This window comes from Mobula birostris, unplaced genomic scaffold, assembly GCF_030028105.1.
Source record: "Mobula birostris isolate sMobBir1 unplaced genomic scaffold, sMobBir1.hap1 scaffold_567, whole genome shotgun sequence".
NCBI classification, from domain to species: domain Eukaryota; kingdom Metazoa; phylum Chordata; class Chondrichthyes; order Myliobatiformes; family Myliobatidae; genus Mobula; species Mobula birostris.
In genome coordinates, this window is record NW_027278293.1 from 159,444 (window position 1) to 231,532 (window position 72,089).

The 72,089-nt window shown below is 53.6% G+C and overlaps 1 protein-coding gene across 1 annotated transcript; it reads right to left on the minus strand.

Moving 5' to 3' along the window:
* Positions 1-40,011: 40,011 nt before the first annotated feature.
* On the minus strand, positions 40,012-47,293 carry LOC140193373 (3 beta-hydroxysteroid dehydrogenase type 7-like). The gene is made up of 6 exons (XM_072250705.1): positions 47,137-47,293; positions 46,467-46,622; positions 44,234-44,342; positions 43,784-43,883; positions 41,293-41,455; positions 40,012-40,433 (listed from the first exon to the last, which is right to left on the minus strand). The coding sequence occupies exons 1-6, from the start codon at positions 47,291-47,293 to the stop codon at positions 40,012-40,014; spliced, it is 1,107 nt and encodes a 368-aa protein (XP_072106806.1).
* Positions 47,294-72,089: the final 24,796 nt, after the last annotated feature.

Genomic DNA, 72,089 nt, shown 5'->3' on the forward strand with positions numbered 1-72,089 from the left:
ATTTGCCCACTGCCCGCATACTCTCAACCTAACCTAACAGTGACACGCTCTTCATTCTCCCGGTCGACAAAATGCCAAGAACAAAGCCCAGATGCCCAAACGGCAAGGGAGAACCAGAAAGTTAAACCCAAGCTGGGTCTACCGAAAACAAGCCACCACTAAACTCAGGTGCAGAGACACCGAATGCCCAGTAAACACTGTCAATTTAACCCATGCATCCCCAGGCATACAGATGCCAGGTAATGATGTTTAAAAACGTCATTACCCTCATAGTTACATGCCTCTCATTATCCTGGTCCATGGGAAAACACAAGCCGAGCTTGATCAACTCCGGCTGGGTCATCTCGGGGAGGGTGTTTAATGATGAAAGACCCGAAACACCCCATGATCCGAGGATGCATTACTGATGATGTGTCCCAGTGCACACCCGGTCCATTGAACCAAGTGGTGTCGGACCACGATAATGAAAGGCATGGGCCAGATTCACCTGGCTTCACCACATGAGCCTAAGCCCAATAGCGCCTCATACCTCACCACTCAAAACTCTGCAGCCTTACCTATCCCAGTCACACATATACATCCACCAGCCCAACACTCAAACCTAATCCTAAAGTCCAAGGGGGCACACACCCCCACAAACCCTCGGCACATCCCACAGATCATGCCACACCCCCACAAACCCTAGGCACACCCCGACTAACCCTGGCCACTCCCCCACAAACCCGATTACCTTTGTCAGGAGGGGCAAGATCCAAGAAAGGCAAGTGTTGGACCTGGTTAATGAAGGCGTGGGCCAGATCAAAGTGGCAGGGTCGCGTGAAATTGAATCTCAAGTGAGGAGATCAAAAAGCACAAGAGGGCTGATTTGCCCACTGCCCGCATACTCTCAACCTAACCTAACAGTGACACGCTCTTCATTCTCCCGGTCGACAAAATGCCAAGAACAAAGCCCAGATGCCCAAACGGCAAGGGAGAACCAGAAAGTTAAACCCAAGCTGGGTCCACCGAAAACAAGCCACCACTAAACTCAGGTGCAGAGACACCGAATGCCCAGTAAACACTGTCAATTTAACCCATGCATCCCCAGGCATACAGATGCCAGGTAATGATGTTTAAAAACGTCATTACCCTCATAGTTACATGCCTCTCATTATCCTGGTCCATGGGAAAACACAAGCCGAGCTTGATCAACTCCGGCTGGGTCATCTCGGGGAGGGTGTTTAATGATGAAAGACCCGAAACACCCCATGATCCGAGGATGCATTACTGATGATGTGTCCCAGTGCACACCCGGTCCATTGAACCAAGTGGTGTCGGACCACGATAATGAAAGGCATGGGCCAGATTCACCTGGCTTCACCACATGAGCCTAAGCCCAATAGCGCCTCATACCTCACCACTCAAAACTCTGCAGCCTTACCTATCCCAGTCACACATATACATCCACCAGCCCAACACTCAAACCTAATCCTAAAGTCCAAGGGGGCACACACCCCCACAAACCCTCGGCACATCCCACAGATCATGCCACACCCCCACAAACCCTAGGCACACCCCGACTAACCCTGGCCACTCCCCCACAAACCCGATTACCTTTGTCAGGAGGGGCAAGATCCAAGAAAGGCAAGTGTTGGACCTGGTTAATGAAGGCGTGGGCCAGATCAAAGTGGCAGGGTCGCGTGAAATTGAATCTCAAGTGAGGAGATCAAAAAGCACAAGAGGGCTGATTTGCCCACTGCCCGCATACTCTCAACCTAACCCTAACCCTAACCCTAACCCTAACCCTAACCCTAACCCTAACCCTAACCCTAACCCTAACCCCATGATCCGAGGATGCATTACTGATGATGTGTCCCAGTGCACACCCGGTCCATTGAACCAAGTGGTGTCGGACCACGATAATGAAAGGCATGGGCCAGATTCACCTGGCTTCACCACTAAGCCCCATAGCACCTCATACCTCACCACTCCAAACTCTGCAGCCTTACCTATCCCGGTCACACATATACATCCACCAGCCCAACACTCAAACCTAATCCTAAAGTCCAAGGGGGCACACACCCCCACAAACCCTCGGCACATCCCAGAGATCATGCCACACCCCCACAAACCCCAGGCACACCCCGACTAACCCTGGCCACTCCCCCACAAACCCGATTACCTTTGTCAGGAGGGGCAAGATCCAAGAAAGGCAAGTGTTGGACCTGGTTAATGAAGGCGTGGGCCAGATCAAAGTGGCAGGGTCGCGTGAAATTGAATCTCAAGTGAGGAGATCAAAAAGCACAAGAGGGCTGATTTGCCCACTGCCCGCATACTCTCAACCTAACCTAACAGTGACACGCTCTTCATTCTCCCGGTCGACAAAATGCCAAGAACAAAGCCCAGATGCCCAAACGGCAAGAGAGAACCAGAAAGTTAAACCCAAGCTGGGTCCACAGAAAACAAGTCACCACTAAACTCAGGTGCAGAGACACCGAATGCCCAGTAAACACTGTCAATTTAACCCATGCAATCCCAGGCACACAGATGCCAGGTAATGATGTTTAAAAACAACATTACCATCATAGTTACATACCTCTCATTATCCTGGTCCATGGGAAAACACAAGCCGAGCTTGATCAACTCCGGCTGGGTCATCTCGGGGAGGGTGTTTAATGATGAAAGACCCGAAACACCCCATGATCCGAGGATGCATTACTGATGATGTGTCCCAGTGCACACCCGGTCCATTGAACCAAGTGGTGTCGGACCACGATAATGAAAGGCATGGGCCAGATTCACCTGGCTTCACCACTAAGCCCCATAGCACCTCATACCTCACCACTCCAAACTCCGCAGCCTTACCTATCCCGGTCACACATATACATCCACCAGCCCAACACTCAAACCTAATCCTAAAGTCCAAGGGGGCACACACCCCCACAAACCCTCGGCACATCCCAGAGATCATGCCACACCCCCACAAACCCCAGGCACACCCCGACTAACCCTGGCCACTCCCCCACAAACCCGATTACCTTTGTCAGGAGGGGCAAGATCCAAGAAAGGCAAGTGTTGGACCTGGTTAATGAAGGCGTGGGCCAGATCAAAGTGGCAGGGTCGCGTGAAATTGAATCTCAAGTGAGGAGATCAAAAAGCACAAGAGGGCTGATTTGCCCACTGCCCGCATACTCTCAACCTAACCTAACAGTGACACGCTCTTCATTCTCCCGGTCGACAAAATGCCAAGAACAAAGCCCAGATGCCCAAACGGCAAGAGAGAACCAGAAAGTTAAACCCAAGCTGGGTCCACAGAAAACAAGTCACCACTAAACTCAGGTGCAGAGACACCGAATGCCCAGTAAACACTGTCAATTTAACCCATGCAATCCCAGGCACACAGATGCCAGGTAATGATGTTTAAAAACAACATTACCATCATAGTTACATACCTCTCATTATCCTGGTCCATGGGAAAACACAAGCCGAGCTTGATCAACTCCGGCTGGGTCATCTCGGGGAGGGTGTTTAATGATGAAAGACCCGAAACACCCCATGATCCGAGGATGCATTACTGATGATGTGTCCCAGTGCACACCCGGTCCATTGAACCAAGTGGTGTCGGACCATGATAATGAAAGGCATGGGCCAGATTCACCTAGCTTCACCACACAAGCCTAAGCCCAATAGCACCTCATACCTCACCACTCAAAACTCTGCAGCCTTACCTATCCCAGTCACACATATACATCCACCAGCCCAACACTCAAACCTAATCCTAAAGTCCAAGGGGGCACACACCCCCACAAACCCTCGGCACATCCCAGAGATCATGCCACACCCCCACAAACCCTAGGCACACCCCGACTAACCCTGGCCACTCCCCCACAAACCCGATTATCTTTGTCAGGAGGGGCAAGATCCAAGAAAGGCAAGTGTTGGATCTGGTTAATGAAGGCGTGGGCCAGATCAAAGTGGCAGGGTCGAGTGAAATTGAATCTCAAGTGAGGAGATCAAAAAGCACAAGAGGGCTGATTTGCCCACTGCCCGCATACTCTCAACCTAACCCTAACCCTAACCCTAACCCTAGCTTCACCACACAAGCCTAAGCCCAATAGCACCTCATACCTCACCACTCCAAACTCTGCAGCCTTACCTATCCCAGTCACACATATACATCCACCAGCCCAACACTCAAACCTAATCCTCAAGTCCAAGGGGGCACACACCCCCACAAACCCTCGGCACATCCCAGAGATCATGCCACACCCCCACAAACCCTAGGCACACCCCGACTAACCCTGGCCACTCCCCCACAAACCCGATTACCTTTGTCAGGAGGGGCAAGATCCAAGAAAGGCAAGTGTTGGACCTGGTTAATGAAGGCGTGGGCCAGATCAAAGTGGCAGGGTCGCGTGAAATTGAATCTCAAGTGAGGAGATCAAAAAGCACAAGAGGGCTGATTTGCCCACTGCCCGCATACTCTCAACCTAACCTAACAGTGACACGCTCTTCATTCTCCCGGTCGACAAAATGCCAAGAACAAAGCCCGGATGCCCAAACGGCAAGAGAGAACCAGAAAGTTAAACCCAAGCTGGGTCCACAGAAAACAAGCCACCACTAAACTCAGGTGCAGAGACACCGAATGCCCAGTAAACACTGTCAATTTAACCCATGCATCCCCAGGCATACAGATGCCAGGTAATGATGTTTAAAAACGTCATTACCCTCATAGTTACATGCCTCTCATTATCCTGGTCCATGGGAAAACACAAGCCGAGCTTGATCAACTCCGGCTGGGTCATCTCGGGGAGGGTGTTTAATGATGAAAGACCCGAAACACCCCATGATCCGAGGATGCATTACTGATGATGTGTCCCAGTGCACACCCGGTCCATTGAACCAAGTGGTGTCGGACCATGATAATGAAAGGCATGGGCCAGATTCACCTAGCTTCACCACACAAGCCTAAGCCCAATAGCACCTCATACCTCACCACTCAAAACTCTGCAGCCTTACCTATCCCAGTCACACATATACATCCACCAGCCCAACACTCAAACCTAATCCTAAAGTCCAAGGGGGCACACACCCCCACAAACCCTCGGCACATCCCAGAGATCATGCCACACCCCCACAAACCCTAGGCACACCCCGACTAACCCTGGCCACTCCCCCACAAACCCGATTATCTTTGTCAGGAGGGGCAAGATCCAAGAAAGGCAAGTGTTGGATCTGGTTAATGAAGGCGTGGGCCAGATCAAAGTGGCAGGGTCGAGTGAAATTGAATCTCAAGTGAGGAGATCAAAAAGCACAAGAGGGCTGATTTGCCCACTGCCCGCATACTCTCAACCTAACCCTAACCCTAACCCTAACCCTAGCTTCACCACACAAGCCTAAGCCCAATAGCACCTCATACCTCACCACTCCAAACTCTGCAGCCTTACCTATCCCAGTCACACATATACATCCACCACCCCAACACTCAAACCTAATCCTCAAGTCCAAGGGGGCACACACCCCCACAAACCCTCGGCACATCCCAGAGATCATGCCACACCCCCACAAACCCTAGGCACACCCCGACTAACCCTGGCCACTCCCCCACAAACCCGATTACCTTTGTCAGGAGGGGCAAGATCCAAGAAAGGCAAGTGTTGGACCTGGTTAATGAAGGCGTGGGCCAGATCAAAGTGGCAGGGTCGCGTGAAATTGAATCTCAAGTGAGGAGATCAAAAAGCACAAGAGGGCTGATTTGCCCACTGCCCGCATACTCTCAACCTAACCTAACAGTGACACGCTCTTCATTCTCCCGGTCGACAAAATGCCAAGAACAAAGCCCGGATGCCCAAACGGCAAGAGAGAACCAGAAAGTTAAACCCAAGCTGGGTCCACAGAAAACAAGCCACCACTAAACTCAGGTGCAGAGACACCGAATGCCCAGTAAACACTGTCAATTTAACCCATGCATCCCCAGGCATACAGATGCCAGGTAATGATGTTTAAAAACGTCATTACCCTCATAGTTACATGCCTCTCATTATCCTGGTCCATGGGAAAACACAAGCCGAGCTTGATCAACTCCGGCTGGGTCATCTCGGGGAGGGTGTTTAATGATGAAAGACCCGAAACACCCCATGATCCGAGGATGCATTACTGATGATGTGTCCCAGTGCACACCCGGTCCATTGAACCAAGTGGTGTCGGACCATGATAATGAAAGGCATGGGCCAGATTCACCTAGCTTCACCACACAAGCCTAAGCCCAATAGCACCTCATACCTCACCACTCAAAACTCTGCAGCCTTACCTATCCCAGTCACACATATACATCCACCAGCCCAACACTCAAACCTAATCCTAAAGTCCAAGGGGGCACACACCCCCACAAACCCTCGGCACATCCCAGAGATCATGCCACACCCCCACAAACCCTAGGCACACCCCGACTAACCCTGGCCACTCCCCCACAAACCCGATTATCTTTGTCAGGAGGGGCAAGATCCAAGAAAGGCAAGTGTTGGATCTGGTTAATGAAGGCGTGGGCCAGATCAAAGTGGCAGGGTCGAGTGAAATTGAATCTCAAGTGAGGAGATCAAAAAGCACAAGAGGGCTGATTTGCCCACTGCCCGCATACTCTCAACCTAACCCTAACCCTAACCCTAACCCTAGCTTCACCACACAAGCCTAAGCCCAATAGCACCTCATACCTCACCACTCCAAACTCTGCAGCCTTACCTATCCCAGTCACACATATACATCCACCACCCCAACACTCAAACCTAATCCTCAAGTCCAAGGGGGCACACACCCCCACAAACCCTCGGCACATCCCAGAGATCATGCCACACCCCCACAAACCCTAGGCACACCCCGACTAACCCTGGCCACTCCCCCACAAACCCGATTACCTTTGTCAGGAGGGGCAAGATCCAAGAAAGGCAAGTGTTGGACCTGGTTAATGAAGGCGTGGGCCAGATCAAAGTGGCAGGGTCGCGTGAAATTGAATCTCAAGTGAGGAGATCAAAAAGCACAAGAGGGCTGATTTGCCCACTGCCCGCATACTCTCAACCTAACCCTAACCCTAACCCTAACCCTAACCCTAACCCTAACCCTAACCCTAACCCTAACCCTAACCCTAATGTCTCAGACCAACAGGCCCGGACACCAACACGTGCAGTGGAAATTCCGGCACCGACCACCGGAGGGCGCTGGAGCTGGTTAACCCTCTCGACGCCGATGCGGCCCCACCGCCCCTGCCCCTGCCACTGGGACAAAGACGCCGGGTGCGCCCCTCGGAGAGGACACAATCTAACCTGGGAGCACGGGAGCCCCAGCCCGCCATCCCCACGGCTTCACCGCCCCAGGACTCCGAGAAATCGGCACCCCACCCCACACCAGTACAGATGGGCAGACAGACAAGGGGAGCCAGTACACAAGGACCCAGCAAGTCTTCCACCCCAGGGAACCACACAGCCCGAGAGCTGCAGGACAGTGGACATACAGGAGGACAGGTAAGCCCCACTTACAACAGCCAGGAGGGTCAAATAACAAGGCACCCTAACTCTAAACAGAAGAATGTAACTTGGGAACTAAGGCCCCTCAAACCTATACTAATTATAGGGGACTCTAACATTTCCAGGATCAAAAGATGCCCTAATAAGGGTGTTCAATTGGACAGCTTTCCGGGAGCCAAATTCATCCACGCCACTGCTATCCTGGAAAAGTTAGAGCCACAGTTAGAAACTGAGAAGGTTATCCTTTCCTTTGGAATAAACAACAGGTCACACAAACCAGCAACAGCGACTAAACAACTTCAGCAACTCCTGAGAATGGCCAGCATTAAATTCCCCAATGCCAGGATCTGGGTGCCAGAGTTAAACTTTAGCCACAGTCTAACAGAGGCAGAACAAGCAACCCTGGGCCAACTAAATGAGGTTATTAGAACTAAGAATTATATCCCTGCAATCCCAGCGAGGCAGTTTAAGGTAGACACAGACCACATCCATTGGACAGAGAACACAGCCCTGACCATAGTCAAGAAGTGGATGCAGTCTTTAAACTAGAGTGGAGACAAAGCCGAGAGAGGCAGGGTCCACGACTGGGAGAGACGGTCGTGAACCTCTCCCGTACATTCATCCCTACAGAAACCCAGCACAAGGTTCTGAACAGGGGCCTCACTTTTGTACCGACTGCAAAGCTCCATAAGGAGCAGATCGAGGGGGACATGGATAAGTTCTATAGGAGATTGGTACTGGTCGACTTTTTTGGGGAGTCAGAATGTAGCAAGACCCCTTTCACCCCTCCCTCAGACTGGATGCCCAAGAGGAGGTACAGGTCAGAAGCGGTCTTACAATTTGAGAGCACACTGGAGGAGATAATAGAGAGGGAGAGAGAAGTACAGGATAAACCCAATCTAACTAGGAAGGAGAGAGCAGCCCTGAAAGAATTGAGAGAAAATATGGATATTGTTATCAAACCAGCAGATAAAGGGAGCAGCATAGTTATCATGGACAAACAGCAATACCTATTTGAGGCACACAGACAATTAAACAACACGGAGCACTACACTAAACTAAGGGAACCTATATACTGGGAAACACACACAGAGATCAGGAACATTTTGCGAGAACTAGAGAGGACTAGATACCTCGGGAAGAAGCAAGTGGACTACCTGACAGGCATACAGCCACGAGCAAGGAAGTTCTATATCCTCCCCAAAATACACAAGAGCCCAGACTCATGGACCGTTCCGGGAAGAATACCACCCGGCAGGCCCATCGTGTCAGACTGCAGCAGTGAGTCATACAGGATAGCAGAGTACATTGATGCCTTCCTTAACCCACTATCGCAGAAACACTCCAGTTACATCAAGGACACGTACCACTTTGTCCGGATAGTCAATTCCATGTCAGTGCCCCCTGAGGCCATACTCTTCACCATGGACATTGAAAGCCTGTACACCAATATAGAAACCGACAGGGGTATAGAAGCAGTGAGGGATATCCTGCAGAAGAACCCCCAGCTAGAGAGACCAGACGAGGCCTTGGTGGAACTCCTTCACCTCAGCCTGACTAAAAATGACTTTGAATTCAATAATGAATTCTACTTACAAGTCAAGGGCACAGCGATGGGAAAGAAGTTTGCTCCAGCCTATGCCAATATATACATGGCAAAGTGGGAGGAAACAGTTTATCCAAAGTGTCCCAAAAAACCCATGTGTCTCTATAGATACCTGGATGACATCTGGGGAGTGTGGACACACTCAGAGGTAGAATTGGGGGAATTTATTCAAATCCTAAACACTCATCATCCATCCATTAAGGTTAAGGCCACAACAAATAGGGAGAAAATTGACTTCCTGGACACTACGGTATTTAAACTAGCACCAGAAAATGGCAGCCAGAAACTAGCCACCAAAGTATTCTTTAAAACCACAGACACACACACCCTCCTACACACCGGGAGCCACCATCCCAAACACACCTTTAGGGGCATTGTCAAAGGACAGCTGACCCGGTTTCATCGCATTTGCACCAGGGCAGAGGACTTCCACCAAGCCACTACTATCCTCTTCTCTGCACTTAGACACAGAGGTTACAGCAGACGGAGGCTCAGACACATCAAATCTGACTTTTTAAAAAGTATCACAAATCCCCGACCACGAGACAACACAACACAGAAACTACCCTTGATAACAGGATACAGTGGGATGGCAGTGAACATCCACAAGACAGTCAAAACACAGTTTGAAAATCTACAGGAGGAAGTGGGGACACTGGGACAATACACCATAGTTTCAGCCTTCAAAAGGGGTAGGAACTTAAAAGACATACTAGTCAGTACCAAAGTACGAACAGCGCCAAACTGCGAGGTGGGAAACTGCAGGGCGTGCATATACATCAGAATTTCAAAAAGCATACACAACAGAGCTACAGGAAAGTGGGCTGAGATAGAGCAGAGGATAACTTGCGAACAAAAGAATGTAGTATATGCAATCCAGTGTAAGCAATGCCATATCATATACATAGGGGAGACAGGCAACAGCTTGAGAACCAGACTCACAGGACACCTCAGTAATATCACAAGAGGAAATCAAAACAGACCAGTTAGTAAGCACTTCCTAGAGCATGGAATGTACTCCTTAGCAATCCTGGGCCTGGAAACCAACATAAACTGGTCAAACCTCCAAAGAAAAAGAGCAGAGAGGAGATGGATCGAAAGACTACAGACACATTCCCCAAACGGCCTAAACGAGGCCTAAAAAACCAGGCCAGCAATATAAAATGTACTCACTGAAGGGCCAACACTGCACCCCGTAAATAATGTTTTTAAAACTTGAGAAAATTAGATAGGGAAGAAGGGGAAGATCCCCTTCAGTCACCCACCCTGAAACAAATTAAGACAGGGGACCATTAAATAGGAAAGGTTCGCCTTACTTTGGAAATAGAGCCTCACAACTAGGCCCCAGAAAAGAACCTAATTCCCCAAGTAGAGAGGAGTAAAATTAGAAATTATAACTCTACAGGAGATAACCACTAGGAAGAACAGACACGTAACGACCGGTTTAATCCAGACACAACACTTGCCCAAACGTCCTAGCTTACCCCAGGGGGAAGAATACATCCCCAGCACATGACCCTGCCCTGAAACCTAACATCTTCAGACCCCATAAACACAGATCCTCTTCTCGCCAGAGGGGCAAACTCACCCCACAACACCAGTTATACCTACGGTCGCCCAGCGGGCCCCCCTCAACCCTACCCCCCAACCTAATCCTAACATCCCGAGGACCACACACCCCAACTAAACCCTAACCCTAATTTCCAAGGGACTGGGCACCCCAACTAAACCGGACGGCACCCCAAATAACCCAAACCACACCACACTAAGGGGCTTATATAATAGCCCTCTGCCCTACCACTAAACCTAACACCTCCAACCCTGCTACACACCCCCATAAACCCAAACCCTCACCCCAGCAAGGGGCCAAATTCCCACTGCCGCATACTTGCATCCTGACCCCAGCCCTGACCCTAACCCTAATTTCCAAGGGATCGTGCACCCCAACTAAATCGGACAGCACCCCAAATAACCCAAACCACACCACACAAAAGGGCTTATATAATAATCCTTTGCCCTACCACTAAACCTAACACCTCCAACCCTGCCACACACCCCCACAAACCCAAACCCTCACCCCATCAAAGGGCCAGATTCACTCGGATCACCAGCAGTTAGCCTCCTATTTCAGCCCTCACATGGCCCTACCCTGAAACCTAACATCTTCACACCCCATAAACATGGGTCCTCTTCTCGCCAGGGGACTAAACTCACCCCACACCACCAGTTATACCTCCCGCTGCCCAGCAGGCCCCCCCCAACCCTACCCCCCAAACCTAATCCTATATTCCAGAGGACCACACACCCCAACTAAACCCTAACCCTAATTTCCAATGGACCGCGCACCCCAACTGAACCGGACAGCACCCCAAATAACCCAAACCACACCACACTAAGGGGCTTATATAATAGTCCTTTGCCCTACCACTAAACCTAACACCTCCAACCCTGCTACACACATACTTGCCTTCTAACCCCAGCCCTGGCCCTAACCCTAACCCTAATTACCAAGGGATCGGTCACCCCAACTAAACCAGACAGCACCCCAAATAACCCAAACCACACCACACTAAGGGGCTTATATAATAGTCCTTTGCCCTACCACTAAACCTAACACCTCCAACCCTGCTACACACCCCCATAAACCCAAACCCTCACCCCATCAAGGGGCCAAATTTACCCAGTATCACCAGCAGTTAGGCTCTGATTTCAGCCCTCCCCCCTACGGCAAGGGCAACCAAACACCCCCCCCCCCCCCGCAATACCATTTGCCATCCCACCCCACCGCCGTGAACACTCAACCCCCATTACCTAACTGTACCCCGGGGCATGTCCCTCCCCACACACCCCTCAATTAGCTACTGCACAGCCCCCAGATCACAGCACCCAGTCCCTATAAGAAAGTCCCCAAACCCAAAACACTATCCATAGGCAAGAACTCCACCATTTCAACTTAAACTCCAGAATGGAGGTTAAAGAGAAGGAAGATCCCAATAAAGGCAAGTCGGGGACCGAGATGATGACAACGTGGGCCAAAAACAAAGTGGCAGGGTGAAGTGATACTGCATCTCCAGTAAGAGATCCACAAACGCTAGAGGGATATTTTGCCCACTGCCCGCATACTCGCATCCTAACCCTAACCCGAAACACCCCATGATCCGAGGATGCATTACTGATGATGTGTCCCAGTGCACACCCGGTCCATTGAACCAAGTGGTGTCGGACCACGATAATGAAAGGCAAGGGCCAGATTCACCTAGCTTCACCACACAAGCCTAAGCCCAATAGCACCTCATACATCACCACTCCAAACTCTGCAGCCTTACCTATCCCAGTCACATATACATCCACCAGCCCAACACTCAAACCTAATCCTAAAGTCCAAGGGGGCACACCCCCCCACAAACCCTCGGCACATCCCAGTGATCATGCCACACCCCCACAAACCCTAGTCACACCCCGACTAACCCTGGCCACACCCCCACAAACACGATTACCTTTGTCAGGAGGGGCAAGATCCAAGAAAGGCAAGTGTTGGACCTGGTTAATGAAGGCGTGGGCCAGATCAAAGTGGCAGGGTCGCGTGAAATTGAATCTCAAGTGAGGAGATCAAAAAGCACAAGAGGGCTGATTTGCCCACTGCCCGCATACTCTCAACCTAACCTAACAGTGACACGCTCTTCATTCTCCCGGTCGACAAAATGCCAAGAACAAAGCCCAGATGCCCAAACGGCAAGAGAGAACCAGAAAGTTAAACCCAAGCTGGGTCCACAGAAAACAAGCCACCACTAAACTCAGGTGCAGAGACACCGAATGCCCAGTAAACACTGTCAATTTAACCCATGCATCCCCAGGCATACAGATGCCAGGTAATGATGTTTAAAAACGTCATTACCCTCATAGTTACATGCCTGTCATTATCCTGGTCCATGGGAAAACACAAGCCGAGCTTGATCAACTCCGGCTGGGTCATCTCGGGGAGGGTGTTTAATGATGAAAGACCCGAAACACCCCATGATCCGAGGATGCATTACTGATGATGTGTCCCAGTGCACACCCGGTCCATTGAACCAAGTGGTGTCGGACCATGATAATGAAAGGCATGGGCCAGATTCACCTAGCTTCACCACACAAGCCTAAGCCCAATAGCACCTCATACCTCACCACTCAAAACTCTGCAGCCTTACCTATCCCAGTCACACATATACATCCACCAGCCCAACACTCAAACCTAATCCTAAAGTCCAAGGGGGCACACACCCCCACAAACCCTCGGCACATCCCAGAGATCATGCCACACCCCCACAAACCCTAGGCACACCCCGACTAACCCTGGCCACTCCCCCACAAACCCGATTACCTTTGTCAGGAGGGGCAAGATCCAAGAAAGGCAAGTGTTGGACCTGGTTAATGAAGGCGTGGGCCAGATCAAAGTGGCAGGGTCGCGTGAAATTGAATCTCAAGTGAGGAGATCAAAAAGCACAAGAGGGCTGATTTGCCCACTGCCCGCATACTCTCAACCTAACCTAACAGTGACACGCTCTTCATTCTCCCGGTCGACAAAATGCCAAGAACAAAGCCCAGATGCCCAAACGGCAAGAGAGAACCAGAAAGTTAAACCCAAGCTGGGTCCACAGAAAACAAGCCACCACTAAACTCAGGTGCAGAGACACCGAATGCCCAGTAAACACTGTCAATTTAACCCATGCATCCCCAGGCATACAGATGCCAGGTAATGATGTTTAAAAACGTCATTACCCTCATAGTTACATGCCTGTCATTATCCTGGTCCATGGGAAAACACAAGCCGAGCTTGATCAACTCCGGCTGGGTCATCTCGGGGAGGGTGTTTAATGATGAAAGACCCGAAACACCCCATGATCCGAGGATGCATTACTGATGATGTGTCCCAGTGCACACCCGGTCCATTGAACCAAGTGGTGTCGGACCATGATAATGAAAGGCATGGGCCAGATTCACCTAGCTTCACCACACAAGCCTAAGCCCAATAGCACCTCATACCTCACCACTCAAAACTCTGCAGCCTTACCTATCCCAGTCACACATATACATCCACCAGCCCAACACTCAAACCTAATCCTAAAGTCCAAGGGGGCACACACCCCCACAAACCCTCGGCACATCCCAGAGATCATGCCACACCCCCACAAACCCTAGGCACACCCCGACTAACCCTGGCCACTCCCCCACAAACCCGATTACCTTTGTCAGGAGGGGCAAGATCCAAGAAAGGCAAGTGTTGGACCTGGTTAATGAAGGCGTGGGCCAGATCAAAGTGGCAGGGTCGCGTGAAATTGAATCTCAAGTGAGGAGATCAAAAAGCACAAGAGGGCTGATTTGCCCACTGCCCGCATACTCTCAACCTAACCTAACAGTGACACGCTCTTCATTCTCCCGGTCGACAAAATGCCAAGAACAAAGCCCAGATGCCCAAACGGCAAGAGAGAACCAGAAAGTTAAACCCAAGCTGGGTCCACAGAAAACAAGCCACCACTAAACTCAGGTGCAGAGACACCGAATGCCCAGTAAACACTGTCAATTTAACCCATGCATCCCCAGGCATACAGATGCCAGGTAATGATGTTTAAAAACGTCATTACCCTCATAGTTACATGCCTGTCATTATCCTGGTCCATGGGAAAACACAAGCCGAGCTTGATCAACTCCGGCTGGGTCATCTCGGGGAGGGTGTTTAATGATGAAAGACCCGAAACACCCCATGATCCGAGGATGCATTACTGATGATGTGTCCCAGTGCACACCCGGTCCATTGAACCAAGTGGTGTCGGACCATGATAATGAAAGGCATGGGCCAGATTCACCTAGCTTCACCACACAAGCCTAAGCCCAATAGCACCTCATACCTCACCACTCAAAACTCTGCAGCCTTACCTATCCCAGTCACACATATACATCCACCAGCCCAACACTCAAACCTAATCCTAAAGTCCAAGGGGGCACACACCCCCACAAACCCTCGGCACATCCCAGAGATCATGCCACACCCCCACAAACCCTAGGCACACCCCGACTAACCCTGGCCACTCCCCCACAAACCCGATTACCTTTGTCAGGAGGGGCAAGATCCAAGAAAGGCAAGTGTTGGACCTGGTTAATGAAGGCGTGGGCCAGATCAAAGTGGCAGGGTCGCGTGAAATTGAATCTCAAGTGAGGAGATCAAAAAGCACAAGAGGGCTGATTTGCCCACTGCCCGCATACTCTCAACCTAACCTAACAGTGACACGCTCTTCATTCTCCCGGTCGACAAAATGCCAAGAACAAAGCCCAGATGCCCAAACGGCAAGAGAGAACCAGAAAGTTAAACCCAAGCTGGGTCCACAGAAAACAAGCCACCACTAAACTCAGGTGCAGAGACACCGAATGCCCAGTAAACACTGTCAATTTAACCCATGCATCCCCAGGCATACAGATGCCAGGTAATGATGTTTAAAAACGTCATTACCCTCATAGTTACATGCCTGTCATTATCCTGGTCCATGGGAAAACACAAGCCGAGCTTGATCAACTCCGGCTGGGTCATCTCGGGGAGGGTGTTTAATGATGAAAGACCCGAAACACCCCATGATCCGAGGATGCATTACTGATGATGTGTCCCAGTGCACACCCGGTCCATTGAACCAAGTGGTGTCGGACCATGATAATGAAAGGCATGGGCCAGATTCACCTAGCTTCACCACACAAGCCTAAGCCCAATAGCACCTCATACCTCACCACTCAAAACTCTGCAGCCTTACCTATCCCAGTCACACATATACATCCACCAGCCCAACACTCAAACCTAATCCTAAAGTCCAAGGGGGCACACACCCCCACAAACCCTCGGCACATCCCAGAGATCATGCCACACCCCCACAAACCCTAGGCACACCCCGACTAACCCTGGCCACTCCCCCACAAACCCGATTACCTTTGTCAGGAGGGGCAAGATCCAAGAAAGGCAAGTGTTGGACCTGGTTAATGAAGGCGTGGGCCAGATCAAAGTGGCAGGGTCGCGTGAAATTGAATCTCAAGTGAGGAGATCAAAAAGCACAAGAGGGCTGATTTGCCCACTGCCCGCATACTCTCAACCTAACCTAACAGTGACACGCTCTTCATTCTCCCGGTCGACAAAATGCCAAGAACAAAGCCCAGATGCCCAAACGGCAAGAGAGAACCAGAAAGTTAAACCCAAGCTGGGTCCACAGAAAACAAGCCACCACTAAACTCAGGTGCAGAGACACCGAATGCCCAGTAAACACTGTCAATTTAACCCATGCATCCCCAGGCATACAGATGCCAGGTAATGATGTTTAAAAACGTCATTACCCTCATAGTTACATGCCTGTCATTATCCTGGTCCATGGGAAAACACAAGCCGAGCTTGATCAACTCCGGCTGGGTCATCTCGGGGAGGGTGTTTAATGATGAAAGACCCGAAACACCCCATGATCCGAGGATGCATTACTGATGATGTGTCCCAGTGCACACCCGGTCCATTGAACCAAGTGGTGTCGGACCACGATAATGAAAGGCATGGGCCAGATTCACCTGGCTTCACCACATGAGCCTAAGCCCAATAGCGCCTCATACCTCACCACTCAAAACTCTGCAGCCTTACCTATCCCAGTCACACATATACATCCACCAGCCCAACACTCAAACCTAATCCTAAAGTCCAAGGGGGCACACACCCCCACAAACCCTCGGCACATCCCACAGATCATGCCACACCCCCACAAACCCTAGGCACACCCCGACTAACCCTGGCCACTCCCCCACAAACCCGATTACCTTTGTCAGGAGGGGCAAGATCCAAGAAAGGCAAGTGTTGGACCTGGTTAATGAAGGCGTGGGCCAGATCAAAGTGGCAGGGTCGCGTGAAATTGAATCTCAAGTGAGGAGATCAAAAAGCACAAGAGGGCTGATTTGCCCACTGCCCGCATACTCTCAACCTAACCTAACAGTGACACGCTCTTCATTCTCCCGGTCGACAAAATGCCAAGAACAAAGCCCAGATGCCCAAACGGCAAGAGAGAACCAGAAAGTTAAACCCAAGCTGGGTCCACCGAAAACAAGCCACCACTAAACTCAGGTGCAGAGACACCGAATGCCCAGTAAACACTGTCAATTTAACCCATGCATCCCCAGGCATACAGATGCCAGGTAATGATGTTTAAAAACGTCATTACCCTCATAGTTACATGCCTCTCATTATCCTGGTCCATGGGAAAACACAAGCCGAGCTTGATCAACTCCGGCTGGGTCATCTCGGGGAGGGTGTTTAATGATGAAAGACCCGAAACACCCCATGATCCGAGGATGCATTACTGATGATGTGTCCCAGTGCACACCCGGTCCATTGAACCAAGTGGTGTCGGACCACGATAATGAAAGGCATGGGCCAGATTCACCTGGCTTCACCACATGAGCCTAAGCCCAATAGCGCCTCATACCTCACCACTCAAAACTCTGCAGCCTTACCTATCCCAGTCACACATATACATCCACCAGCCCAACACTCAAACCTAATCCTAAAGTCCAAGGGGGCACACACCCCCACAAACCCTCGGCACATCCCACAGATCATGCCACACCCCCACAAACCCTAGGCACACCCCGACTAACCCTGGCCACTCCCCCACAAACCCGATTACCTTTGTCAGGAGGGGCAAGATCCAAGAAAGGCAAGTGTTGGACCTGGTTAATGAAGGCGTGGGCCAGATCAAAGTGGCAGGGTCGCGTGAAATTGAATCTCAAGTGAGGAGATCAAAAAGCACAAGAGGGCTGATTTGCCCACTGCCCGCATACTCTCAACCTAACCTAACAGTGACACGCTCTTCATTCTCCCGGTCGACAAAATGCCAAGAACAAAGCCCAGATGCCCAAACGGCAAGGGAGAACCAGAAAGTTAAACCCAAGCTGGGTCCACCGAAAACAAGCCACCACTAAACTCAGGTGCAGAGACACCGAATGCCCAGTAAACACTGTCAATTTAACCCATGCATCCCCAGGCATACAGATGCCAGGTAATGATGTTTAAAAACGTCATTACCCTCATAGTTACATGCCTCTCATTATCCTGGTCCATGGGAAAACACAAGCCGAGCTTGATCAACTCCGGCTGGGTCATCTCGGGGAGGGTGTTTAATGATGAAAGACCCGAAACACCCCATGATCCGAGGATGCATTACTGATGATGTGTCCCAGTGCACACCCGGTCCATTGAACCAAGTGGTGTCGGACCACGATAATGAAAGGCATGGGCCAGATTCACCTGGCTTCACCACTAAGCCCCATAGCACCTCATACCTCACCACTCCAAACTCTGCAGCCTTACCTATCCCGGTCACACATATACATCCACCAGCCCAACACTCAAACCTAATCCTAAAGTCCAAGGGGGCACACACCCCCACAAACCCTCGGCACATCCCAGAGATCATGCCACACCCCCACAAACCCCAGGCACACCCCGACTAACCCTGGCCACTCCCCCACAAACCCGATTACCTTTGTCAGGAGGGGCAAGATCCAAGAAAGGCAAGTGTTGGACCTGGTTAATGAAGGCGTGGGCCAGATCAAAGTGGCAGGGTCGCGTGAAATTGAATCTCAAGTGAGGAGATCAAAAAGCACAAGAGGGCTGATTTGCCCACTGCCCGCATACTCTCAACCTAACCTAACAGTGACACGCTCTTCATTCTCCCGGTCGACAAAATGCCAAGAACAAAGCCCAGATGCCCAAACGGCAAGAGAGAACCAGAAAGTTAAACCCAAGCTGGGTCCACAGAAAACAAGTCACCACTAAACTCAGGTGCAGAGACACCGAATGCCCAGTAAACACTGTCAATTTAACCCATGCAATCCCAGGCACACAGATGCCAGGTAATGATGTTTAAAAACAACATTACCATCATAGTTACATACCTCTCATTATCCTGGTCCATGGGAAAACACAAGCCGAGCTTGATCAACTCCGGCTGGGTCATCTCGGGGAGGGTGTTTAATGATGAAAGACCCGAAACACCCCATGATCCGAGGATGCATTACTGATGATGTGTCCCAGTGCACACCCGGTCCATTGAACCAAGTGGTGTCGGACCACGATAATGAAAGGCATGGGCCAGATTCACCTGGCTTCACCACTAAGCCCCATAGCACCTCATACCTCACCACTCCAAACTCTGCAGCCTTACCTATCCCGGTCACACATATACATCCACCAGCCCAACACTCAAACCTAATCCTAAAGTCCAAGGGGGCACACACCCCCACAAACCCTCGGCACATCCCAGAGATCATGCCACACCCCCACAAACCCCAGGCACACCCCGACTAACCCTGGCCACTCCCCCACAAACCCGATTACCTTTGTCAGGAGGGGCAAGATCCAAGAAAGGCAAGTGTTGGACCTGGTTAATGAAGGCGTGGGCCAGATCAAAGTGGCAGGGTCGCGTGAAATTGAATCTCAAGTGAGGAGATCAAAAAGCACAAGAGGGCTGATTTGCCCACTGCCCGCATACTCTCAACCTAACCTAACAGTGACACGCTCTTCATTCTCCCGGTCGACAAAATGCCAAGAACAAAGCCCAGATGCCCAAACGGCAAGAGAGAACCAGAAAGTTAAACCCAAGCTGGGTCCACAGAAAACAAGTCACCACTAAACTCAGGTGCAGAGACACCGAATGCCCAGTAAACACTGTCAATTTAACCCATGCAATCCCAGGCACACAGATGCCAGGTAATGATGTTTAAAAACAACATTACCATCATAGTTACATACCTCTCATTATCCTGGTCCATGGGAAAACACAAGCCGAGCTTGATCAACTCCGGCTGGGTCATCTCGGGGAGGGTGTTTAATGATGAAAGACCCGAAACACCCCATGATCCGAGGATGCATTACTGATGATGTGTCCCAGTGCACACCCGGTCCATTGAACCAAGTGGTGTCGGACCATGATAATGAAAGGCATGGGCCAGATTCACCTAGCTTCACCACACAAGCCTAAGCCCAATAGCACCTCATACCTCACCACTCAAAACTCTGCAGCCTTACCTATCCCAGTCACACATATACATCCACCAGCCCAACACTCAAACCTATTCCTAAAGTCCAAGGGGGCACACACCCCCACAAACCCTCGGCACATCCCAGAGATCATGCCACACCCCCACAAACCCTAGGCACACCCCGACTAACCCTGGCCACTCCCCCACAAACCCGATTACCTTTCTCAGGAGGGGCAAGATCCAAGAAAGGCAAGTGTTGGACCTGGTTAATGAAGGCGTGGGCCAGATCAAAGTGGCAGGGTCGCGTGAAATTGAATCTCAAGTGAGGAGATCAAAAAGCACAAGAGGGCTGATTTGCCCACTGCCCGCATACTCTCAACCTAACCTAACAGTGACACGCTCTTCATTCTCCCGGTCGACAAAATGCCAAGAACAAAGCCCAGATGCCCAAACGGCAAGAGAGAACCAGAAAGTTAAACCCAAGCTGGGTCCACAGAAAACAAGCCACCACTAAACTCAGGTGCAGAGACACCGAATGCCCAGTAAACACTGTCAATTTAACCCATGCATCCCCAGGCATACAGATGCCAGGTAATGATGTTTAAAAACGTCATTACCCTCATAGTTACATGCCTCTCATTATCCTGGTCCATGGGAAAACACAAGCCGAGCTTGATCAACTCCGGCTGGGTCATCTCGGGGAGGGTGTTTAATGATGAAAGACCCGAAACACCCCATGATCCGAGGATGCATTACTGATGATGTGTCCCAGTGCACACCCGGTCCATTGAACCAAGTGGTGTCGGACCATGATAATGAAAGGCATGGGCCAGATTCACCTAACTTCACCACACAAGCCTAAGCCCAATAGCACCTCATACCTCACCACTCAAAACTCTGCAGCCTTACCTATCCCAGTCACACATATACATCCACCAGCCCAACACTCAAACCTAATCCTAAAGTCCAAGGGGGCACACACCCCCACAAACCCTCGGCACATCCCAGAGATCATGCCACACCCCCACAAACCCTAGGCACACCCCGACTAACCCTGGCCACTCCCCCACAAACCCGATTACCTTTGTCAGGAGGGGCAAGATCCAAGAAAGGCAAGTGTTGGACCTGGTTAATGAAGGCGTGGGCCAGATCAAAGTGGCAGGGTCGCGTGAAATTGAATCTCAAGTGAGGAGATCAAAAAGCACAAGAGGGCTGATTTGCCCACTGCCCGCATACTCTCAACCTAACCCTAACCCTAACCCTAACCCTAATGTCTCAGACCAACAGGCCCGGACACCAACACGTGCAGTGGAAATTCCGGCACCGACCACCGGAGGGCGCTGGAGCTGGTTAACCCTCTCGACGCCGATGCGGCCCCACCGCCCCTGCCCCTGCCACTGGGACAAAGACGCCGCGTGCGCCCCTCGGAGAGGACACAATCTAACCTGGGAGCACGGGAGCCCCAGCCCGCCATCCCCACGGCTTCACCGCCCCAGGACTCCGAGAAATCGGCACCCCACCCCACACCAGTACAGATGGGCAGACAGACAAGGGGAGCCAGTACACAAGGACCCAGCAAGTCTTCCACCCCAGGGAACCACACAGCCCGAGAGCTGCAGGACAGTGGACATACAGGAGGACAGGTAAGCCCCACTTACAACAGCCAGGAGGGTCAAATAACAAGGCACCCTAACTCTAAACAGAAGAATGTAACTTGGGAACTAAGGCCCCTCAAACCTATACTAATTATAGGGGACTCTAACATTTCCAGGATCAAAAGATGCCCTAATAAGGGTGTTCAATTGGACAGCTTTCCGGGAGCCAAATTCATCCACGCCACTGCTATCCTGGAAAAGTTAGAGCCACAGTTAGAAACTGAGAAGGTTATCCTTTCCTTTGGAATAAACAACAGGTCACACAAACCAGCAACAGCGACTAAACAACTTCAGCAACTCCTGAGAATGGCCAGCATTAAATTCCCCAATGCCAGGATCTGGGTGCCAGAGTTAAACTTTAGCCACAGTCTAACAGAGGCAGAACAAGCAACCCTGGGCCAACTAAATGAGGTTATTAGAACTAAGAATTATATCCCTGCAATCCCAGCGAGGCAGTTTAAGGTAGACACAGACCACATCCATTGGACAGAGAACACAGCCCTGACCATAGTCAAGAAGTGGATGCAGTCTTTAAACTAGAGTGGAGACAAAGCCGAGAGAGGCAGGGTCCACGACTGGGAGAGACGGTCGTGAACCTCTCCCGTACATTCATCCCTACAGAAACCCAGCACAAGGTTCTGAACAGGGGCCTCACTTTTGTACCGACTGCAAAGCTCCATAAGGAGCAGATCGAGGGGGACATGGATAAGTTCTATAGGAGATTGGTACTGGTCGACTTTTTTGGGGAGTCAGAATGTAGCAAGACCCCTTTCACCCCTCCCTCAGACTGGATGCCCAAGAGGAGGTACAGGTCAGAAGCGGTCTTACAATTTGAGAGCACACTGGAGGAGATAATAGAGAGGGAGAGAGAAGTACAGGATAAACCCAATCTAACTAGGAAGGAGAGAGCAGCCCTGAAAGAATTGAGAGAAAATATGGATATTGTTATCAAACCAGCAGATAAAGGGAGCAGCATAGTTATCATGGACAAACAGCAATACCTATTTGAGGCACACAGACAATTAAACAACACGGAGCACTACACTAAACTAAGGGAACCTATATACTGGGAAACACACACAGAGATCAGGAACATTTTGCGAGAACTAGAGAGGACTAGATACCTCGGGAAGAAGCAAGTGGACTACCTGACAGGCATACAGCCACGAGCAAGGAAGTTCTATATCCTCCCCAAAATACACAAGAGCCCAGACTCATGGACCGTTCCGGGAAGAATACCACCCGGCAGGCCCATCGTGTCAGACTGCAGCAGTGAGTCATACAGGATAGCAGAGTACATTGATGCCTTCCTTAACCCACTATCGCAGAAACACTCCAGTTACATCAAGGACACGTACCACTTTGTCCGGATAGTCAATTCCATGTCAGTGCCCCCTGAGGCCATACTCTTCACCATGGACATTGAAAGCCTGTACACCAATATAGAAACCGACAGGGGTATAGAAGCAGTGAGGGATATCCTGCAGAAGAACCCCCAGCTAGAGAGACCAGACGAGGCCTTGGTGGAACTCCTTCACCTCAGCCTGACTAAAAATGACTTTGAATTCAATAATGAATTCTACTTACAAGTCAAGGGCACAGCGATGGGAAAGAAGTTTGCTCCAGCCTATGCCAATATATACATGGCAAAGTGGGAGGAAACAGTTTATCCAAAGTGTCCCAAAAAACCCATGTGTCTCTATAGATACCTGGATGACATCTGGGGAGTGTGGACACACTCAGAGGTAGAATTGGGGGAATTTATTCAAATCCTAAACACTCATCATCCATCCATTAAGGTTAAGGCCACAACAAATAGGGAGAAAATTGACTTCCTGGACACTACGGTATTTAAACTAGCACCAGAAAATGGCAGCCAGAAACTAGCCACCAAAGTATTCTTTAAAACCACAGACACACACACCCTCCTACACACCGGGAGCCACCATCCCAAACACACCTTTAGGGGCATTGTCAAAGGACAGCTGACCCGGTTTCATCGCATTTGCACCAGGGCAGAGGACTTCCACCAAGCCACTACTATCCTCTTCTCTGCACTTAGACACAGAGGTTACAGCAGACGGAGGCTCAGACACATCAAATCTGACTTTTTAAAAAGTATCACAAATCCCCGACCACGAGACAACACAACACAGAAACTACCCTTGATAACAGGATACAGTGGGATGGCAGTGAACATCCACAAGACAGTCAAAACACAGTTTGAAAATCTACAGGAGGAAGTGGGGACACTGGGACAATACACCATAGTTTCAGCCTTCAAAAGGGGTAGGAACTTAAAAGACATACTAGTCAGTACCAAAGTACGAACAGCGCCAAACTGCGAGGTGGGAAACTGCAGGGCGTGCATATACATCAGAATTTCAAAAAGCATACACAACAGAGCTACAGGAAAGTGGGCTGAGATAGAGCAGAGGATAACTTGCGAACAAAAGAATGTAGTATATGCAATCCAGTGTAAGCAATGCCATATCATATACATAGGGGAGACAGGCAACAGCTTGAGAACCAGACTCACAGGACACCTCAGTAATATCACAAGAGGAAATCAAAACAGACCAGTTAGTAAGCACTTCCTAGAGCATGGAATGTACTCCTTAGCAATCCTGGGCCTGGAAACCAACATAAACTGGTCAAACCTCCAAAGAAAAAGAGCAGAGAGGAGATGGATCGAAAGACTACAGACACATTCCCCAAACGGCCTAAACGAGGCCTAAAAAACCAGGCCAGCAATATAAAATGTACTCACTGAAGGGCCAACACTGCACCCCGTAAATAATGTTTTTAAAACTTGAGAAAATTAGATAGGGAAGAAGGGGAAGATCCCCTTCAGTCACCCACCCTGAAACAAATTAAGACAGGGGACCATTAAATAGGAAAGGTTCGCCTTACTTTGGAAATAGAGCCTCACAACTAGGCCCCAGAAAAGAACCTAATTCCCCAAGTAGAGAGGAGTAAAATTAGAAATTATAACTCTACAGGAGATAACCACTAGGAAGAACAGACACGTAACGACCGGTTTAATCCAGACACAACACTTGCCCAAACGTCCTAGCTTACCCCAGGGGGAAGAATACATCCCCAGCACATGACCCTGCCCTGAAACCTAACATCTTCAGACCCCATAAACACAGATCCTCTTCTCGCCAGAGGGGCAAACTCACCCCACAACACCAGTTATACCTACGGTCGCCCAGCGGGCCCCCCTCAACCCTACCCCCCAACCTAATCCTAACATCCCGAGGACCACACACCCCAACTAAACCCTAACCCTAATTTCCAAGGGACTGGGCACCCCAACTAAACCGGACGGCACCCCAAATAACCCAAACCACACCACACTAAGGGGCTTATATAATAGCCCTCTGCCCTACCACTAAACCTAACACCTCCAACCCTGCTACACACCCCCATAAACCCAAACCCTCACCCCAGCAAGGGGCCAAATTCCCACTGCCGCATACTTGCATCCTGACCCCAGCCCTGACCCTAACCCTAATTTCCAAGGGATCGTGCACCCCAACTAAATCGGACAGCACCCCAAATAACCCAAACCACACCACACAAAAGGGCTTATATAATAATCCTTTGCCCTACCACTAAACCTAACACCTCCAACCCTGCCACACACCCCCACAAACCCAAACCCTCACCCCATCAAAGGGCCAGATTCACTCGGATCACCAGCAGTTAGCCTCCTATTTCAGCCCTCACATGGCCCTACCCTGAAACCTAACATCTTCACACCCCATAAACATGGGTCCTCTTCTCGCCAGGGGACTAAACTCACCCCACACCACCAGTTATACCTCCCGCTGCCCAGCAGGCCCCCCCCAACCCTACCCCCCAAACCTAATCCTATATTCCAGAGGACCACACACCCCAACTAAACCCTAACCCTAATTTCCAATGGACCGCGCACCCCAACTGAACCGGACAGCACCCCAAATAACCCAAACCACACCACACTAAGGGGCTTATATAATAGTCCTTTGCCCTACCACTAAACCTAACACCTCCAACCCTGCTACACACATACTTGCCTTCTAACCCCAGCCCTGGCCCTAACCCTAACCCTAATTACCAAGGGATCGGTCACCCCAACTAAACCAGACAGCACCCCAAATAACCCAAACCACACCACACTAAGGGGCTTATATAATAGTCCTTTGCCCTACCACTAAACCTAACACCTCCAACCCTGCTACACACCCCCATAAACCCAAACCCTCACCCCATCAAGGGGCCAAATTTACCCAGTATCACCAGCAGTTAGGCTCTGATTTCAGCCCTCCCCCCTACGGCAAGGGCAACCAAACACCCCCCCCCCCCCCCGCAATACCATTTGCCATCCCACCCCACCGCCGTGAACACTCAACCCCCATTACCTAACTGTACCCCGGGGCATGTCCCTCCCCACACACCCCTCAATTAGCTACTGCACAGCCCCCAGATCACAGCACCCAGTCCCTATAAGAAAGTCCCCAAACCCAAAACACTATCCATAGGCAAGAACTCCACCATTTCAACTTAAACTCCAGAATGGAGGTTAAAGAGAAGGAAGATCCCAATAAAGGCAAGTCGGGGACCGAGATGATGACAACGTGGGCCAAAAACAAAGTGGCAGGGTGAAGTGATACTGCATCTCCAGTAAGAGATCCACAAACGCTAGAGGGATATTTTGCCCACTGCCCGCATACTCGCATCCTAACCCTAATACCTCACCACTCCAAACTCTGCAGCCTTACCTCTCCCAGTCACACATATACATCCACCAGCCCAACACTCAAACCTAATCCTAAAGTCCAAGGGGGCACACACCCCCACAAACCCTCGGCACATCCCAGAGATCATGCCACACCCCCACAAACCCTAGGCACACCCCGACTAACCCTGGCCACTCCCCCACAAACCCGATTACCTTTGTCAGGAGGGGCAAGATCCAAGAAAGGCAAGTGTTGGACCTGGTTAATGAAGGCGTGGGCCAGATCAAAGTGGCAGGGTCGCGTGAAATTGAATCTCAAGTGAGGAGATCAAAAAGCACAAGAGGGCTGATTTGCCCACTGCCCGCATACTCTCAACCTAACCTAACAGTGACACGCTCTTCATTCTCCCGGTCGACAAAATGCCAAGAACAAAGCCCAGATGCCCAAACGGCAAGAGAGAACCAGAAGGTTAAACCCAAGCTGTGTCCACAGAAAACAAGTCACCACTAAACTCAGGTGCAGAGACACCGAATGCCCAGTAAACACTGTCAATTTAACCCATGCAATCCCAGGCATACAGATGCCAGGTAATGATGTTTAAAAACAACATTACCCTCATAGTTACATGCCTCTCATTTTCCTGGTCCATGGGAAAACACAAGCCGAGCTTGATCAACTCCGGCTGGGTCATCTCGGGGAGGGTGTTTAATGATGAAAGACCCGAAACACCCCATGATCCGAGGATGCATTACTGATGATGTGTTCCAGTGCACACCCGGTCCATTGAACCAAGTGGTGTCGGACCACGATAATGAAAGGCATGGGCCAGATTCACCTGGCTTGACCACATGAGCCTATGCGCCACAGCACCTCATACCTCACCACTCCAAACTCTGCAGCCTTACCTATCCCAGTCACACATATACATCCACCAGCCCAACACTCAAACCTAATCCTAAAGTCCAAGGGGGCACACACCCCCACAAACCCTCGGCACATCCCAGAGATGATGCCACACCCCCACAAACCCTAGGCACACCCCGACTAACCCTGGCCACTCCCCCACAAACCCGATTACCTTTGTCAGGAGGGGCAAGATCCAAGAAAGGCAAGTGTTGGACCTGGTTAATGAAGGCGTGGGCCAGATCAAAGTGGCAGGGTCGCGTGAAATTGAATCTCAAGTGAGGAGATCAAAAAGCACAAGAGGGCTGATTTGCCCACTGCCCGCATACTCTCAACCTAACCTAACAGTGACACGCTCTTCATTCTCCCGGTCGACAAAATGCCAAGAACAAAGCCCAGATGCCCAAACGGCAAGAGAGAACCAGAAGGTTAAACCCAAGCTGTGTCCACAGAAAACAAGTCACCACTAAACTCAGGTGCAGAGACACCGAATGCCCAGTAAACACTGTCAATTTAACCCATGCAATCCCAGGCATACAGATGCCAGGTAATGATGTTTAAAAACAACATTACCCTCATAGTTACATGCCTCTCATTTTCCTGGTCCATGGGAAAACACAAGCCGAGCTTGATCAACTCCGGCTGGGTCATCTCGGGGAGGGTGTTTAATGATGAAAGACCCGAAACACCCCATGATCCGAGGATGCATTACTGATGATGTGTTCCAGTGCACACCCGGTCCATTGAACCAAGTGGTGTCGGACCACGATAATGAAAGGCATGGGCCAGATTCACCTGGCTTGACCACATGAGCCTATGCGCCACAGCACCTCATACCTCACCACTCCAAACTCTGCAGCCTTACCTATCCCAGTCACACATATACATCCACCAGCCCAACACTCAAACCTAATCCTAAAGTCCAAGGGGGCACACACCCCCACAAACCCTCGGCACATCCCAGAGATGATGCCACACCCCCACAAACCCTAGGCACACCCCGACTAACCCTGGCCACTCCCCCACAAACCCGATTACCTTTGTCAGGAGGGGCAAGATCCAAGAAAGGCAAGTGTTGGACCTGGTTAATGAAGGCGTGGGCCAGATCAAAGTGGCAGGGTCGCGTGAAATTGAATCTCAAGTGAGGAGATCAAAAAGCACAAGAGGGCTGATTTGCCCACTGCCCGCATACTCTCAACCTAACCTAACAGTGACACGCTCTTCATTCTCCCGGTCGACAAAATGCCAAGAACAAAGCCCAGATGCCCAAACGGCAAGAGAGAACCAGAAGGTTAAACCCAAGCTGTGTCCACAGAAAACAAGTCACCACTAAACTCAGGTGCAGAGACACCGAATGCCCAGTAAACACTGTCAATTTAACCCATGCAATCCCAGGCATACAGATGCCAGGTAATGATGTTTAAAAACAACATTACCCTCATAGTTACATGCCTCTCATTTTCCTGGTCCATGGGAAAACACAAGCCGAGCTTGATCAACTCCGGCTGGGTCATCTCGGGGAGGGTGTTTAATGATGAAAGACCCGAAACACCCCATGATCCGAGGATGCATTACTGATGATGTGTTCCAGTGCACACCCGGTCCATTGAACCAAGTGGTGTCGGACCACGATAATGAAAGGCATGGGCCAGATTCACCTGGCTTGACCACATGAGCCTATGCGCCACAGCACCTCATACCTCACCACTCCAAACTCTGCAGCCTTACCTATCCCAGTCACACATATACATCCACCAGCCCAACACTCAAACCTAATCCTAAAGTCCAAGGGGGCACACACCCCCACAAACCCTCGGCACATCCCAGAGATGATGCCACACCCCCACAAACCCTAGGCACACCCCGACTAACCCTGGCCACTCCCCCACAAACCCGATTACCTTTGTCAGGAGGGGCAAGATCCAAGAAAGGCAAGTGTTGGACCTGGTTAATGAAGGCGTGGGCCAGATCAAAGTGGCAGGGTCGCGTGAAATTGAATCTCAAGTGAGGAGATCAAAAAGCACAAGAGGGCTGATTTGCCCACTGCCCGCATACTCTCAACCTAACCTAACAGTGACACGCTCTTCATTCTCCCGGTCGACAAAATGCCAAGAACAAAGCCCAGATGCCCAAACGGCAAGAGAGAACCAGAAGGTTAAACCCAAGCTGTGTCCACAGAAAACAAGTCACCACTAAACTCAGGTGCAGAGACACCGAATGCCCAGTAAACACTGTCAATTTAACCCATGCAATCCCAGGCATACAGATGCCAGGTAATGATGTTTAAAAACAACATTACCCTCATAGTTACATGCCTCTCATTTTCCTGGTCCATGGGAAAACACAAGCCGAGCTTGATCAACTCCGGCTGGGTCATCTCGGGGAGGGTGTTTAATGATGAAAGACCCGAAACACCCCATGATCCGAGGATGCATTACTGATGATGTGTTCCAGTGCACACCCGGTCCATTGAACCAAGTGGTGTCGGACCACGATAATGAAAGGCATGGGCCAGATTCACCTGGCTTGACCACATGAGCCTATGCGCCACAGCACCTCATACCTCACCACTCCAAACTCTGCAGCCTTACCTATCCCAGTCACACATATACATCCACCAGCCCAACACTCAAACCTAATCCTAAAGTCCAAGGGGGCACACACCCCCACAAACCCTCGGCACATCCCAGAGATGATGCCACACCCCCACAAACCCTAGGCACACCCCGACTAACCCTGGCCACTCCCCCACAAACCCGATTACCTTTGTCAGGAGGGGCAAGATCCAAGAAAGGCAAGTGTTGGACCTGGTTAATGAAGGCGTGGGCCAGATCAAAGTGGCAGGGTCGCGTGAAATTGAATCTCAAGTGAGGAGATCAAAAAGCACAAGAGGGCTGATTTGCCCACTGCCCGCATACTCTCAACCTAACCCTAACCCTAACCCTAACCCTAATGCGAGGGCAAACTCACCCCACAACACCAGTTATACCTACGGTCGCCCAGCGGGCCCCCCTCAACCCTACCCCCCAACCTAATCCTAACATCCCGAGGACCACACACCCCAACTAAACCCTAACCCTAATTTCCAAGGGACTGGGCACCCCAACTAAACCGGACGGCACCCCAAATAACCCAAACCACACCACACTAAGGGGCTTATATAATAGCCCTCTGCCCTACCACTAAACCTAACACCTCCAACCCTGCTACACACCCCCATAAACCCAAACCCTCACCCCAGCAAGGGCCCAAATTCCCACTGCCGCATACTTGCATCCTGACCCCAGCCCTGACCCTAACCCTAATTTCCAAGGGATCGTGCACCCCAACTAAACCGGACAGCACCCCAAATAACCCAAACCACACCACACAAAAGGGCTTATATAATAATCCTTTGCCCTACCACTAAACCTAACACCTCCAACCCTGCCACACACCCCCACAAACCCAAACCCTCACCCCATCAAAGGGCCAGATTCACTCGGATCACCAGCAGTTAGCCTCCTATTTCAGCCCTCACATGGCCCTACCCTGAAACCTAACATCTTCACACCCCATAAACATGGGTCCTCTTCTCGCCAGAGGACTAAACTCACCCCACACCACCAGTTATACCTCCCGCTGCCCAGCAGGCCCCCCCCAACCCTACCCCCCAAACCTAATCCTATATTCCAGAGGACCACACACCCCAACTAAACCCTAACCCTAATTTCCAAGGGATCGGTCACCCCAACTAAACCAGACAGCACCCCAAATAACCCAAACCACACCACACTAAGGGGCTTATATAATAGTCCTTTGCCCTACCACTAAACCTAACACCTCCAACCCTGCTACACACCCCCATAAACCCAAACCCTCACCCCATCAAGGGGCCAAATTTACCCAGTATCACCAGCAGTTAGGCTCTGATTTCAGCCCTCCCCCCTACGGCAAGGGCAACCAAACACCCCCCCCCCCGCAATACCATTTGCCATCCCACCCCACCGCCGTGAACACTCAACCCCCATTACCTAACTGTACCCCGGGGCATGTCCCTCCCCACACACCCCTCAATTAGCTACTGCACAGCCCCCAGATCACAGCAGCCAGTCCCTATAAGAAAGTCCCCAAACCCAAAACACTATCCATAGGCAAGAACTCCACCATTTCAACTTAAACTCCAGAATGGAGGTTAAAGAGAAGGAAGATCCCAATAAAGGCAAGTCGGGGACCGAGATGATGACAACGTGGGCCAAAAACAAAGTGGCAGGGTGAAGTGATACTGCATCTCCAGTAAGAGATCCACAAACACTAGAGGGACATTTTGCCCACTGCCCGCATACTCGCATCCTAACCCTACTCAAACCTAATCCTAAAGTCCAAGGGGGCACACACCCCCACAAACCCTCGGCACATCCCAGAGATCATGCCACACCCCCACAAACCCTAGGCACACCCCGATTAACCCTGGCCACTCCCCCACAAACCCGATTACCTTTGTCAGGAGGGGCAAGATCCAAGAAAGGCAAGTGTTGGACCTGGTTAATGAAGGCGTGGGCCAGATCAAAGTGGCAGGGTCGCGTGAAATTGAATCTCAAGTGAGGAGATCAAAAAGCACAAGAGGGCTGATTTGCCCACTGCCCGCATACTCTCAACCTAACCTAGCAGTGACACGCTCTTCATTCTCCCGGTCGACAAAATGCCAAGAATAAAGCCCAGATGCCCAAACGGCGAGAGAGAACCAGAAAGTTAAACCCAAGCTGGGTCCACAGAAAACCAGTCACCACTAAACTCAGGTGCAGAGACACCGAATGCCCAGTAAACACTGTCAATTTAACCCTTGCAATCCCAGGCATACAGATGCCAGGTAATGATGTTTAAAAACAACATTACCATCATAGTTACATGCCTCTCATTATCCTGGTCCATGGGAAAACACAAGCCGAGCTTGATCAACTCCGGCTGGGTCATCTCGGGGAGGGTGTTTAATGATGAAAGACCCGAAACACCCCATGATCCGAGGATGCATTACTGATGATGTGTCCCAGTGCACACCCGGTCCATTGAACCAAGTGGTGTCGGACCACGATAATGAAAGGCATGGGCCAGATTCACCTGGCTTCACCACACGAGCCTATGCGCCATAATGAAAGGCATGGGCCAGATTCACCTGGCTTCACCACACGAGCCTATGCGCCATAGCACCTCATACCTCACCACTCAAAACTCTGCAGCCTCACCTATCCCAGTCACACATATACATCCACCAGCCCAACACTCAAACCTAATCCTAAAGTCCAATGGGGCACACACCCCCACAAACCCTAGGCACACCCCGACTAACCCTGGCCACTCCCCCACAAACCCGATTACCTTTGTCAGGAGGGGCAAGATCCAAGAAAGGCAAGTGTTGGACCTGGTTAATGAAGGCGTGGGCCAGATCAAAGTGGCAGGGTCGCGTGAAATTGAATCTCAAGTGAGGAGATCAAAAAGCACAAGAGGGCTGATTTGCCCACTGCCCGCATACTCTCAACCTAACCCTAACCCTAATGCCCTAACGGCGAGAGAGAACCAGAAAGTTAATCCCAAGCTGGGTCCACAGAAAACAAGTCACCACTAAACTCAGGTGCAGAGACACCGAATGCCCAGTAAACACTCTCAATTTAACCCATGCATCCCCAGGCATACAGATGCCAGGTAATGATGTTTAAAAACGTCATTACCCTCATAGTTACATGCCTCTCATTATCCTGGTCCATGGGAAAACACAAGCCGAGCTTGATCAACTCCGGCTGGGTCATCTCGGGGAGGGTGTTTAATGATGAAAGACCCGAAACACCCGATGATCCGAGGATGCATTACTGATGATGTGTCCCAGTGCACACCCGGTCCATTGAACCAAGTGGTGTCGGACCACGATAATGAAAGGCATGGGCCAGATTCACCTGGCTTCACCACATGAGCCTATGCGCCACAGCACCTCATACCTCACCAATCCAAACTCTGCAGCCTTACCTATCCCAGTCACACATATACATCCACCAGCCCAACACTCAAACCTAATCCTAAAGTCCAAGGGGGCACACACCCCCACAAACCCTCGGCACATCCCAGAGATCATGCCACACCCCCACAAACCCTAGGCACACCCCGACTAACCCTGGCCACTCCCCCACAAACCCGATTACCTTTGTCAGGAGGGGCAAGATCCAAGAAAGGCAAGTGTTGGACCTGGTTAATGAAGGCGTGGGCCAGATCAAAGTGGCAGGGTCGCGTGAAATTGAATCTCAAGTCAGGAGATCAAAAAGCACAAGAGGGCTGATTTGCCCACTGCCCGCATACTCTCAACCTAACCTAACAGTGACACGCTCTTCATTCTCCCGGTCGACAAAATGCCAAGAACAAAGCCCAGATGCCCAAACGGCAAGAGAGAACCAGAAAGTTAAACCCAAGCTGGGTCCACAGAAAACAAGTCACCACTAAACTCAGGTGCTGAGACACCGAATGCCCAGTAAACACTTTCAATTTAACCCATGCAATCCCAGGCATACAGATGCCGGGTAATGATGTTTAAAAACAACATTGCCCTCATAGTTACATGCCTCTCATTATCCTGGTCCATGGGAAAACACAAGCCGAGCTTGATCAACTCCGGCTGGGTCATCTCGGGGAGGGTGTTTAATGATGAAAGACCCGAAACACCCGATGATCCGAGGATGCATTACTGATGATGTGTCCCAGTGCACACCCGGTCCATTGAACCAAGTGGTGTCGGACCACGATAATGAAAGGCATGGGCTAGATTCACCTAGCTTCACCACATGAGCCTATGCGCCACAGCACCTCATACCTCACCAATCCAAACTCTGCAGCCTTACCTATCCCAGTCACACATATACATCCACCAGCCCAACACTCAAACCTAATCCTAAAGTCCAAGGGGGCACACACCCCCACAAACCCTCGGCACATCCCAGAGATCATGCCACACCCCCACAAACCCTAGGCACACCCCGACTAACCCTGGCCACTCCCCCACAAACCCGATTACCTTTGTCAGGAGGGGCAAGATCCAAGAAAGGCAAGTGTTGGACCTGGTTAATGAAGGCGTGGGCCAGATCAAAGTGGCAGGGTCGCGTGAAATTGAATCTCAAGTCAGGAGATCAAAAAGCACAAGAGGGCTGATTTGCCCACTGCCCGCATACTCTCAACCTAACCCTAACCCTAACCCTAACCCTAACCCTAACCCTCGGCACATCCCAGAGATCATGCCACACCCCCACAAACCCTAGGCACACCCCGACTAACCCTGGCCACTCCCCCACAAACCCGATTACCTTTGTCAGGAGGGGCAAGATCCGAGAAAGGCAAGTGTTGGACCTGGTTAATGAAGGCGTGGGCCAGATCAAAGTGGCAGGGTCGCGTGAAATTGAATCTCAAGTGAGGAGATCAAAAAGCACAAGAGGGCTGATTTGCCCACTGCCCGCATACTCTCAACCTAACCTAACAATGACACGCTCTTCATTCTCCCGGTCGACAAAATGCCAAGAACAAAGCCCAGATGCCCAAACGGCCAGAGAGAACCAGAAAGTTAAACCCAAGCTGGGTCCACAGAAAACCAGTCACCACTAAACTCAGGTGCAGAGACACCGAATGCCCAGTAAACACTGTCAATTTAACCCATGCAATCCCAGGCATACAGATGCCAGGTAATGATGTTTAAAAACGTCATTACCCTCAGAGTTACATGCCTCTCATTATCCTGTTCCATGGGAAAACACAAGCCGAGCTTGATCAACTCTGGCTGGGTCGCCTCGGGGAGGGTGTCTAATGATGAAAGACCCGAAACACCCCATGATCCGAGGATGCATTACTGATGATGTGTCCCAGTGCACACCCGGTCCATTGAACCAAGTGGTGTCGGACCACGATAATGAAAGGCATGGGCCAGATTCACCTGGCTTCACCACATGAGCCTATGCGCCACAGCACCTCATACCTCACCAATCCAAACTCTGCAGCCTTACCTATCCCAGTCACACATATACATCCACCAGCCCAACACTCAAACCTAATCCTGAAGTCCAAGGGGGCACACACCCCCACAAACCCTCGGCACATCCCAGAGATCATGCCACACCCCCACAAACCCTAGGCATACCCCGACTAACCCTGGCCACTCCCCCACAAACACGATTCCCTTTGGCAGGAGGGGCAAGATCCAAGAAAGGCAAGTGTTGGACCTGGTTAATGAAGGCGTGGGCCAGATCAAAGTGGCAGGGTCGCGTGAAATTGAATCTCAAGTGAGGAGATCAAAAAGCACAAGAGGGCTGATTTGCCCACTGCCCGCATACTCTCAACCTAACCTAACAGTGACACGCTCTTCATTCTCCCGGTCGACAAAATGCCAAGAACAAAGCCCAGATGCCCAAACGGCAAGGGAGAACCAGAAAGTTAAACCCAAGCTGGGTCCACAGAAAACAAGCCACTACTAAACTCAGGTGCAGAGACACCGAATGCCCAGTAAACACTGTCAATTTAACCCATGCATCCCCAGGCATACAGATGCCAGGTAATGATGTTTAAAAACGTCATTACCCTCTTAGTTACATGCCTCTCATTATCCTGTTCCATGGGAAGACACAAGCCGAGCTTGATCAACTCTGGCTGGGTCACCTCGGGGAGGGTGTCTAATGATGAAAGACCCGAAACACCCCATGATCCGAGGATGCATTACTGATGATGTGTCCCAGTGCACACCCGGTACATTGAACCAAGTGGTGTCGGACCACGATAATGAAAGGCATGGGCCAGATTCACCTAGATTCACCACACAAGCCTAAGCCCAATAGCACCTCATACATCACCACTCCAAACTCTGCAGCCTTACCTATCCCAGTCACACATATACATCCACCAGCCCCACACTCAAACCTAATCCTAAAGTCCAAGGGGGCACACACCCCCACAAACCCTCGGCACATCCCAGAGATGATGCCACACCCCCACAAACACTTGGCACACCCCGACTAACCCTGGCCACTCCCCCACAAACCCGATTACCTTTGTCAGGAGGGGCCAGATCCAAGAAAGGCAAGTGTTGGACCTGGTTAATGAAGGCGTGGGCCAGATCAAAGTGGCAGGGTCGCGTGAAATTGAATCTCAAGTGAGGAGATCAAAAAGCACAAGAGGGCTGATTTGCCCACTGCCCGCATACTCTCAACCTAACCCTAACCCTAACCCTAACCCTAATCCGAGGATGCATTACTGATGATGTGTCCCAGTGCACACCCGGTCCATTGCACCAAGTGGTGTCGGACCTCAATAATGAAAGGTATGTGCCAGATTCACCTGGCTTCACCACATGAGCCTATGCGCCACAGCACCTCATACCTCACCACTCCAAACTCTGCAGCCTTACCTATCCCAGTCACGTATACATCCACCAGCCCAACACTCAGACCTAATCCTAAAGTCCAAGGGGGCACACACCCCCACAAACCCTCGGCACGTCCCTATTATCATGCCACACCCCCACAAACCCTAGGCACACCCCGACTAACCCTTGCCACACCCCCACAAACCCGATTACCTTTGTCAGGAAGGGCAAGATTCAAGAAAGTCAAGCGTTGGACCTGGTTAATGAAGGCGTGCGCCAGATCAAAGTGGCAGGGTCGCGTGAAATTGAATCTCGAGTGAGGAGATCAAAAAGCAGAAGAGGGCTGATTTGCCCACTGCCCGCATACTCTCAACCTAACCTAACAGTGACACGCTCTTCATTCTCCCGGTCGACAAAATGCCAAGAATAAAGCCCAGATGCCCAAACGGCAAGAGAGAACCAGAAAGTTAAACCCAAGCTGGGTCCACAGAAAACAAGTCACCACTAAACTCAGGTGCAGAGACACCGAATGCCCAGTAAACACTGTCAATTTAACCCATGCAATCCCAGGAGGACGGGAAGTGTCTATCTTTGAAAACTCTTGAGCACGAAATGAAGGAATCCTTGGACTAACACTGGCCAGTTCCCCCTCTCCATCCACATCTCATGGGATTCCAAACCTGGGGACCGACCAGTATGTTTTTCGCGATCTTACTCTGTTCTGCTGCCGAAGGGCTCCCAATCTCTCCCGACTTGGCTGAGGTTGGACCGGGAGCTTTCCACAGCAGGGATAACATGGGTTGTGATATTTTCCGAGTTGCCCCTCTCTTTCTGTTTCTCAATAGAGTAGATGGTGTCAGGGAGTTTCACCCGCAATGAGCCTCCCCACTTTGAGTGGCCATGCGGGTGGAGATTCCCAGGAATCCCGCGGAATATTGCATTACTTTCCTCCTGGTTTTTGCCTCCGCCAGCACGAATTCATCTGCATAGTCTTCAACAGGAGCAGACAAACCCACAGAATAAACACAGTGAGAAATTCCTCCTCCTCATTGCCTCGCTGGAGGGGTATACTCTCAGCATCGCTCCCTGCATGGCCCCTCTCGCTATCTGAAGTCCCCTCTCAGAGTTGGAAACCCCGATTTGTGCAAAGCAGGATCCCACAGCCAGATAGAGGGAGGGATGGGAGGAATGGAGGGAGATTGGAAAGGGAAGTGGAGCAGGAAGAGGATGGGGGGGGCAGATGGCGAGGGAGGTGGTGAGATGGAAGTTGAGGGGCAGATGAGGGAGCAGGGAGAGGAACTGAGGGAGATGGTGCGGCAGAAAGTGAGGAGGAGGGAGAGAAAGATGAGAGGTTAGTATGGAGGACTGGAGCAGTGAGGGAGGGATGAAGGAGGTGGGGTGGGGAGAGAGACAAGAATGGAATTAGTGATGACAGGTGAGGAGCAGGAGAGGGCGGGGAAGATTAGAGGGATGGAAGAAGAGAGGCTAAAGGAAGGGATATGAGCGGAAGGGGGAGAAAGTGATGAAGAGGGATGAAGGAAGGCATGTGAGTGGAAGGGAAGGGAGGACGGGGGGGTGGGACGGAGGGGGGAGGGAGGGAGGGACGGGGGGAAGGAGGGAGGGTGGGACGGTCAGATGGAGGGGGGGGAGGGAGGGACGGGCGGGTGGGAGGGAGGGAGGGAGGAAGTGTTGTGACTTTTAGCCGGGTCACCGGAGAGAGACTAAAGCCTGTGATATCACAACAAACAGACTCTCCTGAAGACCCTCTCGGTTTGGGGTCTCCGAAAATCATGTATATGTCATCTTTTTAATACACCTGTGAGATCAGAGGTGATGCAATACAATTTCAAAAGTCACAGTGGCATCGTTCTGTTCAATATCGACGCAACAGCACTTCCTTGGCATTATACATCTACAGTGGGACACACCCGAGTACCCAAACACCTTGGCTGGGACAAAAGTAATTCACACGGGTGGTCTGAACGTTTCTGGGCACAGAGATCCCAGACTCCCACCCTTAACACTATGGGGGCTGACTCCGAATACACCCGGCGTCAATCAATCGAACCGTGTTCGATGTGGCAACAGCCGTCGGTTCTGGAAATATTCTGACCCGGTGACGGCGGTTCAGGGATAACCGGGCCAGACCCTCCGAGCGGCCAGCCCGGCCTGTGTTCCGTAGACAACACTGGCTGCTTGTACACAACACGTTTAACTTCACCTGATCAGCGCTTCCAGTCTGTATTCAGAACGCGACTGTTTATCGGCCAAATGAATATCTGCTGTGGTCTCGGGATACGGAGGGAATGGAGGAGATACGGTGGGAGATGTATACGGGGTGGGAGAGGGGAAATGGAGGGGAATAGCTGGAGAGGGGTGGGAGAGAGCGATGGAGAGGGCAGAGAAAGGGACGGCTGGATGGAGAGATGGAAGGGGAGGGGAAGGGATGGATGGATGGTTGGAGGGAGAGAGGGAAGGGGAGGGATGGAGAGGGGAAGGGATGGATGGATGGTTGGAGGGAGAGAGGGAGGGGGAGGGATGGAGGGGGAAGGGATGGATGGATGGAGGGAGAGAGGGAAGAGGAGGGGAAGGGATGGATGGATGGTTGGAGGGAGAGAGGGAAGGGGAGGGATGGAGAGGGAAAGGGATGGATGGATGGAGGGAGAGAGGGAAGGGGAGGGGAAGGGATGGATGGAGGGAGGGAGAGAGGGAAGGGGAGGGGAATGGATGGATGGATGGTTGGATGGAGAGAGGGAAGGGGAGGGATGGAGAGGGGAAGGGATGGATGGATGGAGGGAGAGAGGGAAGGGGAGGGATGAGGAGGGAAAGAGAAATGGAGAAGGAGATGGCCTCAGAAGATCATTGACGTGGTGCTCATGGAGATGAGAACAATGTCTTTTTCGTAGTATTAAAGTCCAGCCAGACCACAGAATCCAATTCCAGGTCCAAAATCAACCCAGCGCTGAGGGACGAGTCACCACCGGGGAGAAGGGGGCAGGGGAAGGGAGTGAGGGAGAGGAAGAGAGGATGGAGTATGGGATAGTCATAGTCATACTTTATTGATCCCGGGGGAAACTGGTTTTCGTTACAGTTGCACCAGAAATAATAAATAGTAATAGTAATATTACTATTAGTAAATAGTAATATTACTATTAGTAAATAGTAATAGTCATGGGGGGGAGTACTGAGGGAAATGGGGGTTGCGAGGGAGATGGGTAAAATGTGGAGCGGATCAGAGCTCATGGAGACCCTGCAGGCTCTGCAGCCAGTGAACGGTGTGCGCCCGGGATTGCTCCCAGGTGTAGAGCGGCCGGTAGCCGAAGTGACGGGCGGCTTTGCTGGTCCGCACCGTGAAGGTTGAGCAGCTCATGAGCAAGGTGTAGCGGTTGAGTGAGGAGGCAAAGGTGCAGAAGGGGCGGAGGAAGAAGCCGACGAGCTCAACCAGGATAGTCAGCAGGAAGACCAGGAAGAAGGGGAGGACGGGCCGCTGCTGGCCGACCAACTTCACCCCGCAGGGCGCTAGAAACTCCATGTTGAAGTCCAGGAAGCTCCTGTCCGGGGAGTCGTCGTAACAATAGTAGACCTGTCCGCCCACCAGGCCGGGCTTCTCCCGCAGGGCGCGGGCTGCCAGCAGGTGCATCCAGACCACGTTTCCTGAGAGGGTCGGAGGTGTGGAGCAAAGGTCAGAGCCCGGCCGGCCACTCCAAAGCCTTTCAGTTCCACCCCCCCACCCCCCGCATTCCCTCAGCCGGACAGCCACACGGAGGCCTATCGGGTCCCAGAGGTGCTATCCCGCTCTACTTGCACCGGGCGCTGAGGCCTTCCCCCGCCACTACCACCGACCTGCCCCATTAGAGAGGCCGTTATTCCCCCCAAATTCCTGCTATCCTTTTTCCGTTCTGTCGGTTCGCGAGAGGCCATTCCGCCCCACTGAGGACGGCTAAACTCCTGATCTACCTGCCAGGAGTTCGGCCCCGGTGATACCTGCTACCCCAACGTCAGAGGCCATTTTGCTCCTCCCCCGACTTCCATTCCACTAGTATACTGATTAGGCCTATCTGCCCCTCTGATGTTCTGCTAGAACCCTCCCCAGTTCAGAGAGGCACTACAGCCTGATGTCCTGACAAGCCATTCTGCTGCTTTGTTCTCCATTATCCATCTCCCCGGTGAGTGCTGAGGCTACTCTGCCTCCCTCCTCCTACTAGGCGTACCACTCACTCCCTCAGCAACTACCTAGCCCCCTCTATTTCACCTGTGCCCAAAATGAGACCTATCGGCCCTCTCTCTCTACTAACCCTCCTGCCTTACCTCGGCCACCAGTAAGACCTATCGGCCCCTCCCTCGCTACTAGCCCTCCTGTTCTGCCTGCACCCTCAGAGAGACCCATTGAACCCTTCCTCTCCCAATACCACTTCCTGATCCACCAGAATCCTCAGCGAGACCCGTCAGCTACTTGTTATCCCACCAGATACCCTCTGCCCCTCACCCCCTCCGCCGCGGAACACGGACTCACCCACGTAGGCATGCCCCATGCGGGCGTCCGCAGAGGAGAGACGGAAGAGGCGCCCCCTGCAGAGGGACGCTCTTTCAGCCAGGTTGCGGAGGACGAGGGCACCTTCCCCGTAGATACAGAGCGGACGCAGGGCCAGGGTGAAAAGGGTCTTCCCGGACGCTGTCTGTGTGTGGGGGGGGGGTAAGAGAGGGTGGGGAGAGATAAGAGGGCGGGGGGGAGGGGAAGGTGGGAGGTGAAGAAAGTGGTGAGAGAGGAGTCAGAACGAGGTGATCGATACGATAGCAACTACAATCGCTTCCCAACCCTCACCCCACTAGCGCATGGCGACTGTGTGGAAACAGATTCTTTGGCCCACTGAACGTATAATAGCCCACAGAACAATACAAGACAGGAGCAATCATTTGGTACAGAGTGCCTGTAGCAACCGCGAGGTCAAATTAAACCACTCTTCTCTGTCCGTACCCCTCCAGTCTATATGCATCCACGTATCTGTCTCAGAGACTCTTCAAAGCTTCCGCCACATCAGCCTTCACCACCCCGGACGCGCGTTCCAAGCACCCACTGCTCTCTGTGAAGAAAGTTGCCCCCCCCCACCATCTTTGAAATTGCCCCCTCTCACGTTACATGCATGTTCTCTGGTATTAGACATTCCGGCCCTGACGGGACAAAGATTCCGTCTGTCTATTCTGTCTATGCCTCTCATAATCTTATAAACCTCTGTTGGGGTGTCCCCCAAACTCTGCCGCTCCAGAGAACGGAACCCGGGTTTGTCCCATGCACAAAGAGTTGACAAACTCAGCCGGTCAGGAAGTTTCTCCGGACAGAAATGGGTGGTCAGCATTCCGGGTCGAGACTCTTCGCCGAGATGACGTGATGCTCCCCATCAGATACCCAAATTAAAGAGGGAGTGTCTACCCCATTACCCCTGTTACAGAGGGAGTCTCTACCCCATTACCCCTGTTACAAAGGGAGTCTCTCCCCCATTACCCCTGTTACAGAGGGAGTCTCTCCCCCATTAGCCCTGTTACAGAGGGAGTCTCTCCCCCATTACCCCTGTTACAGAGGGAGTCTCTCTCTCCCCCATTAGCCCTGTTACAGAGGGAGTGTCCCCCATTACCCCTGTTACAGAGAGAGTCTCTCCCCATTACCCCTGCTACAGAGGGAGACTCTCTCTCCCCCATTAGCCTTGTTACAGAGAGAGTGTCCCCCATTATCCCCTGTTACAGAGGGAGTCTCCCCCATTACCCCAGTTACAGGGGGAGTCTCTCCTCATTACCCCTGTTCCAGAGGGAGTCTCTCCCCCATTACCCCTGTTACAGAGGGAGTCTCTCCCCCCATTACCCTTGTTACAGAGGGAGTCTCTCTCTCTCCCCATTACCCCTGTTACAGAGGGAGTCTCTCCCCCATTAGTCCTGTTACAGAGGGAGTCTCTCCCTCATTACCCCTGTTACAGAGGGAGTCTCTCCCCATTAGCCCTGTTGCAGAGGGAGTGTCCCCCATTACCCCTGTTACAGAGGGAGTCTCTCTCCCCATTACCCCTGTTACAGAGGGACTCTCTCCCCCATTACCCCTGTTACAGAGGGAGTCTCTCCCCCATTACCCCGTTACAGACGGAGTCTCCCCCATTACCCCTGTTACAGAGGGAGTCTCTCCCCATTACCCCAGTTACAAAGGGAGTCTCTCCCCATTACCCCTGTTACAGAGGGAGTCTCCCCCATTAGCCCTGTTACAGAGGGAGTCTCTCTATCCCCCATTAGCCCAGTTACAGAGGGAGTCTCTCCTCATTGCCCCTGTTGCAGAGGGAGTCTCTCTCCCATTACCCCTGTTACAGAGGGAGTCTCTCTACCCCATTACCCCTGTTACAGAGGGAGTCTCCCCATTACCCCAGTTACAGGGGGAGTCTCTCCTCATTGCCCCTGTTGCAGAGGGAGTCTCTCTCCCATTACCCCTGTTACAGAGGGAGTCTCTCTACCCCATTACCCCTGTTACAGAGGGAGTCTCTCGCTCTCCCCATTACCCCAGTTACAGGGGGAGTCTCTCCCCATTACCCCTGTTACAGAGGGAGTCTCTCCCGCTCCCCATTACCCCTGTTACAGAGGGAGTCTCTCCCCCATTACCCCTGTTACAGAGGGAGTCTCTCTCCCTCTCCCCATTACCCCTGTTACAGAGGGAGTCTCTCCCCCATTAGCCCTGTTACAGAGGGAGTCTCTCCCTCATTACCCCTGTTACAGAGGGAGTCTCTCTCTTCCCCATTAGCCCTGTTACAGAGGGAGTGTCCCCCATTACCCCTGTTACAGAGGGCGTCTCTCCCCCATTACCCCTGTTACAGAGGGAGTCTCTCCCCCATTACCCCTGTTACAGAGGGAGTCTCTCTCCCTCTTCCCATTACCCCTGTTTAATACCAGTGTTGGTGAGGGGGTCTCCCCCGTCAGGGGCCGTTGTAACAGTGCAGATTTAGCGGGCTGCTCCCTGCGCTCCCCCGCGCTCTCACCTTCATCCCGTTTGCACCGCGGATAAGACCTTCGGCCTGGAATTTTGACCTTGCGTAGACTGAAGCAGGGGCAAATTCGTAAACCGTGTCCTCATCTCCTCTGGGGGTGAGACAACAGTGACTACTCAAATACTGTGGGGGAGGGAGGGGGACAAGGAGAGAGTGGGAATGGGAGAGAGGTGGAAGGGAGGGATATAGGACAGAGAAAGGAGGCAGGAGTGAGGAAGGAGAGGGAGATGAGGCAGGAGGTGGGGAAATGGAGGCAGGGAGAGGGGGCAGGTGGAGAGTGGGAAGGAACAGGGTGGCAGGTGAGAGGGGAGTAAGGGAGAGGAGGGGGAGAAGGAGAGGGTGGGGGAGTGGGAAGAGTGGGGGTGGGGAGTGAGGAGAGGGAGAGGGTGGGGAGTGGGGAGAGGGGGTGGGGAGGATAATGACTCAGGCTTGGCCTCTCACCTGTGGAACGGCTGCCCCTTGGAGTTGGGCCCCACTGCCTCCATGCTGCTGGTGTAGACCAGGGTCGGGACCTCGTGCTGAACACAGGCATCAATCACGGTCTGGGTCCCTGTGCACACAAAGTTACCAAGGTCAGAGTGGTGCCACGGTCTCTCCAGCAGACCACACCCCCCCCCACCCCTTCCGATGCCAGGGTCCCCTGTGGGAGCTGCCCTTGGCCCCCTCGCGGAGTTCTCCCTCCCCTCCACCCCAGGGCAACAGCCCACGGCCCCCTGGTGAAGCTGCCTTATGATGGAACAGGGTCCCTGCAGAGCTGCCTGCAGCCCCTTGGCAGAACTGTCCACTGTCCCCAGGCAGAGCTGCCCCTTGCCGACCCCTGGTGGTGCTGCCAGTGACCTCCTGCCAGTCTTCCATGGCACCTTGACGGGGCTGCCAGTGGTCTGCTGAAAAAGCAGCCCCCTGGTGAAGCTGCCCTTGGGCCCCTGGCAGAGCTGGGCCCTGGTGGAGCTACCCATGGTCCCCTGGCAGAGCTGCCCTTGGGCCCCTGGTGGAGCTTTCTGTGGTCACCAGTGGAGGTAGTTTTTGGCAGAGCAGCAGCTAGCCCCCTGGTGAAGTACCAACAGCCACCAAGTAAAGCTGGGCCCTGGTGGAGCTACTCATGGTCCCCTGGTGGGGCTGTCCATGGTTCCCTGGCAGAGCTGGGCCCTGATGGGCTGCCCATGGTCCCCTGGCAGAGCTGGGCCCTGATGAGCTGCCCATGGTCCCCTGGCGGAGCTGGGCCCTGATGAGCTGCCCATGGTCCCCTGGCAGAGCTGGGCCCTGATGAGCTGCCCATGGTCCCCTGGCGGAGCTGGGCCCTGATGAGCTGCCCATGGTCCCCTGGCAGAGCTGGGCCCTGATGAGCTGCCCATGGTCCCCTGGCGGAGCTGGGCCCTGATGAGCTGCCCATGGTCCCCTGGCAGAGCTGGGCCCTGATGAGCTGCCCATGGTCCCCTGGCAGAGCTACCCATGGTCCCCTGGCAGAACTGTCCACAGTCCCCAGGCAGAGCTGCCCCTTGCCGACCCCTGGTGGTGCTGCCAGTGACCTCCTGCCAGTCTTCCATGGCACCTTGACGGGGCTGCCAGTGGTCTGCTGAAAAAGCAGCCCCCTGGTGAAGCTGCCCTTGGGCCCCTGGCAGAGCTGGGCCCTGGTGGAGCTACCCATGGTCCCCTGGCAGAGCTGCCCTTGGGCCCCTGGTGGAGCTTTCTGTGGTCACCAGTGGAGGTAGTTTTTGGCAGAGCAGCAGCTAGCCCCCTGGTGAAGTACCAACAGCCACCAAGTAAAGCTGGGCCCTGGTGGAGCTACTCATGGTCCCCTGGTGGGGCTGTCCATGGTTCCCTGGCAGAGCTGGGCCCTGATGAGCTGCCCATGGTCCCCTGGCAGAGCTGGGCCCTGATGAGCTGCCCATGGTCCCCTGGCAGAGCTGCCCATGGTCCCCTGGCAGAGCTACCCATGGTCCCCTGGCAGAACTGTCCACAGTCCCCAGGCAGAGCTGCCCCTTGCCGACCCCTGGTAGTGATGCCAGTGACCTCCTGCCAGTCTTCCATGGCACCTTGGCGGGGCTGCCAGTGGTCTACTGAAAGAGCAGCCCCTGGTGAAGCTGCCCTTGGGCCCCTGGTGGAGGTTTCTGTGGTCACCAGTGGAGGTAGTTTTTGGCAGAGCAGCAGCTAGCCCCCTGGTGAAGTAGCCACCAAGCAGAGCTGGGCCCTGGTGGAGCTGCCCATGGTCCCCTGGCGGAACTGGGCCCTGGCGGAGCTGCCCATGGTTCCCTGGCAGAGCTGGGCCCTGGCGGAGCTGCCCATGGTTCCCTGGCAGAGCTGGGCCCTGGCAGAACTGCCATGGTAGATGTTCCTCTGGCAGAACTGCACAAAGCCCAAGACGATGAGCTGTTCGGGCCAAAGGATCGGGGAGTAAGGACAGAGATGGAGGGAATAGTGCTCGGGGAGGGGTGTCGAAGAGGGCGGAAGAGGCACACACAAAATGCCGGAGGAAATCAGCAGGCCAGGCAGCACCTATGGAAAAGAGTAAACAGTCAACATCTCGGGCCGAGACCCCTTCGTCAGAGAGGAGGCACCGTGGAATGGAGAGATGCAGAAGGGGCGTCGAGGACGGAGGGAAAGTCAAGGCGAGTGGGAACATTGCAGGACAGACCACCACCTGACCTCTCCCCCACCTCCCACCCCCCAGCCTTACCTTGTATGTTGATGGAGAGGATTTGGGACTCGGGAATGAGCCCCAGGAAGTCGATGACACTGGCGAGGTGGAAGACCAGGTCAGCCCCCTGGATTGCGCGGGCAATGTCCCCAGGGGAGGTGATATCCCCCTGCATCAGGGACACCCTGAGAGAGGCTACAGCAGAGAGGGGGCAGGTGCAGGGTGGGACAGGGGAGGGGGAGAGTAATGAATAGGAGGAGGAGCAGGAAGGAGAGGCGAGGGAGTGGAGGGAGACGGTCGGGATAGGAGGATGTGGAGGGGGCAAAGACATAAACAGGGAGGGAGTAAGGAGGGGAAGGGGCAGGTGGGAGAAGGGGTGGAAGAGGGAGGGACAGTGGAGGAAAGGGAAGGTAGGTTAAACAAATGGGGGAGGATGGGAAAGGGGAGACAGAGAATTAAAATTCAATTTCAATTCAAAAACGCTGAATCGACCCCAATCTAATCCCACTGACCCCACTCTCTCCACAACAGCCCTGTCCCGGTCCCCAAACAAATCCCACTGACCCCCCACTCTCTCCACAATCCCGCGTCAATCACCAAACTAATACCGTCACGATCTCTCCCCACAGCTCCATGCCAACCCTCTGCCCCTCCGCCTCCGCACAGCCCTGCTCCCACCCTCTCTCCCCGGCCTTGTGCCAGTCCCTACCCGTGCTCAGCGCCTCCAGCTCCCTGTCCAACACCATGTCGAGCACTCTGATCTCCTTCAGCTCCTCGCTGCGCTCTGCCAGCAGCCGCACCAGGTGCTTCCCCAGAAACCCGCAGCCTCCCGTCACCAGGCAGACCAGACCCTTCTCCCGGGGCATTGTGGCTCGCTCGGGGGCTCCCGTCAAATCCAGGGTCTGCGGGCGGTAGTCAGTGCCAGTAATGAGCAGGGGGAGAGAGAGGGAGCGCAGAGCGAGTGAGAGAGACAGAGGGGGGAGAGAGAGAGGGAGCGCAGAGCGAGTGAGAGAGACAGAGGGGGAGAGAGAGGGAGCGCAGAGCGAGTGAGAGAGACAGAGGGGGGAGAGAGAGGGAGGGGTGAGCAAGAGAGAGAATCACAGAGTCAGGGAAGTGAGGAAAGAGAAAAGATCAGTGTCAGATTATTGTCACTGAAATATGGAGTGAAAGATGATCTTTTCTTGCGGCAGCTCTACATGCCAAGATGTAAATTTAGTGTAAATCACACATTAAAAATTGTTTTAAAAATGGGACTAATGAGGTAGTGTTTATGGGTTCAGATCCAACGGCAGAGGGGAAGAAGCTGTTCCTGAATCGGAGAAAGAGAAACAGGCCAGTCTTGAGTGGCATTGTGTGCGAGAGAGTGAGGATGGTGCAACACGAGAGGGAAGGGGGGGTGAGAGAAACTGGGAATGTGGGTGGGGAAGGAAGAAAGAGGGAGAGGGAGGTATGTGGGGGGAGAGACCTGGGGGAACGTGGGGGAGAGAGAGATGGGAGAATGTGGGGGGGGACATCTGGGGGAACGTGGGGGGGAGAGACATGGGGGAACATGGGGGAGAGGGAGATGGGGAACGTGGGGGAGAGGAATGGGGGAACGTGGGGAAAGGAATGGGGGAACGTGGGGGAGAGAGAGATGGGAGAACGTGGGGGAGAGCATTGGGGGTATGTTGGGGGAGAGGGAGAACGTGAGGAGAGAGGGGAACATGGAGAAGAGAGGGAGGACATGGGGGGAGAGGGGGGACATTGCGGGAGGGGAGAATGAGGAAGTAGTGAGAGGGACCAGCAATCCCTTAGCATTGGAGACGTAAGTGGGGGCAGTGGCGCAGAGAATATAGAATTGACCCAGTTCGCAGGTCCTACTGAATTTAACGAAATCAGCGGAATTACCTTTAAAAAAAAAACAGCAAAAGTTGAACACATCAACTCCAACTAAATGCGAGTGAGAATCTAAATGAATATGTTGAAGATGAAAACGGAAACTTCGTGACGTACTGAGAGCTGGAAGCTTCCTGTGGTTCGGGTGCTCTCGTTTCGCTCGGCAGTATTGCTGCTGACGGTAGACCTTTAATAGTATCTTTACCGAATTTCGGACATTTTCTCTTCTCCGAACACCGCCCCCCCCCCCCGAATCGAAGAGGGGAGAAGAATTCCATAAGACCACAGGACATAAGAGTAGAATTAATGGGCCATTCGGCCCATCGAGCCTGCTCCGCCATTCCATCATGGCTGATTTACTATCCCTCTCAACTCCACCTCTTGTTTTCTCTCTGTAACCTTTGACTCTTTGATTAATCAAGAACCTATCTACCTCCACTCTAAAGATACTCAATACTTGGCCTCCACTGCTGCCAGTAGCAATGAATTCCACAGATTCACCACCTCCCAGCTAAAGAAATTCCTCCTCATCTCTGTTCTAAAGAAACGGCCCTCAATCCCGAAGCTCTGGCCTCTGGTCCTAGACTCCCCCATTATAGGAAACATCCTCTCCAAACCCACACTGTCTCGGCTTTTCAATATTTGAAAACTTTCAATGTGATGCCCCCTCACTCTTCTAAATTCCAACGAGTGCAGGCCCAGAGTCATCAAACACTCCTCAAACATTAACCCTTTAATTCCTGGAATTATTCTCGTGAACCTCCTCTGGACCCTCTCCAAAACCAACATATCCTTTCTTAAATAAGGGGCAAAAAGGCTCACAATATTCCAAGTGTGGTCTGACCAGCGCCTTATTAAGCCTCAGCATCGCATCCTTGCTTGTATATTCTAGTCCTCTCGAAATGAATTGCATTGCATTTGCCTTCCCTACCACCACTCAACCTACAAATTAACCTTCAAGCAACTCCCTTTACACCGCTGATCTTTTAATGTTCTCCCCATTTAGAAAGTAGTCTTCGCCTTTCTCCCTCAGCAAAATGGACCACACATACAATTCTCTACATTGTATTCCATCTGCCACTTTTTCCCCATCTGTCTACTAGATCACAGACCCCTTGCTTAATGCCATGGTCCATGGCATTAAAAGGGTTCAGAACCTCTGAAAGGCCTCCAGCAGACTCCTTGCCTCCTCCGGGATGGGTGGGGTCTTTGATTAGATTGGCTGGTTTCTCGGGACAGCGAGAGGTGCGGACAGGGTCCATGGGGGAGGCTGGTTTCTCGGAAGTGCTGAGCTGTGTCCACAACTCTCTGTGGGACGTGTGGTCACACATAAAGCCGTTACCGTACTAGACCGCGATGCACCCGGAAAGAATCCTTCCTAAGGTGAACAACAACATTTCTACCGGATTCCTTGGACGTAAAAGGTTGAGAGGAGAATTGATAGAGGTATATAGAATTATGAGGGAAAGGTAGACAAACCAAGTCTTTATTCCCGAGAACACAGGAGAATGGGCGAGGGGCGACCTTCGAGAAGGCTCAGGTTGACAAACACTGTCTTTTCCCCAGGGTAGAGGAGTCCAAAACCAGGGGCATATGTTCAGAGTGATAGGGGAAATTTAAAAGCGGCCTGAGGACTGGCTGAATGGCCACTATGGTCAGCATGGACTATTGGGGCCTAAAGCACTGTTTTTGCAGTCTGATGCTCTAAAGCATTGGAGCCTTATCATTGGCCGAGGGTCCGTGGATCCCAGGTTGGGAATCCTTGCTCTAAAGCTTCACTTTACAGACCTCAGAAGGCCATGTAAATTAGTCTCCAAGGAAGTTCTCTCACAGTTTACAAATTAATCCCACTGCCCCGCACTCTCCCCACAACCGCGTGTCTCTCAGTCCCTCTCCCTCAGGGGGAGATCTGTACACTGACAGGTGTCTCTCAGTCCCTCTCTCTCAGGGGAGATCTGTACACTGACTGGTGTCTCTCAGTCCCTCTCCCTCAGGGGGAGATCTGTACACTGACAGGTGTCTCTCAGTCCCTCTCTCTCAGGGGAGATCTGTACACTGACTGGTGTCTCTCAGTCCCTCTCTCTCAGGGAAGATCTGTACACTGACTGGTGTCTCTCAGTCCCTCTCTCTCAGGGGGAGATCTGTGCACTGACCGGTGTCTCTCAGTCCCTCTCTCTAAGGGGAGATCTGTACACAGACGGGTGTCTCTCAGTCCCTCTCTCTCAGGGGAGATCTGTACACTGACTGGTGTCTCTCAGTCCCTCTCTCTCAGGGGGAGATCTGTGCACTGACCGGTGTCTCTCAGTCCCTCTCTCTCAGGGGGAGATCTGTACACTGACCGGTGTCTCTCAGTCCCTCTCTCTCAGGGAAGATCTGTACACTGACCGGTGTCTCTCAGTCCCTCTCTCTCAGGGGGAGATCTGTACACTGACCGGTGTCTCTCAGTCCCTCTCTCTCAGGGGGAGATCTGTACACTGACCGGTGTCTCTCAATCCCTCTCTATCAGGAGGAGACCTGTACACTGACCGGTGTCTCTCAATCCCTCTCTATCAGGAGGAGACCTGTACACTGACCGGTGTCTCTCAGTCCCTCTCTATCAGGAGGAGATCTGTACACTGACCGGTGTCTCTCAGTCCCTCTCTCTCAGGGGAGATCTGTACACTGACCGGTGTCTCAGTCTCTCTCTCTCAGGGGGAGATCTGTACACTGACCGGTGTCTCTCAGTCCCTCTCTCTCAGGGGAGATCTGTACACTGACTGGTGTCTCTCAGTCCGTCTTTCTCAGGGGGAGATCTGTGCACTGACCGGTGTCTCTCAGTCCCTCTCTATCAGGAGGAGATCTGTACACTGACCGGTGTCTCTCAGTCCCTCTCTCTCAGGGGAGATCTGTACACTGACCGGTGTCTCAGTCTCTCTCTCTCAGGGGGAGATCTGTACACTGACCGGTGTCTCTCAGTCCCTCTCTCTCAGGGGAGATCTGTACACTGACTGGTGTCTCTCAGTCCGTCTTTCTCAGGGGGAGATCTGTGCACTGACCGGTGTCTCTCGGTCCCTCTCTCTAAGGGGAGATCTGTACACTGACCGGTGTCTCTCAGTCCCTCTCTCTCAGGGGAGATCTGTACACTTACCGGTGTCTCTCAGTCCCTCTCTCTCAGGGGAGATCGGTACACTGACCGGTGTCTCTCAGTCCCTCTCTCTCAGGGGGAGATCTGTACACTGACCAGTGTCTCTCAGTCCCTCTCTCAGGGGGAGATCTGTACACTGACCGGTGTCTCTCAGTCCCTCTCTCTCAGGGGGAGATCTGTACACTGACCGGTGTCTCTCAATCCCTCTCTCTCAGGGGCAGATCTGTACACTGACCAGTGTCTCTCAGTCCCTCTCTCTCAGGGAAGATCTGTACACTGACCTGTGTCTCTCAGTCCCTCTCTCTCAGGGGGAGATCTGTACACTGACCGGTGTCTCTCAGTCCCTCTCTCTCAGGGGGAGATCTGTACACTGACCGGTGTCTCTCAGTCCCTCTCTCTCAGGGAAGATTTGTACACTGACCGGTGTCTCTCAATCCCTCTCTATCAGGAGGAGATCTGTACACTGACCGGTGTCTCTCAGTCCCTCTCTCTCAGGGGAGATCTGTACACTGACCGGTGTCTCTCAGTCCCTCTCTCTCAGGGGGAGATCTGTACACTGACCGGTGTGTCTCAGTCCCTCTCTCTCAGGGGAGATCTGTACACTGACCGGTGTCTCTCAGTCCCTCTCTCTCAGGGGAGATCTGTACACTGACCGGTGTCTCTCAATCCCTCTCTCAGGGGGAGATCTGTACACTGACCGGTGTCTCTCAGTCCCTCTCTCTCAGTGGGAGATCTGTACACTGACCGGTGTCTCTCAGTCCATCTCTCTCAGGGGAGATCTGTACACTGACCAGTGTCTCTCAGTCCCTCTCCCTCAGGGGGAAATCTATGTGCCAAATTAGATTGTGGTCTAACCAGTTTAATTTAACCCGTTTGGTCTGTTTCCTGTGTAAACATGTCCCCGCCGCCGTGTCTTTTCAATGTTTATAATGTAACTGCTTCCGACAGGCGGGTTGGAATCTTGTGTCGGTGGAGGAAAGGTCTGATCTCAAACCTCCGCTGCCTGCGTCTACACCCACTCACGGGGAAGGCTTTGGGAGTAAACCCCGAGGGTCGGAGACCCTAAGGCAGTCCCGCGTTGAGTTCAACGCTGACCGGGAACTCCTGCGACGCCGCTGGTGCCAAACCGTACCGCCCTCTGCCGCTCCTTCGGTTTCATCAGCTGGATGGAGAGCGGAACCCCGGTTCTCCTTTATGTACTGTCCAGGTCTGAGCACCGCATAGAAAGCTGGAACGGAACATCCACGGTCGAACTCGACCAACGATGTAGCCGGCTTTAGCACTTCCTTCGGCAGCTCGTTGCGTTCCCCGCTCACCCCTTCCCGCTGGGTGAAGAAGTTGCCTTTCAGACTGCTATCTAACTTTTCCCCTCACACCTGTGCCCTCTGGTTCTGGATTCTCCAACCCTGGGGCATTTGTGCCCTGTTCAGGGTCATTGTCTGGCTACAGAATGAAGTTGGGACCGATCGGACATCTCCCCGATGGTATTGTGTGGGGGTTGAGAATCTGCTTGTACCTCTCAGCAGTGAGGATTCCGTTCATCCTGACCAGATCACCAACTCGACTTGAACACGCACAGCCCCGAATCTTAAACACAAAATACTCTGCAGGCGCTGGGGTCAAAGCAACACTCACAACACGCTGGAGGAACTCAGCAGGTCGGGTAGCATCCGTGGAAAAGATCGGTCGACGTTTCGGGCCGGAACCCTTCGTCAGCCCCGAATCTGCAGGGAACCTCCGCCGTGTTTCACCCATCCCCGTCGCGCTCTCCGGCTCTTCTACAAAGTGTTCCGGCCCGAAACGTCGACCGATCGTTTCCACGGATGCGGCCCGACCTGCTGAGTTCCTCCAGCGTGTTGTGAGTGTTGCTTTGACCCCAGCAGCTGCAGAGTATTTTGTGTTTACTATAGATAAACTACCTCCCGTTTGAGCCAAAATTTTCAGATTTTGTCCAGAACACTTGCTATCAAAAATCTATTCATCCCAAGTGGAAACAAAGCCAGGAAACTTGCCGACGCACGAAAACACAAGGGCCGAGGCGCTGAGTAAGGCAGCAAGTGCTTTCATCTGAAAAAGGTCAAATTTTGACATGTTGGGGCTATGCAACACACACAAGATTCAGCAGGCTAGGCAGCGTTATTGGAAAAAAATACAGGCGACGTTTCGGGCCGAATCCCTTCGGCAGAACCGAAGAAAAAAAAGCTGAGGAGTAGATTTGAAAGGTGGGGGTGGGTTTGGGAGGGCAGGGGAGAGAGGAACACCAGGCGATAGCTGAAACTTACTGGCATGGGAATGGGAAGTGGAATTAAAATGGGTGGCCACCGGGAGTAGGTTCTCGGCGAACCATTTTCTCAATATCTCTGTCGGGTCTCACCGACATGCAGGAGTTCACACCGGACAACCAACAGACTCACGGGTGAAGTGTCGCCTCACCTGGAAAGGACTGTCTGAGGCCCTGAGTGGTGGTGAGGGAGGGGACGCAGCACTTGTTCCACTTGCAAGGATGAGTGCCGGGCGGGAGATCAGCGGGGAGGGACGGACGGGCAGGGGAGTCGCGTAGGGAGCTGGTCCCTGCGGAAAGCAGGAAGTGCGGGGGTGGCGAGGGAAAGATGTGCTTGGTGGTGGGGGAAGTTTCGGAGAAGTATGTGCCCACCAGCCTCCGCGTCCGGCGTATAATTCTCACCCTACCTCCTTTCCTGCCCGTCGCCTCCTCTTTCTTTCTGCCGTGATCTTCTGTCTCTCACCAATCACCTTCCCAGCTCTTCGCTTCACCTGTCACTTACCGTCTCCCTCTTCCTCCTTTCAAACCTGCTCCTCAGCATTTTTTCTCCAGTCCTGCCGCAGGGTTTCGGCCCGAAACTACTTTTTCCATAGACGCTGCCTGGCCTGTTGAGTTCCTGGTGTCTGTTGCTCGGATTTCCAGCGCCCGTGGCTTTCTCTGGTTGGTGACTGCGTTGCTATTTCGCTTTTCACTGGGTATTTTACCCTTGTGACCTCCAGTAATTCTTTTTGTCTTATTACCGGCAAACAACGCTTTTCACGACATATATCAGCGATTAACAAGCAGACTGTGATTCTGCAGGTGGTCCTGTTTTGACTTCAGCTTTCAGATTTCCACTGTAAGCTGTCATTTGACCCTCGTACCAGTTGCTGCACCGGGCGAGCTGGAGCCGGCCAGTGTGGCTGGGGTGTCAGGAGGCAGAGGTAGAGGGTGGAGGCTCAGAGATATGGCCTCGCTCTGAGGATTGGAAGCGGGTGGTACCTGGATCAGCAGTCGGCGGGTAAAGAGGGATCAGAATGGAGAGGTACTGTACTGTATCTGAGATAGGCAGCACACTGGGCCAAGAAGATCTGATGTGGTGCACAATCTTCCCCCTCTCCATTAACACCTCACTTCCCCCTCCGTGATCCCCATCCTCCCTCCCTACACCTCCTCTCCATCTGTTAATCCCTCACTCCCTGTCTATGACCCCCACCCTGCACGTCTCCATCACCCAATCCCTCCCCTGCACCTTTCCGTCTCTGTCACACTCTCCCTCCCCTAAGCCCACCTCCATCACCCCCTCCCTACCCCACACCCCTCCCCATCTCCATCACTCCTCCCTACCCTCCACCTCTCCCCATCTCCATCACCCGCTCCCTACCTCGCACCCCTCCCCATCTCCATCACCCCCCTCCCTATCGCGCACCGCTCCCCATCTCCATCACCCCCACCCCACCTCACACCCCTCCCCATCTCCATCACCCCCTCCCTCCCCACCTGTGTCACTGTAACTCTCCTGCCACTGCTGCCCTCATATGGGAGACCACCTTTGAAACCTCGCTCCTGCCACACCCACCTTCTGACGAGGCAGATGTGTGGAGATGACTGGCTGAGGGAACGTGGACCCAATATACCTCCAAACTTTTATTTTTCAACTCTCGAGCTGGTAAAGCTTCAAAAAAAATTCAACGTTTTTGTTTTTAATCCAAAAAAGAAAGGCCCACACATATGTACGGTCATAGTAATGAATGGATAATTCAATATGTACATAACAAACAACTCGTTTCCACAAGAAACGATCTTAGCATTTAAAAGTCTGTTTAGTTGTTTTCCCCGAGTTCCCATCTACAATATTTTACATCCTGTGTTTTTGTTGCTTTGATTTTGCCCTCACTGCTGCAGAGAGACAGAGGGAGAGACAGAGAGGAAAAGGACAGAAAGAGAGGGGGGGGAGGGAGGGGGAGAGAAAGGAAGAGGGAGGAACAGGGAGAGTTTTTCTCTCTCCCTCCCACCGCCCACCAGCGGGTTTCTGGGCTAAGCCCTCCCTGAATATCTCATTGTGCAGCCCCCACCTATGCGCTCTCTCAGAATGGTGGAGAGAGATGGTGGGTGATGTACACCCTCCCCTCCCTGTACCCCACCCCCGGCCAAATGGAAGGAGATTCAGAGAAAAGGCACAGAGGCTTCTTGGCATTGGGGTGGGAGAGGTTTGGGGCCAAGAAGCAGGCACTGGAGTTTGGAGTGAATCTTCCTGCATACCTTGTCTTGTGAGGAGGGTCGGAGGGAATGTGAGGAGATGGGATGGGGGTGTCGATGGGGAGCAGAAGGGTGAAGGGTGTGACGGGAAAGGAGGGGTTGAGGGGCGTGTGTGGAGGAGGGGAGGGGAAGGAAGGAAGTGGGTGGAGTGGTGGGGGTGAGGGCAAGGGGATGTAGGCGATGGTAAGAAGAGGGGATGAGAGGAAGAGGAGGGGCTTGAGGGGAAGTGGGTGTGGGGGGTGAGGGAGAGGAGGTCAGGTAGGGATGAAGGCGAGTGGGAGGTGAGGGGGTGGTGGTGTGGGGGAGGAGGGAGAAGAGGGGAGGTGATAATGGGGGACGAGGGAGTGGGAGACAAGACAGGGAGATGAGAACGGGGGACGAGGGAGTGGGAGACAAGACAGGGAGATGAGAACGGGGGACAAGGGAGTGGGAGACAAGACAGGGAGATGAGGAGATGGGGTGGGGAGTTGGATGAGACCAGGGGAGGAGGAAGATCTGGTGAAGGGATGGGGGTGCATTGGGGAAAACAGAGGAGTGGGAGGCATGGTTCAGCAGACAGAGGCTGCAGTCACTGGTTGGTAATGAAGGCGGCGGTCGCTGGATGTTGCGGGGGGAAGGCGAAAGTCAGGGGACCAGGGGCCGCGGCCATTGGATGTTTTGAGCACTTGCCCTTCCACCGCCCGGACACGAGGTAGCGCTGCGGAGCGGCTGCCGGCCGGGCTCAGCAGCCCCACCTGGTGACCGACGCGACGCAGTGCAGGCATCCCTCCCCTCAGCAGCATTCCTTTAAACGGCTACATTCTCCATCTTCTTAAAAGGGTAACGAGTGCCGATGGGGACCACTGCAGCTTTTGCCACTATTCTCACCCAGATCGCCCACGCAATGAGCATACCTTGCAGCTGCAGTGGGAAAACGTTAGCTGTCCTGGGGCTTCTTTGCCCCATGGCCTTCTCCACCCCACTTTGGAGGACAGTAGGTAGGGTGAGGTGGGATGGGGCAACCTGTTTGAAATCAGGAGATCAAGACTGGAGGTAAATACACGGTCCTAGGAGGAGGGGAACAGATACACATGATTTCCCCACTGCGGCATCAAGCACAACGCCACCACCGCCTCTGAATGGCAAGAGCCCACAGTCCTGTATGCTGTCCCTGCCATCAAACGCTCCCCAGTTGGATTTAATGCTTATCTGTGATGTATAGGACTGGCTGCAACCCACGCAGGCAAAAACAAATGCTATACCTTCCCCTTTAAGAGCATCGCAGAGGAACCCAACAAACGCTTGCCAACAGATGGATGTGAGGTTGGGAGGGAGGGAATGGGATGGAGAAGACGCAGGGGATGGGAGAAAAGAAGAGGCAGGGAATGCCTTTGGAGTACCGGGTGCACATTTGGAGCAGGAGGGTTGGATCTGTATGGCTGGTGTCGTTCTGTTCTGAACGATCAGTGCAAAAAGAATTAAAACTTAAATTAAACGATCCAAATACTGTACTGTTCCTTATGCAGGGCAGAGGGAGGGCTGGGAGTGAGGAAAAGATGGTGAGAGAGAGAAGAGGGAAGACAAGGGGAGAGGGAGAGAGGAAGGGGGGCAGAGAGAGAAGGGCTGGGGGGTGGGGGAAGAGAAACTCAGCCCAAGCAAACAGCTCCCTCAGTTCAAAGTGCCTCGACAATTCTCCGTCCCGCACAGGCAGGCGATCTTGTTCTCTTCGATGGGGAACTTGTAGTCGTAGGTAATCTCCTCATTGACACTGATGGGTTGCTTCGAGTAGATGACGATCTTCTTCTGCGCCTCCAGTGTAATGACTTTGGCATAGCAGTTCGGCTGGAGGGGAAGGAAACACTGTCAGACGGGGCAAAATTCCCACCACACCATCCCATCACACACCCCTGGGGTCAGACACGAGGAGAGGCTCCCTCTGCACCACCCTGTCACACACCCCTGGGGTCAGACACAGGACGAGGCTCCCTCCGCACTGTCCCATCACGCAGTCCTGGGGCAGACATGGAACGAGGTTCTCTCCACACCATCCTGTCATACACACCCTCCGCTTCCTAGCCCTTGTCCACCTTCCCAACATGCCATAGCGGTCAGTCTTTCCACCTGGAGGTGAGGGGGGTCCCCAGTGGAAGTCCCTTTACGAGGGACTTCTTCCCATGCACCTTGGAGATCTGGGGTGGAGGCTACTGCATAGAGAAGTGCCTTGTAATAAATTCTTTAGTTTGTACACGGATCTCCCAGCCGCGTGACACTTCTGCCGGCTGGAGGAGACCGTGTACCGCACGTACATGGAGTGTGTGAGGATGCAGCCCCTTTTTGCATATTTGCGTGGGCTGCTTCTCGCCTTCTAGTTGCATTTCAGTCCCACCCTATTCATATATGGTCATCCAGTAAGGAGGGGGGCACAGAGGGATGAGGATGTCCTTGTCAACTTGCTCCTGGGGCTGGCGAAAACTGCCATCCGTGGGTCTTGGAAACGGGTGGCGGGAGGATCTCCCCGGGCGGACTGCCTGGCTATATTTAGGGAGTATATTCGTGCCCGGGTAAATATTGAAAAGGAACACGCGCAGTCCACGGCGACCTGAGAGGCCGTTCCGGGCCCGTTGGGCTCCGCGGGGGGAGGGGGGGGGGTGGTAATTGCCATCATTGATAGAGATGGAAACATTTTGGTTTAATGAGTATTGTCTATCTGTAGTGAAGTAATTGTGTTAGTCACTGTTTTGTATATATAGCACCAAATTTGTAATAAAGAAACAAACACGATGCTGCCTGGCCTGCTGCGTTCACCAGCAACTTTGATGTGTGTTGCTTGTAATAAAGAAAATTTTGTATTTAAAAAAAAGGGATCAGAGACTGACCAAGGCTCCCTCCACACCGTCCCATCACACACTCCCGGGGTCAGACACAGAGTGAAACTCCCTCCACACCGTCCCATCACACACTCCCGGGGTCAGACACAGAGTGAAGCTCCATCCACACCGTCCCATCACACACTCCCGGGGTCAGACACAGAGTGAAGCTCCATCCACACCGTCCCATCACACACTCCCGGGGTCAGACACGGAGTGAAATTCCCTCCACACCGTCCCAACACACTCCCCCGGGGTCAGACACGGAGTGAATCTCCCTCCACACCGTCCCATCACACACTCCCGGGGTCAGACACGGAGTGAATCTCCCTCCACACCGTCCCATCACACACTCCCGGGGTCAGACACAGAGTGAATCTCCCTCCACACCGTCCTATCACACACTCCCGGGGTCAGACACAGAGTGAATCTCCCAGCACACCGTCCCGTCACACACTCCCAGGGTCAGACACAGAGAGGAGCTGTGCTGACTGAGCTGGGAGAAATCGAGGCAAAATTACTGGATAAAGTTCGTGGAATACTTTGGAGGTGGCTCTAAAAGTCTCTTGGACAACTGAGTGAGTGACGGCGCTGGTGTGGAAACTCGGTGTGCAGTTTTACTGCCGGTTTGGGCTGGGTTTGTCGGCGGCTGCTAACTGCGTAGCTCCCAGCTGCGGCCGCTGGCAACTCGCCAGGAAGCCGGTTCGCTCCAAAATCGGAGGCAAACGCCGTCGTTCCCCCCCATTGACAGCGGGGCAACGTTCCTCCTCCATTGTTTTCCTGATTTTCGTCCGGTGTCGGTGCCGGAGCATCTGGAAGGACGTTTCGGCCTCTCCCGGCCTGGGTCTCTGCAAGTCCGACGGAGCCTTTCCTGGCGTCGAGCCAGCGAAGAACTGTCGACTGCAAACTTTCCCGGCCAGTTATCCGACTCGTTCCAGGACTTCTAACCGGCACCGCTGTAGGATTCTCGGACTGGAAAGAGCGCCAGCATGCTGGACCGGTCTCCGGGGAGTCGCGGGCCTTCGGGGAGTTACGCAAGGGCGGCTGCCTCCCCGGCCTCGGACAACGCCCTTTTTCGGTCGGTGAAGGTGGAACGTGGGGTGCAATGTATTTTGCGCCCTGGAATGACACTAGAAAAGTGTACGGAGGCAATGGAGGACCTTGTTGGGAAAGGTGGTATTCTGGCCACCGAGAAGGAGTTTGGAAAGGCGGTGTTTTATCTGGTGAATGAAGAGCTAGTGCACCGGGCCCTAAGCAGGGGAGTCACGGTAGACAACATCTTTTTACCTATGGAGCTGGTGACGGCCCCCACGCAACGTATCGTGCTTGGGCATGTTAAGCCTTTCATTCCAAATGAGGACTTGCTACCCCCACTGGCCCGTTTAGGGCAAGTAAGGTCGGAGATCACTGCCATCCGACACAAATTTAAGAGACGCACCCTCCGCACCGTAATCTCTTTCCGGCGTCAGGTATTCATGCAGCTGGAAAGGGAGGACGATGTTGAGGGCCGGTTTACTGTCCGGCATGAGGGAGTGGATTATCAGGTGTACTGGAGCTCCGAGCGCCCGCGGTGCCATGCGTGCAGGGGGGTGGGGCACTTTCGGAGGGACTGTCCTGCCGGCCGGAACCCGAGGGAGCCCATTTCGGGCACCAGTGCCCCAGCTACCTCTGCCCCTGATCCTACTCCTGCACGTGCATCTGCGCCTGCATCTGACCCTGCCCCCGCCCGTAATCCTGCCCCAGCCCCTCACCCTGCCCCTGCCCCTACCCCTACCCCTACTCCTACGGTTGGGTCGGTCCCTGCTCCTCTCCCTGTGGTTCGGTTGGGGGACGGGGTGGAGTCTGTGCGGAGTAAGAAGGCAAAGGGGAAATCCAAACACAGTAAGAAGCGGGCCTTTGAGGCTGCAGAGCTCACGCCCATTTCGCCTGAAGTGGAGCGTGGGGCTCGGGGAGGTGCGCTAGCAGACGGGGCGATGGAAACAGAGAGCGCCGCCCCATCGGTGAAGCCTGCACCTGTGTGCTCCTCCGGTGTGAAGAGGAGAAGGGAACGTTCCCGCAAGAGGGCAGGGGATGTAGATGCGGAGGAGTCCCAGGAAGGGGTGGGAATCCGGGTAGGGGTTGGTTCTAAACCTGAGTCCCCAGATGTAGCCACCAGTCCTGGGGAAGATGGTGTGGTTGTGCAAATAGCTTGTGATAGCCCTGTTTGCACAAATGAGGCAGCCCTGGAGGCCTCCACCCAGGACCCACAAGTCAGCGCCTCTCTGGAGGCCAGTGTACCGAATAATGTAAGAGGAGACGAGACAAAGCTCTCTCATTCTCAGCACCAGGCTGCTTGTGAATCCCTTGGACCAAAGGTGCCGGGTTCCCTTCTATGCCTGCCCCCTGGGGAGGGCGTTTTTCTGTGCACGTCGACCCCAGCAATTAATGACTTGCAGGGAGTCCCTGGGGATTGTCCCTCCACTGTCGCAAATGTGGATGAGGCTGATGCGACGGTGGAGCGGGCAGGTAAGAGCGAGGTGCCCGCTGCGCGGTATGGGTCACAAGCGCAGCCATCTTTTGGAACATGCGGGGAGGCCGATGGGGATTCTGTCTGCAGTGACGGGTTGGAGGGGGACTCTTTCGATAGTGAAATAATGGACATCCTCACCCCTCCTGAGAAGTCCCCATTGATACCTGTAGAGGAAATTAAGCATTTTATTCTCACCTCTGAGGGTGCCAAGCACCGGCCTCAACTAGCCTCGCTACGCTGGCCCAGCATGCCGAGGCTGGTGAGGTCCCTGCGAGTCATCCTCGGACGAAAGGGAAAGGGAAAGAGGAATGCGGTGGCGGGGAACGACAGACGGCAACTAAAATCCTTCCTAGATGACCGAGGAAGGGACATTAGAGGGAGAAGCAGCCTCGCTCCTACAGGGGATGATGGGTCACAGGGTGTCGCTGGTACCGCTCGAGCCCGGAAGGCAAAAAGTAACCTTGCTTTCTTTCCGGACAGTGTGGTGGAGGGCGCCTCCGCTCTCACCGAAATGGGCACAGCTGCTGAGCCCTAGTGTGCTCCCGCCATGAAGCTTACCATAGCTAGTCTCAACGTAAACGGCAGCAGGGGTCCTCTTCGCAGGCATAACAATCTCTCAGCCCTCAGGGATGGGCGGTATACGGTGAGTTTCCTGCAGGAAACCCATACCATCCCTGGGGACGAGTCTGCTTGGCTCCTGGAGTGGCGGGGCGGGGTCTACATGAGCCACCTCAGCTCCATTTCTAGCGGGGTGGCGATCCTGTTGGCCCCGACCTTCCAGCCAGTATTTGAAAGAGTCCAGGACGTTGTGCCCGGCCATCTGCTCCACCTGGTTGTGCGCCTGGATGGCGTGCCATTGCATTTTATCAATGTGTATGCTCCCAGGCGCGGTGTGATGCAGACGCGCCTATTCTGCCAGCTGTCCACCCTGCTGAGCTCCATCGATCCTGGGGATTGCGTCATCCTCGGGGGAGATTTCAATTGTACCCTCGAGGCGGAGGACCGTTCGGGCCTCCAACGCGACCCAGCATCGGCAAAAAAGTTAAAGGAGCTAGTCGGCTCCTTTGACTTGGTGGACAGCTGGCGGAATCTTCACCCCAACTCTAGCGCCTTCTCGAGAAGGTCTAGAGAAGGAGGTTCCAGGATAGACCGCATTTACATCTCTCGGGCCTACGTCTCCCGCGTGTCGGCGTCCTCCATGCGGCCGGTGTCGTGCTCGGATCATCACCTTGTCTGGATGGAATTTATTCCACTACACCCGCGGGTGGGATCCGGGTATTGGCATTTTAACAACCGGCTGCTGGAGGACAGCCGATTCCGGGATTCGTTCCGAGCTTTCTGGGTCTCCTGGAAGGAGAGGCGGAGAGATTTCTGCTCCCTACGGCTATGGTGGGATGTGGGCAAAGCCCACATCCGGTTTTTATGTCGGGAGTACACTGGGGGGTCGACAAAGAGGCGGAGCTCTGAGGTTGAGCGGCTTGAGAGAGCGTTGCTTGACCTGGAGTCCCGCCTCGGTCCGACCGCTGGAGACCAACAGCTGTGGCAGGAATACCAGGAGAAGAAGGACGCACTAAGGAACCTGCAGCTCCAGCAGTCCCGAGGTGCGTACGTGAGGTCACGGATCCAAATGCTGCAGGATTTGGACCGTGGCTCACCCTTCTTCTACTCGTTGGAAAGGTGGCGGGGAGTTCAAAAGCAGCTAGTGGAGCTGCTGGCTGCCGATGGCTCCTCCATCACGGACCCTGATGGAATTAACGAGGTCCGTTCATTCTATCGGTCCTTATTCTCGCCTGATCCGTCAAATGCGGAGGCGTGTAATGAGGTCTGGGAGGATTTGCCGAAGGTCAGCCCAGAGGACGCAGTGCGTCTGGATGCCCCCCTGACTCGGGAGGAGCTGTCCACTGCCCTTCGGCAACTCCGGAGGGGCAAGTCCCCTGGTTTGGATGGACTGAGTGTTGAGTTTTATCAGGCTTTTTGGGATGTCCTGGGGGATGATTACAGCCTTGTCCTAGGGGAGAGCCTAGCCACTGGAGAAATGCCCCTCTCATGGCGGAGAGCTGTTGTGGTCCTACTGCCCAAGAAGGGAGACCTCCGCCTGCTAAAGAACTGGCGGCCGGTCTCCCTCTTGTGCGTGGACTACAAGATCTTCGCCCGGGCAATGGCCAACCGTCTGGGTTCGGTAATTGGACAGGTGGTCCATCCTGACCAATCTTATACAGTCCCGGGCCGCTCCATCCAGGACAATGTCCACCTAGTACGGGACCTGATCCACCTGCTCCAGGAGACTGGGACCCCGGCAGCGTTTCTTTCTCTTGACCAGGAGAAGGCTTTTGACCGGGTGGACCACAGTTTCCTGGTGGGCACCCTGCAGGCTTTTGGGCTCGGACCACACTTTGTGGCCCGAGTTCGGCTCCTGTACTCTGCCGCAGAGTGCCTAGTTAAAATTAATGGATCATTGACAGGACCTATCCACTTCCGAAGAGGAGTGCGTCAAGGGTGCCCCATGTCCGGTCAACTGTATGCGATCTGTGTCGAGCCATTCCTCGGCCTTCTTCGGCGAAGGCTGACAGGTCTGGTTCTGCGCGAACCGGACATGGGGGTCGTCCTCTCGGCCTACGCCGATGACGTACTCCTCATGATGACAGACCCCTGTGACCTGCAGAGGATGCGCGAGTGCCAAGATGTTTTCTCGGCGGCATCCTCCGCCAGGATCAACTGGGCGAAATGTTCTGGACTCTTAGTAGGCCAGTGGCAGGTGGACTCCCTGCCGGAGGAGATGAGAGCTTTTGAGTGGAGCACCAGACGCCTTCTCTATCTGGGAGTCTACCTGAGTCCTTCTGGGGAGACCTGGCTGGCGAACTGGCAGGACCTGGAGACAAAGGTCATGGCCCGGCTAGGGCGCTGGTCAGGCCTTCTCAGGGTGCTTTCCTATCGAGGCAGGGTGGTGGTCATAAACCAGCTGGTGGCCTCCATGTTGTGGTACCGGATGGTCACCTTGGCCCCCCCTGCCCCTTTTGTCGCAAGAATGCAGAGGAAGCTAGTGGACTTCTTCTGGGGAAACAGGAAGCACTGGGTCTCTGCAGCGGTTCTGAGTCTCCCAGAGGGAGAGGGCGGACAGTCGCTGGTGTGTGTACGCGCACGACTGGCGGCTCTCTGCCTCAGGACTCTGCAGAGATTCCTGTACGCCGAGCACCCTCCCAGGTGGCACGTGTTGGCGACTTTCTTCCTCCGGAGGGGCTGCTGTCTTGCCGAAGATATGCAGCTACCACCGGCGGGCGTCAGCCGTGCTGCTTTGCAGAGGCTGCCCGGCTTCTATCAGGACCTACTGAGAGTCTGGAACATGGTTGCCTCAGGCCGGGAATCCCCTCCTCTGGCAGAGGGCGGGGTCCTGGCCGACCCTTGCCCTGTCTCAACGGATGTCAGTGCGGCTCAGGTGTGTGGAACGACTCGGGCTGAGCTGCTCGTCGGGCCCAGGCCCCGCAGCCTTACCCGAGAGACGAATCCGCACAACTTGAGCCGTCTTTCATCAACACCCACAATCCCATTTAGGGATGCAGGCAGGAGGTACCTTTATGGGCTGCTGCTCCACACCCTCCACTTCCTAGCATTTGTCCACCGTCCCGACACGCCATGGCGGTCGGTCTTTCCACCTGGAGGTGAGGGGGGTCCCCAGTGGAAGTCCCTCTACAAGGGAGTCCTTCCCATGCACCTTGGGGATCTCGGCTGGAGGGTGCTGCATAAAGCGGTGCCCTGCAATAAGTTCTTTAGTTTGTACACGGATCTCCCAGCCGCGTGTCACTTCTGCGGGCTGGAGGAGACCGTGTACCATATGTACGTGGAGTGTGTGAGGCTGCAGCCCCTTTTCGCGTATTTGCGTGGGCTGCTTCTCGCCTTCTGGTTGCATTTCAGTCCCACCCTATTCATATATGGTCATCCAGTAAGGAGGGGGGCACAGAGGGATGAGGATGTCCTTGTCAACTTGCTCCTGGGGCTGGCGAAAATTGCCATCCGTGGCTCCTGGAAAAGGGTGGCAGGAGGTTCTCCCCGGGCGGACTGCCTGGCTATGTTTAGGGGGTATGTTCGAGCCCGGGTGAACATTGAAAAGGAATACGCACAGTCCACGGCGACCGTCGAGATGTTCCGGGACCGTTGGGCTCCGCGGGGTGTAAATGTCATCATTGACGAGGATGGCAATATATTGGTTTAACATGTATTGTCTGTTTGTAGTGTAGTAAATGTGTTATTCACTGGGTTTGTAAATATTGTATAGCACCGACATTTGTAATAAAGAATTTTGTTAAAAAAAAAGGGGTCAGACACAGAGAGGAGCTGTGCTGACTGAGCTGGGAGAAATCGAGGCAAAACTACTGGATAAAGTTCGTGGAATACTTTGGAGGTGGCTCTAAAAGTCTCTTGGACAACCGAGTGAGTGACGGCGCTGGTGTGGAAACTCGGTGTGCAGTTTTACTGCCGGTTTGGGCTGGGTTTGTTGGCGGCTGCTAACTGCGTAGCTCCCAGCTGCGGCCGCTGGCAACTCGCCAGGAAGCCGGTTCGCTCCAAAACCGGAGGCAAACGCCGTCGTTCCCCCCCATTGACAGCGGGGCAACGTTCCTCCTCCATTGTTTTCCTGATTTTCGTCCGGTGTTGGTGCCGGAGCATCTGGAAGGACGTTTCGGCCTCTCCCGGCCTGGGTCTCTGCAAGTCCGACGGAGCCTTTCCTGGCGTCGAGCCAGCGAGGAACTGTCGACTGCAAACTTTCCCGGCCAGTTATTCGACTCGTTCCAGGACTTCTAACCGGCACCGCTGTAGGATTCTCGGACTGGAAAGAGCGCCAGCATGCCAGACCGGTCTCCAGGGAGTCGCGGGCCTTCGGGGAGTTACGCAAGGGCGGCTGCCTCCCCGGCCTCGGACAACGCCCTTTTTCGGTCGGTGAAGGTGGAACGTGGGGTGCAATGCATTTTGCGCCCTGGAATGACACTAGAAAAGTGTACGGAGGCAATGGAGGACCTTGTTGGGAAAGGTGGTATTCTGGCCACCGAGAAGGAGTTCGGAAAGGCGGTGTTTTATCTGGCGAATGAAGAGCTAGTGCACCGGGCCCTAAGCAGGGGAGTCACGGTAGACAACATCTTTTTACCTATGGAGCTGGTGACGGCCCCCACGCAACGTATCGTGCTTGGGCATGTTAAGCCTTTCATTCCAAATGAGGACTTGCTTCCCCCACTGGCCCGTTTAGGGCAAGTAAGGTCGGAGATCACTGCCATCCGACACAAATTTAAGAGACGCACCCTCCGCACCGTAATCTCTTTCCGGCGTCAGGTATTCATGCAGCTGGAAAGGGAGGACGATGTTGAGGGCCGGTTTACTGTCCGGCACGAGGGAGTGGATTATCAGGTGTACAGGAGCTCCGAGCGCCCGCGGTGCCATGCGTGCAGGGGGGTGGGGCACTTTCGGAGGGACTGTCCTGCCGCCCGGAACCCGAGGGAGCCCATTTCGGGCACCAGTGCCCCAGCTACCTCTGCCCCTGATCCTACTCCTGCGCGTGCGTCTGCGCCTGCATCTGACCCTGTCCCCGCCCGTGATCCTGCCCCAGCCCCTCACCCTGCCCCTGCCCCTGCCCCTACCCCTACCCCTACTCCTACGGTTGGGTCGGTCCCTGCTCCTCTCCCTGTGGTTCAGGTGGGGGACAGCGTGGAGTCTGTGCGGAGTAAGAAGGCAAAGGGGAAATCCAAACACAGTAAGAAGCGGGCCTTTGAGGCTGCAGAGCTCACGCCCATTTCGCCTGAAGTGGAGCGTGGGGCTCGGGGAGGTGCGCAAGCAGACGGGGCGATGGAAACAGAGAGCGCCGCCCCATCGGTGAAGCCTGCACCTGTGTGCTCCTCCGGTGTGAAGAGGAGAAGGGAACGTTCCCGCAAGAGGGCAGGGGATGTAGATGCGGGGGAGTCCCAGGAAGGGGTGGGAATCCGGGTAGGGGTTGGTTCTAAACCTGAGTCCCCAGATGTAGCCACCAGTCCTGGGGAAGATGGTTTGGTTGTGCAAAAAGCTTGTGATAGCCCTGTTTGCACAAATGAGGCAGCCCTGGAGGCCTCCACCCAGGACCTACAAGTCAGCGCCTCTCTGGAGGCCAGTGTACCGAATAATGTAAGAGGAGACGAGACAAAGCTCTCTCATTCTCAGCACCAGGCTGCTTGTGAATCCCTTGGACCAAAGGTGCCGGGTTCCCCTCTATGCCTGCCCCCTGGGGAGGGCGTTTTTCTGTGCACGTCGACCCCAGCAATTAATGACTTGCAGGGAGTCCCTGGGGATTGTCCCTCCACTGTCGCAAATGTGGATGAGGCTGATGCGACGGTGGAGCGGGCAGGTAAGAGCGAGGTGCCCGCTGCGCGGTATGGGTCACAAGCTCAGCCATCTTTTGGAACATGCGGGGAGGCCGATGGGGATTCTGTCTGCAGTGACGGGTTGGAGGGGGACTCTTTCGATAGTGAAATAATGGACATCCTCACCCCTCCTGAGAAGTCCCCATTGATACCTGTAGAGGAAATTAAGCATTTTATTCTCACCTCTGAGGGTGCCAAGCACCGGCCTTAACTAGCCTCGCTACGCTGGCCCAGCATGCCGAGGCTGGTGAGGTCCCTGCGAGTCATCCTCGGACGAAAGGGAAAGGGAAAGAGGAATGCGGTGGCGGGGAACGACAGACGGCAACTAAAATCTTTCCTAGATGACCTAGTAAGGGACATTAGAGGGAGAAGCAGCCTCGCTCCTACGGGGGATGGTGGGTCACAGGGTGTCGCTGGTACCGCTCGAGCCCGGAAGGCAAAAAGTAACCTTGCTTTCTTTCCGGACAGTGTGGTGGAGGGCGCCTCCGCTCTCACCGAAATGGGCACAGCTGCTGAGACCTAGTGTGCTCCCGCCATGAAGCTTACCATAGCTAGTCTCAATGTAAACGGCAGCAGGGGTCCTCTTCGCAGGCATAACAATCTCTCCGCCCTCAGGGATGGGCGGTATACGGTGAGTTTCCTGCAGGAAACCCATACCATCCCTGGGGACGAGTCTGCTTGGCTCCTGGAGTGGCGGGGCGGGGTCTACATGAGCCACCTCAGCTCCATTTCTAGCGGGGTGGCGATCCTGTTGGCCCCGACCTTCCAGCCAGTATTTGAAAGAGTCCAGGACGTTGTGCCCGGCCATCTGCTCCACCTGGTTGTGCGCCTGGATGGCGTACCATTGCATTTTATCAATGTGTATGCTCCCAGGCGCGGTGTGATGCAGACGCGCCTATTCTGCCAGCTGTCCACCCTGCTGAGCTCCATCGATCCTGGGGATTGCGTCATCCTCGGGGGAGATTTCAATTGTACCCTCGAGGCGGAGGACCGTTCGGGCCTCCAACGCGACCCAGCATCGGCAAAAAAGTTAAAGGAGCTAGTCGGCTCCTTTGACTTGGTGGACAGCTGGCGGAATCTTCACCCCAACTCTAGCGCCTTCTCGAGAAGGTCTAGAGAAGGAGGTTCCAGGATAGACCGCATTTACATCTCTCGGGCCTACGTCTCCCGCGTGTCGGCGTCCTCCATGCGGCCGGTGTCGTGCTCGGATCATCACCTTGTGTGGATGGAATTTATTCCACTACACCCTCGGGTGGGATCCGGGTATTGGCATTTTAACAACCGGCTGCTGGAGGACAGCCGATTCCGGGATTCGTTCCGAGCTTTCTGGGTCTCCTGGAAGGAGAGGCGGAGAGAGTTCTGCTCCCTACGGCTATGGTGGGATGTGGGCAAAGCCCAGATCCGGTTTTTATGTCGGGAGTACAGTAGGGGGTCGACAAAGAGGCGGAGCTCTGAGGTTGAGCGGCTTGAGAGAGCGTTGCTTGACCTGGAGTCCCGCCTCGGTCCGACCGCTGGAGACCAACAGCTGTGGCAGGAATACCAGGAGAAGAAGGACGCACTAAGGAACCTGCAGCTCCAGCAGTCCCGAGGTGCGTACGTGAGGTCACGGATCCAAATGCTGCAGGATTTGGACCGTGGCTCACCCTTCTTCTACTCGTTGGAAAGGTGGCGGGGAGTTCAAAAGCAGCTAGTGGAGCTGCTGGCTGCCGATGGCTCCTCCATCACGGACCCTGATGGAATTAACAACGAGGTCCGTTCATTCTATCGGTCCTTATTCTCGCCTGATCCGTCAAATGCGGAGGCGTGTAATGAGGTCTGGGAGGATTTGCCGAAGGTCAGCCCAGAGGACGCAGTGCGTCTGGATGCCCCCCTGACTCGGGAGGAGCTGTCCACTGCCCTTCGGCAACTCCGGAGGGGCAAGTCCCCTGGTTTGGATGGACTGAGTGTTGAGTTTTATCAGGCTTTTTGGGATGCCCTGGGGGATGATTACAGCCTTGTCCTAGGGGAGAGCCTAGCCACCGGAGAAATGCCCCTCTCATGGCGGAGAGCTGTTGTGGTCCTACTGCCCAAGAAGGGAGACCTCCGCCTGCTAAAGAACTGGCGGCCGGTCTCCCTCTTGTGCGTGGACTACAAGATCTTCGCCCGGGCAATGGCCAACCGTCTGGGTTCGGTAATTGGACAGGTGGTCCATCCTGACCAATCTTATACAGTCCCGGGCCGCTCCATCCAGGACAATGTCCACCTAGTACGGGACCTGATCCACCTACTCCAGGAGACTGGGACCCCGGCAGCGTTTCTTTCTCTTGACCAGGAGAAGGCTTTTGACCGGGTGGACCACAGTTTCCTGGTGGGCACCCTGCAGGCTTTTGGGCTCGGACCACACTTTGTGGCCCGAGTTCGGCTCCTGTACTCTGCCGCAGAGTGCCTAGTTAAGATTAATGGATCATTGACAGGACCTATCCACTTCCGAAGAGGAGTGCGTCAGGGGTGCCCCATGTCCGGTCAACTGTATGCGATCTGTGTCGAGCCATTCCTCAGCCTTCTTCGGCGAAGGCTGACAGGTCTGGTTCTGCGCGAACCGGACATGGGGGTCGTCCTCTCGGCCTACGCCGATGACGTACTCCTCATGATGACAGACCCCTGTGACCTGCGGAGGATGCGCGAGTGCCAAGATGTTTTCTCGGCGGCATCCTCCGCCAGGATCAACTGGGCGAAATGTTCCGGACTCTTAGTAGGCCAGTGGCAGGTGGATTCCCTGCCGGAGGAGATGAGAGCTTTTGAGTGGAGCACCAGACGTCTTCTCTATCTGGGAGTCTACCTGAGTCCTTCTGGGGAGACCTGGCTGGCGAACTGGCAGGACCTGGAGACAAAGGTCATGGCCCGGCTAGGGCGCTGGTCAGGCCTTCTCAGGGTGCTTTCCTATCGAGGCAGGGTGGTGGTCATAAACCAGCTGGTGGCCTCCATGTTGTGGTACCGGATGGTCACCTTGGCCCCCCCCTGCCCCTTTTGTCGCAAGAATGCAGAGGAAGCTAGTGGACTTCTTCTGGGGAAACAGGAAGCACTGGGTCTCTGCAGCGGTTCTGAGTCTCCCAGAAGGAGAGGGCGGACAGTCGCTGGTGTGTGTACGCACACGACTGGCGGCTCTCCGCCTCAGGACGCTGCAGAGATTCCTGTACGCCGAGCACCCTCCCAGGTGGCACGTGTTGGCGACTTTCTTCCTCCGGAGGGGCTGCTGTCTTGCCGAAGATATGCAGCTACCACCGGCGGGCGTTAGCCGTGCTGCTTTGCAGAGGCTGCCCGGCTTCTATCAGGACCTACTGAGAGTCTGAAACATGGTTGCCTCAGGCCGGGAATCCCCTCCACTGGCAGAGGGCGGTGTCCTGGCCGACCCTTGCCCTGTCTCAACGGATGTCAGTGCGGCTCAGGTGTGTGGAACGACTCGGGCTGAGCTGCTCGTCGGGCCCAGGCCCCGCAGCCTTGCCCGAGGGACGAATCCACACAACTTGAGCCGTCTTTCATCAACACCCACAATCCCATTCAGGGATGCAGGCAGAAGGTACCTTTTTGGGCTGCTGCTCCACACCCTCCACTTCCTAGCATTTATCCACCGTCCCGACACGCCATGGCGGTCGGTCTTTCCACCTGGAGGTGAGGGGGGTCCCCAGTGGAAGTCCCTCTACAAGAGACCTTCCCATGCACCTTGGGGATCTCGGCTGGAGGGTGCTGCATAAAGCGGTGCCCTGCAATAAGTTCTTCAGTTTGTACACGGATCTCCCAGCCGCGTGTCACTTCTGCGGGCTGGAGGAGACCGTGTACCATATGTACGTGGAGTGTGTGAGGCTGCAGCCCCTTTTCGGGTATTTGCATGGGCTGCTTCTCGCCTTCTGGTTGCATTTCAGTCCCACCCTATTCATATATGGTCATCCAGTACGGAGGGGGGCACAGAGGGATGAGGATGTCCTTGTCAACTTGCTCCTGGGGCTGGCGAAAATTGCCATCCGTGGCTCCTGGAAAAGGGTGGCAGGAGGTTCTCCCCGGGCGGACTGCCTGGCTATGTTTAGGGGGTATGTTCGTGCCCGGGTGAACATTGAAAAGGAACACGCACAGTCCACGGCGACCATAGAGGTGTTCCGGGACCGTTGGGCTCCGCGGGGTGTAAATGCCATCATTGATGAGGATGGCAATATACTGGATTAACATGTATTGTCTGTTTGTAGTGTAGTAAATGTGTTAGTCACTGGGTTTGTAAATATTGTATAGCACCGATATTTGTAATAAAGAAAAAAAAAGCAGCCCAACACTCAAACCTAATCCTAAAGTCTAAGGGGGCACAAACCCCCACAAACCCTCGGCACATCCCAGTGATCATGCCACACCCCCACAAACCCTAGGCACACCCCGACTAACCCTGGCCA

Excerpts from the sequence above, each read along its gene's own strand:
- LOC140193373 (XM_072250705.1), bottom strand. The coding sequence starts at position 47,293 with ATGCCCCGGGAGAAGGGTCTGGTCTGCCTGGTGACGGGAGGCTGCGGG. Across the intron at positions 44,343-46,466 it reads CCTCTCCATCAACATACAAG|GGACCCAGACCGTGATTGAT; the intron begins GTAAGGCTGGGG and ends TTGTGTGCACAG. Across the intron at positions 40,434-41,292 it reads CATGGGGCATGCCTACGTGG|GAAACGTGGTCTGGATGCAC; the intron begins GTGAGTCCGTGT and ends CGACCCTCTCAG.